The following is a 72089-nucleotide window of genomic DNA, read 5'->3' as shown; positions in this document are numbered from 1 at the left end:
TTGCTGGTCGCAGTATAACACCAGTATGTGTGTAAATACATTTTAGGATACCCTCCTGCTTTCTATCAGCAGGATCCTTAAGGGCGGCCATCTCAGGAGAGGGTAGAGCCCTTGTTCTTACAAGCGTGTGAGCGCTTTATCCACCCTAGGGGGTGTTTCCCAACGCACCCTAACCTCTGCGGGAAAGGATATAATGCCAATAACATTTTAGAAATTATCAGTTGTTATCGGGGGAAACTCACGCATCATCACACACCTCATTTAATTTCTCAGATTCAGGAAAACTACAGGTAGTTTTTCCTCACCGAACATAATACCCCTTTTTGGTGGTACTCGTACCTTTAGAGCCCGTGACGGCCAATGAGACGTCTGGACAGGCACAAGCTGAGTAGCCGGCTGTCTCATGTCAACCACTGTCTTTTATACAGAGCTGACACTGTCACGTAATTTCCAACAGTTCATCCACTCAGGTGTCGACCCCCTAGGGGGTGACATCACTATTACAGGCAATTTGCTCCGTCTCCACATCATTTTCCTCCTCATACATGTCGACACAAACGTACCGACACACAGCACACACACAGGGAATGCTCTGATAGAGGACAGGACCCCACTAGCCCTTTGGGGAGACAGAGGGAGAGTTTGCCAGCACACACCAGAGCGCTATAGCTATATATATATATATATATATATATATATATATATATATATATATATATATACAGGGATAACCTTATATAAGTGTTTTTCCCCTTATAGCTGCTGTATTTTTAATACTGCGCCTAATTAGTGCCCCCCTCTCTTTTTTAACCCTCTCTGTAGTGTAGTGACTGCAGGGGAGAGCCAGGGAGCTTCCCTCCAACGGAGCTGTGAGGGAAAATGGCGCCAGTGTGCTGAGGAGATAGGCTCCGCCCCCTTCTCGGCGGCCTTATCTCCCGTTTTTCTGTGTATTCTGGCAGGGGTTAAAATTCATCCATATAGCCCTGGGGGCTATATGTGATGTATTTTCGCCAGCCAAGGTGTTTTTATTGCTGCTCAGGGCGCCCCCCCCTAGCGCCCTGCACCCTCAGTGACCGAAGTGTGAAGTGTGCTGAGGAGCAATGGCGCACAGCTGCAGTGCTGTGCGCTACCTTGGTGAAGACAGGATGTCTTCTGCCGCCGATTTTCCGGACCTCTTCTTGCTTCTGGCTCTGTAAGGGGGCCGGCGGCGCGGCTCTGGGACCGGACTCCATGGCTGGGCCTGTGTTCGATCCCTCTGGAGCTAATGGTGTCCAGTAGCCTAAGAAGCCCAATCCACTCTGCACGCAGGTGAGTTCGCTTCTTCTCCCCTTAGTCCCTCGATGCAGTGAGCCTGTTGCCAGCAGGTCTCACTGAAAATAAAAAACCTAAAACTAAACTTTTCACTAAGCAGCTCAGGAGAGCCACCTAGTGTGCACCCTTCTCGTTCGGGCACAAAAATCTAACTGAGGCTTGGAGGAGGGTCATAGGGGGAGGAGCCAGTGCACACCAGGTAGTCCTAAAGCTTTACTTTTGTGCCCAGTCTCCTGCGGAGCCGCTATTCCCCATGGTCCTTACGGAGTCCCCAGCATCCACTAGGACGTCAGAGAAATAATAATAATAATAATTATTATTATTATTATTATTATAAGAAACCTGAATTCATTTTTGCATTGCTGTCCCAGCAGGGGCCAAGCTGATCTAATTACTCTGACGGCAAGTAGGTCAAATCTTTTTTTAATAGCTTCAATTTGGCAGAATTATAAGCAGTGGGAGTTGAAGATGAACCAGTGATATGTAGAGTGAGAACTAAAGGTGGGTACACACTACACGACGGGGAATTGCTGGCGGTGAATGACTATAATGTTGGATGATATAGCGCGTACACACTGAGCGTTATTATTCAATGACATCACCACCAACATTCCCGACTATGCAGCTCAGCCAGACATTGACGGGAAGCCCAGGTAACTGATCTAGAGCAGACCGTTACGCGACTGAGGGATATTTACAATCTCGAGCGAAGTTTAGATAGTATGGTGGAGGAGTTGCAGCAGGGGTCACTGGTAGATGAGGAAAATCAGGTAGGCAGTTGGGTCACTGTTAGAAGGGAGAAAAAGAGGGGGAGGCACGACATCTCGGATCTATCAAACCCGAACAAATTTGCCCAAATGGACGAAGATTCGGTGGATGATAGCGATGAAATGACGGAGCCGGAGGAGACTGCTCACTCTAGCAACCGGAGGAGTGGTCCCTCTGGCTCAGATGGGATGAAAGCTAGAGAGGCGCCCAGGGAGATGGTGGTGGTAGGGGACTCTATCATTAGGAAGGCAGATAGGGCAATCTGTTACCGGGACCGTGATCGCCGTACGGTCTGTTGTCTCCCGGGTGCTCGGGTACGGCACATCGCGGACCGGGTCGATTGATTGTTGAGAGGGACTGGGAAAGACCCGGCGGTCTTGGTGCACGTTGGCACCAACGACAAAGTTAGTGGTAGGTGGGATGTCCTTTAGAAAGATTATAAGGACTTAGGCCAGAAACTAAAAAAAGTACATCTAAGGTAATTTTCTCCGAAATATGACCAGTGCCACGCGCTAGCCCAAGGAGACAGAGGGAGATTAAGGAGGTAAATGTGTGGCTCAGAGACTGGTGTAGGAAAGAGGGGTTTGTGTTCTTGGAACACTGGGCGGACTTCTCAGTCAGGCGCCATCTTTTTTCTCGTGACGGATTGCACCTGAATGAGAAAGGGGCTGCGGTGCTGGGGGGTAGGATGGTTAGTAGGTTGGAGGAGCTTTTAAACTAGGAGCCTGGGGGGAGGATTTAGCTAGAAACTATGGGTCATGCAGCGAGTATAGTAAAGATGGTGGTAGTGAGATAAATGGGGGTGGAGAAGGGGGGAGGGAAAGTGCAGCCGGTAAGGGTATTTACATGGGTTCTATTAAGGGTGTTAAGAAAGGTATTGCTAAAGCATTAAATAATAATAACAATTATGTGTCATCATTACAGACTATAGAAAATGTTGTACGGGACTTAAGGGAAAATACTTATGTCAGGGCGGTGATTTTAGATGGGAACATTGGGTTGACCAAAGAGAAAAGTAAGGTGGGCAATACTAAGTACGGTGGGGTTGGAGAGGGAGCGAGAAGGACAGTCTGTATCAGTAACTCTGCGGATGCACTAGTCAACCAGGATGGGAAATCTTTAGGAAAACAAACAAATAAAGGAACCGATAAACTAAAATGTAGGCTTGCAAACGCAAGAAGTCTAGCAGGTAAAATGGGGGAATTGGAATTGTTAGCATCAAAGGCTGAGTATGACATTATAGGTATTACGGAAACATGGTGGGACGACTCTCACGACTGGGTGGCTAACTTGGAGGGGTATTCTCTTTTTAGGAGGACAGGGCTAACAAAAGAGGAGGTGGTGTATGTCTTTATGTTAAACCATCACTTAAACCATACCTAAAGGAGGTTATCTATGAGGAGACTGGCGATAATGTGGAGTCACTATGGGTAGAAATCTCAAGTGGGGGAATTGATGCAAAAAAACTAGTCATAGGCACGTGCTACAAACAGCCGGATATTAGCATACATGAGGAAGAACAACTATTGCAGCAAATCAAAACGGCTGCGGGATTGGAGGACATCCTTGTCAATGGGGATTTTAATTACCCGGATATAAACTGGAGTAACGATTCATGTGCTAATGCGAAGGGCAGCAGGTTCTTAAATATGTTTAGGGATCACTACTTGTCTCAATTAGTCGAGGACCCAACTAGGGGTAAATCTACCCTGGATCTAGTAATTACTAATAATGTGGACATTATATCAAACACTAAAGTTGGGGAGACTTTGGGTAACAGTGATCACTATATGATCACATTCGACATCAGTTTCAGGAAACAGCTACAGGGGTTCCACCAAAACTTTTAACTTTAGGAAGGCTAATTTCAGTATGCTTAGATGTGCACTTAACGACATAGAGTGGGAGGTTCTGTTTAATAACAAGAACACTTCGGAAATGTGGGATGTTTTAAAAGGGTTGCTGGATAGCAATATTCATAACTTTATTCCCATGGGCAGTAAACGCAGGAGTATTAAACTCAAACCGATGTGGCTTAACAAGAAGGTCAAGGCAGAAATTTATAAAAAGCGGGCTTTCAAAGCATTTAAATCTAATGGAAAGGAGGAGTCTTTCAAGTATTACAAGGAGTGTAATAAGAAATGCAAAAAAGCAATAAGAGCAGCTAAAATGGAAAATGAAAAGCAAATCGCTATAGAGCGTAAAAGCAATCCTAAAAGGTTTTTTAAATACATAAACGGTAAAAAGGTTAAAAAAGGAGAATATAGGTCCATTAAAAGATGAATTAGGAGAATTGATAAATGATGACGAAATAAAAGTGGAAATACTGAACAAATTCTTTTCATCAGTATTCACCAGTGAAGAACTGATGGTGGGAGTAGAGCATAACAATTGTGACAGTAATGATTCATGGTTAGATACTTGTTCAAGCAAAGTAGTAGTCCGGGAGAGACTAAGCAAAATTAAGATTAATAAAATCACCTGGTCCTGATGGACTTCACCCGAGGGTTCTTATGGAGCTTAGTTCACAACTAGCACGACCCCTATACTTGATTTTCAATAGATCAATTAGATCAGGCATGGTACCGAAGGATTGGCGTATAGCTGAGGTAGTGCCATTATTTAAAAAGGGATCCAAAAACCTTCCGGGAAACTACAGACCAGTTAGTTTAACATCTATAGTGGTGAAAATATTGGAAGAAATTCTAAGGGACGTCATACAGGAGTATCTAAAGTCCGCTAGGATTATTAGCAAGAACCAGCATGGGTTTGTGAGGGACAGGTCATGTCAGACTAACTTAATTAGCTTCTACGAGGAAGTGAGCAATAATCTTGATCAAGGAAAAGCAGTGGATGTGGTCTTCCTAGATTTTGAAAAAGCCTTCGATACAGTTCCTCACAGGAGACTGATGATCAAATGAAAAGGAGATTGGCCTAGGAAAAACTATTTGCACATGGATAACCAGCTGGTTGGATAGCAGGGTACAGCGAGTAGTGGTCAACTGGAAGTCCTCAACCTGGTCCCCAGTAGAAGCGGAATACCACAAGGGTCCGTACTCGGACCACTACTGTTCAACATATTTATCAATGACCTAGAAATAGGCCTGGATAGCACAGTGTCAAACTTTGCAGATGATACTAAACTGTGTAAGGTAATTAATTCAGAATTGGATGTGGAGTCCTTGCAGAATGATCTATCTAAACTTGAACTCTGGGCGTCTAAATGGAAAATGAGTTTCAATACAGACAAATGCAAGGTTATGCATTTTGGGACTAAAAACAAACTTGCATCCTACATATTAAATGGGGAACGCCTAGGGGAAACAGAGTTGGAAAAAGATTTGGGGGTATTTATTGATAATAGGCTTAATAACCATACACAATGTCAAAACGCAGTAAAGAAGGCAAGTAAGGTGCTAGCATGCATAAAAAGGGGAATTGAGACAAGGGACTCGGATGTAATCCTGCCGCTGTATAAAGCATTGGTACGTCCGCACCTGGAATATTGTGTTCAGTTTTGGGCACCATTGTATAAAAAAAGACATCAGGGGCGTGGCCTAGCTGGCATCAGGGAAGGCCGGGTCTCTGTGCAGCTCCAGCTAGCCCAATTTAATAATTCATATTCCCAACCAGAATCTGAGAGCCCACCTGCAGGAATACCATCCCCTCACCCTGCTATACTACACTGCACCCGGAGGTCGAAGCTGCGGAATCGGGGGGGCCCTGCATTGCCCCCTGCGGATTGCGGCCTACCTCCCTCTCAGAAGCCGGGGCCTCGATTTTACAACGCACCCGCCGGCCCGCCGGATCCGATACGGAGGCTCTACAAACTTTCTCCCCCACCTGAGGGACACCCCCTGACATCAAGCAGCCTGCTCATCGAGCGCTGGCCGGCGTGGGAGACCAAGAAACGGGCGGCCTGCGGGAGGTGGAGGCCAGGCCGCGTGTGGCTGGCGGCCGGCGGCCATCTTGCGGTTGGCGCCGCACTGATCCTGAGCCAGGCCTCACTAATTCCTGGCTCCACCAGGCGCTTACCCTTCAACCCCAGCCTCACATATCCCCCCACATGAAGGACCTACCCCCTCACTGATAAGGACTGACGGCCCGGGGACCTCCGGAGGGACCAGGCCTCATTACCAAGTGGCGGCCATCTTGCGACTGGCAGTGTTCACCGACAAGCGGCGGCCATCTTGCGATTGGCACAATCCTCACTACATGGCTGGTAATAGCCATGACCATGGCTCCCTCTTGTGGCGACTTCTAGATTAGACAACCTGCAGCCACTATACAACTAATCTCATCGCTTCACCTATTCTCATATCTCCTGCTCGGTGGCTAAAGAGGTACCATTATATCACGCCTTACAATAACAGGTGTGATACTTTACCGGCCCGATCGCCACCTGCCGCGCCTGGGAATTACAGACTCATAGCGGTGGATGCCTGGCTCCCACTACCTCACCCCGAGCCTTTTGACATACACATCACGCCGCTGGTGCTCTGCGGTACCACACTCTGACGCCTCTGCAACGTTGCTACCGGCAACCCTGATCCGCAACACCCTGACATGCCTGCTATCTTCATAGCAATGTAACTTTCCAGTACCCTCCCAGCGCTGATGTGACCCTCATTAAATCACCCTCTGCGCCCTACATTGCTTCTACTCTACATACTTAATTCCAGCGACCTCATATGGAAAAGTTCCTGGTGTCCACCCCAATGTCCTCGACTGGTCCTATTTCAGGCGCACGCGAAGACAAGTCCCGCAGGAATTCATCTGACTCCGATTGCTCCACCACTCGATCCCGATCCCAAAGAAAACGTACTGGCGCTTCAACTACCAAACAACCCAAAATGAAACCCACTGACATCGCTGCGGTTCTTGGACCTCTGCTAGACGAAAAACTGGCGGGCATTAAAGAAGCCATCGACTCCACCTTAGCCCAGCTGACTCATCATAGCAACCGTTTAGATGAAGTCGAGCAGAGGGTCTCAACATTGGAAGACGATCTTCAAGCCGCACAGTCTACCATAAAGACCCAAACCACAGAAATCAAAGGCCTCACTGAAAAACTTGATGATTTGGAGAATCGGAGCCGTCGAAACAACCTGCGGGTGGTGGGCATCCCGGAGTCGGTGAGAGGCCACGCACTGCTAGACCTTCTATCCAACTGGCTACCCGACAAATTAGGTATGGATCTTCAGGGCTCACCATTAGCCATTGAAAGGGCACACAGGATTGGCCCTGAACGCAGAGAATCCGCGGGACGCCCTAGACCTGTTATCCTACGGATTTTAAACTACGCGGATAAAGCTAAGCTCTTGGACCACTACCGGCAGTCAGCGAACCTCCTCTATAAGGGAGAAAGGTTGCTCATCTTCCAGGACTTCTCCACCCATGTCGCCAACAAGCGCAGAGAGTTCGCACCGATATGCAAGCGACTGTTTGAAGAAAATGTCAAGTTTTCATTGTTATATCCTGCCCGCCTTCGGGTCTTCGTCAATGGAAGACCGTGCTTCTTCGACAATCCGATGGCGGCAAAGACCCATTTTGCACACCCTGACACTTGACAGTCCACCCTTACTTACAGCTTGCATATTTTCACGATTACTTTCATCTGTAGGTCACTCAGTGCTCGGGATATGATCAAGGCATGCTAATCATGCATGCTGGAGGCTTTGCCTCCCATTGTTGTCTGTTAGTTTGATATTCTTGTATGTTTATGTGTCTGTTTGTTTTGCCTGCTGGGATAATGTGTCTCGATCCTCCATAGGTTGGCCCATCCTTGCTCACTGGGACGGGGGGGGGGCACCGTTTTACCTGTACAATTTTGATATTCTATTCTCCGTCTACGGGGGTAGGATAGCATGGCTAACCACGCTGTTTCCCAGACCTCAACCCCGGTGACAACCCCACTTTTAGACTTTAATATAGTTTCCTGGAATGTGGAGGGTCTAAATAGCCCCATTAAGCGCAAGAAGGTGGTTGCTCATCTCTCTCGCTTGTCCCCTCAAGTAGTGTTCCTGCAAGAAACACACTGGGAGCATAACTCCCCTATCTCAATGAGAGCCCCTTGGATTGGGGAATGCGTGTCTGCTCCTTACACCAATAAAACCAGAGGTGTGGCCATCCTCTTTCATAAGAATCTTCAATTCTCCATTCTCTTAAAGTATATCGACCCTGAGGGCAGATTTATATTTTTAGATGTCTCAATCGACAATGTGATATATACCTTTCTAAACGTGTATGCACCTACTGGATCTAACAATCTCTTTTTTGCAGATATTCTACAAAGAGTTTTATCCTGGGGTAGCCAGAACTTAATCCTAGGGGGTGACTTCAACGCGGTCGTTGATCCATCCATGGACAGATCGGGGGTAAGTACCAAAAAACCCGGGCCCTCCTCTACTCTGCTTTCCTCATTTTGTTCTCAACTAACCTTATTAGACCCCTGGCGTCTACATAACCCCCTTCAACGAGATTATTCTTTCTATTCCCACCCACATTCTACTCACTCTCGCATTGACTATCTATTTTTATCCAAACACCTCTTTTCTAAAGTCACCCACACCTCAATTAAGGACATCATTATTTCGGACCACGCCCCCATTACCCTGTCCCTACATCTGTCCCTACCTCAGAACATATCTAAATGTTGGAGATTCCCAGCTTATCTCACACATTCGGAGGACTTCTTATTACATCTTAAACACACCTGGCAGAATTATACTACTGACAACCTAGATCAAGAATCTAACACTCCACTTTTTTGGGGAGCCTCTAAAGCAGTCCTCCGTGGCCATATCATCTCCTACGTCAATTCTAAGCGCAAGAAAGTTAACATAAAATTACAGGAACTCAGCGCAGCTCTCACACTTGCATACCGCACATACAAACAAAGCGATAGCCCTACTCACAAGGAGGCGTACCTCATGGCTAAACAAATCTATGATACCTTTCTCACCGAACAGGCCCAGATCAGCTACGATTACGGCAGGAACAGGTTTCATAGGTGGGGGAATAAATCCGGTAAGCTCCTGGCCAACCTGGTTAGGGGGCCCCGAAACAAAACATGGGTTGACTCGTTGCACAGGTCTGGAAGTGTTCTTTCTGATCCCACTGACATCTGCTCGGCTTTCATGCGCTTCTATAAGTCCCTATATACTGCCGACGTTGATAATGCAACTGATGGTCAATTATTCCTAGATGAGGCGCAGTTACCGAAGCTGGAATTAGAGGAGAGGGAATCGTTGGATGCTCCCATAACTGAGGAGGAGGTGCGGGCCACCATTAAGTCCCTCCCCAATGGAAAGAGCCCTGGCCCTGACGGCTTCAGCGCTGAATTTTACAAGGTGCTAGATGCCGACATACTCCCCATCTTAACACGATTATATAACCATATACTAACAACAGGGGAGACTCCCCTTCGTTTCAATGAAGCCAAACTCATAGTGCTAGCAAAACCTGGTAAAGATCCTACCCAGGTTGGGTCATACCGCCCCATCTCACTCCTCAATCAGGATTTTAAAATCTTGACTAAAATCATAGCTAACAGGTTGCAAGCATACTTACCCCATCTCATCTCACCTGCACAGATGGGATTTGTCAAAGGTAGACAATCCACACGGGGAGTGAGGGCGGCCCTAACTGCAATATCCTACACCCGCCTTAACCAGGCCAAAAATAACATCATTATAAATTTAGACGCAGAGAAGGCATTTGATAAAATTGCCTGGCCTCACCTATCTCGAGTGCTCGCCCACCAGGGATTTGGCACAGTGTTTTGCAACCTGGTGCAAACCTTATATACCAACCCAGTGGCGCAGGTCTTAGTCAATAATGTGACATCTTCATTTTTCACGTTGGAAAGAGGCACTAGGCAAGGATGCCCCTTATCTCCCCTCCTTTTTGATTTGGCATTGGAACCCCTTATACGCCATATTCTGTCACACAAGAACTATAAGGGCATTGCTGTGGGAACACAGGAATTAAGGGCGGTGGCATTCGCAGACGACCTCCTCCTTTTTATGTCAGATCCTCACCATACAATCCCGCAGTTAATTGCCATGACTGATCGCTTCTCCTCTTTCGCAGGATTTACCATCAATTACAGTAAGTCAGAAGCGTTGGCCATATATGGACAGGCGAAATTGGATTGGGGAACCACCTTTCCCTTTAAATGGGCAAATACACATATTACCTTTCTAGGCGTTGCACTCCCTGCTCAACCATGCCACCTATATAGACTTAATATTACTCCAGTCCTACATAAGATTAGAACCGAACTTGGCCTCTGGCAATCCCTCCCCCTTAATATGCTAGGGAGATGCAATTTATTTAAGATGGCCAGCTTCCGAAAGCTCCTCTATGTTTTACAGATGACCCCCCTATTGTTATCTAAATCAGACCTATCCTCTTTGAACGCTTCTATCTCCAAATACATCTGGGCTGGTAAACGCCCGAGGATAAGCATGAAAAAATTAACCCAGACGGTACCTAGAGGGGGAATCAATCTACCTGCGTCCCTCTTACGCATAGCTATGGATTGGCTTGGAAATAATAATTACTACACAGATTCTAGCCTAGATTCTCAACTATGTGCTCCCTTATCCCTCCGTTATCTTCTACATGCCAAGCCCTCCAAATTGGCCTTACATATTACCACTAATTTACTACTACTCCCCATAATGCAGGCGTGGAAAATGGCAAGGAAATCCCTCAAACTTCAATATTTATACTCACTTTCACTGCCCCTTATCGGCAACTTAGAGTTTCAGAAGGGGGAAGCTCTACAACCTTTCACTACCTGGCATTCTCTTGGCGTCCGCAGTCTGCGCAACCTGCTTAACTCCTCCCGCGCCCCGCTGTCTTTCGTGGAGGCGCGAGAGAAATACGGCTTACTTCCTCACCACGAGTTTGCCTACTTCCAAGCAATACACTATCTTAAAACTGTACTATCTAAACTGACAGGGATCGACTTTCTTAACTCTCTAGACACACTAACCCAGTCGGCCTACTACTCTATATCAACCATTTACTCACGTATCCGTCTTGAACTTATCCCAGACACAGACCTTCCGGAGCTGTCCCAGTGGTCCTCCCACATCCCAACGGTCACCCCTGAATCCCTCCTAAATCATTTTCAGTTGACCTTGAAGCTTATTCCTGCAAGCTCTTACCAAGAAATGGCCTATAAAATGCTCCATAGGGCATACATTTCACCTAAACGCCGATCACTGATGGGCATCTCAGAAGATAGTAAATGCACCAAATGCCTAATGGAGGGGGCCGACCTCTTCCATTGCTTCTGGGAGTGCGCTCTGGTGTCACAGTTTTGGCATGAGGTACATCACTATGGAACTACGTCCTTAGGCATATCCTTTAGCTGCACCACCTCCTGGGCACTGTTCGGATGTTTGACTGATCAGCCGGACATCCCCAGGGCTAACAAAAAGCTGCTTATGATACTATCAGCAGCTGGCAGGAAGGCAATCCTGCAACAGTGGATTCACAACATACCTCCTAATATTTCGATGGTGACCTCTAGACTATTTTTTCTATTCACCATGGACTGGCTGGAGACCTCTATCCATAAGGAGAGGCTCACCCCTGCTTTGTTCCAATGTTGGAACCCTTACATTTTGACACTCCCCCTACATACTAAACAAGCCATAGATAAATGCTTTCAATCCACCTCATGGTACCTCCTCCACACTATAGACCACCCTAACCCCTTAAACATCTGACTTATCCTTTCTCTTCTTCTCCGGACCCTTCTCCACTTCCTTCTATATTCAATCGTATACCGGGCTGCTTGGAAATATAGACCCCCGATATGGGAAGATTGTGCTGTGGATGGATCGACGGCCCGTGTCCCATAGTAGGCATTACATATTGGTTTATTTTCTTATGTTTTAGGTATTTTATACAAGTTTAGGGATTTTTTTTTTTCTTGGATACCCTGTTTTTACTAGTGGAGAATCAATGATTGATACATCTTGTTCCATCTATAATATGCTCCGCTTTGGTAATTAAAACACACCATAAATTCCCTGATATTACTAGTTCTACATATGTTCCCTTTTATTGGAAGGGTATAAAAGTTATTATTATAAGAGGAAAAATTTGAAAATATGTTTGGATCTCTACCTGGGATTATATGGGACTGAATAATCTGTGACTCCTTGTCTCCTGCTAGGAGGTTTCTGTATGATGTCTTTTATGTTATACATTGTTAACTATCTACTATATTTCATGTCTCAAAATACTGCTTACTTATTCTGTACGATGTGAGATTGCAATAAAAATAGTTTGAAAAAAAAGACATCAGTGAACTCGGAAGTTTTCAAAGGCGAGCTACTAAATTGATTAAAGGCCTAGAAGAACTGGACTATAAGGAAAGACTTACTAGGCTGAATATGTATACACTAGAAAAGAGGCGCCTGAGAGGACATATTATTAATATCTTCAAATATGTAAAGGGTCATCGCAAAGAGTTATCAGAGGAATTATTTATTAAAAGAATACAGTTTAGGACACGTGGACACTCGCTGCGACTGGAGGAGAGAAAGTTCCGAACGCAACGGAGGAAAGGGTTCTTCACTGTTAGGGCAATCAGGATGTGGAATTCCCTGCCAGGGAAGGTGGTAATGGCGGACTCTGTAATTGGATTTAAAAAAGGAATGGATACATTTCTGAATGAAAAAGCTATCCAAGGTTATAATACTTAAAATATCAACGTGGTTAATCCAGGGGTAACATGAGTTATAGTAGCTAACTAGTCATAAAACATTATTTAGCAAGTATGTAGAATCATCACAACTTAAAACAGGTTGAACACGATGGGCAATTTGCCTCTATTCAACCTCAAATACTATGTTACTATGTCAGCTCAATATTGGTGATCGCTGAACGGTGTGCATTGTTCATCGGTCACCAATATTGCCCCCATACACACTGGACAATATGGGCCTAAAAAATCATTGTTTATTTTTAAGGCTATAATCTCCTAGTGTGTACTCCCCTTAACAGACCGAAGTGACATCCTGATCCCCTCTGTGTGACTGAGCAGTTACCGTATCCCTTTCAACTGGTTTATGTTCATGGTGCAACATTCACTGTGGTTCGGGAGGGTAACATTTATATATATTTTTGTATCTTTCTATTGTCAAATTTTGAACCTTGCAGACACCGCCATTTTGTCCCGCAAATCCATGTGCAATTCCCTTTAAAGAAGTTGGTGCGAGACATGGCAAAGGAACATTTGTGATTCATAAATTACCCTTCTCAACTACTGAGAGGGGACATCACTGACCATTGGGCTATTCATTCACATCTACAGTATGAACTGCTGCCCATTTCCAGGTAAACCTTTATAGGACAAATCACTTCCTTCTATGATCTGTGGGTGTTAATCTTTGTGTATTAAATTGTCAGGCTGTCACAGAGACCTTGGACCTAAGTGATATTCTATTCTCGACCTGTGACACCGCTGACAAAAAGTTAAAATTTCTGTCCTAGTGTTATAAACACAAGAGACAGGGTGTGCAGATTTTTCATTTCCCCAAATATATTTATAATTGAATGTTCGACTATTTCCCCAATCTTCTCTCTATTTCCTCAATTTGTGGAGAATTATCGATGGATGATACCCTCAGTACATGCATGTAATACAGGGCTGCCTTTATCACATGTGGCACTTTTATGACCAGTTCGGAGTTAGTTTCCATTACGACCTCCCTGTTGTAGCAGACACTAGCCTCAGCAGCCAGTCAAGACAAGGGGCACAGGGCCAATTTTGTTATTTGTTTCTAGCTGTGTCCTGAACATCAGCATGGTTTTATTGCAAGTGACAATTGTGTGTGTCAGAGATACTACTACTTCTATAAAAAGGTGCCACTTAGTATCTGTAACAGATAGTTTTGTCTATTGCTATTATTATATGTTAAGTATTCAAATATATCTAAGATTACAGACTCCATTAATAAACAAGGATACTATGATCATGTAATTTTACATTGTGGCGGAAAGTTAATGAAGGACTACAGATCCAAAACCTTCAAATTAAATTTATAGCTATAAAGTTATCTGAAAAGCCCTAAATTCATGTAAAGCAGTTTAAATATGAACACTTCCCAAAACGATTTCTATGTCCGTGGTATTGTCTGTGAGGAACATCTGCAGTACTTCAGAGACACCACAGATTAAGTACCGGCCAGAAGTGGAAGATGTAGCTATAGTGATTGATACCTTTTCTATACTAAATACCAGACATCCTAGTCAACAGCTCAGTCTCCCACCGCAAATTCTCGATCACCTTATTACCTCCCAGGTCTCAGATACTGGTGTGACTCATGGGATTATTTCTCCAAGAGTTCTGCATTTCTCGCCCTTCCCACCTCTATGGCTGCCCTGTTAGAATGCCAGGAACTGATGAATCAGGTTTGTTCGAGAATCAACAAATTCTTTCTTATGCGTGATCTTTCCCTACAACAAGGATTTATCAGCTTTTGTTTAGCCTACACAAATAATACACCTCAGTAAAATGTGTGCACGAGCCAGTATAAACATGCAACCAGCAGTGTCTAGATTATGACAGTCAATGATATTTTCTTAAAGCAAGTTATTATATAATGTGAATTACGGTGATTGAGAAAGATCTCTCAATGAGAATTTGATGAAGAATTTAATGTAAATAGGAAAGAGAACAATGCAGTTTTCAGGAAAGTAATTTCCTTTACATAAACACCATGGTTATACTACTGCAAGATTCCCGGCAGAGAGGAAACACCTGATGCAGTATATACATGTGTTATGTAATCATGGCCCACTAGCCAACAATATAGATGCTTCCATCTCAATTTTTTCTGTAGATTTCAGTACATTGAAAAGGTTATTTAATAGGATGTACATTTTACCCAGCACAGAACATACGTAGGTCATGCACATGGTCAAAATGTTTATTTCAACAAATGTCAGAAGTTATTCTGAATGGAGACCTTTATTTTTCATCATTTTATTAAGAGTTTAATGAAATAGTTTCCCCAACCACATTACAGTTTCCCTCCTGTACTCATCAGATGCTGTCAACGTTTTAAGGCCCTTGCAGGAAAGGCAAGATCTCTGCTCTCTATCACTCCATTCTGGCCCCGGCTCCCCTGATCAGATACCTCATGAAATAGTAGGGGAAACAAACCTTTCAACCCCTACTGAGGAGAGGACAAGGGATGGTCCTCCATTAGTACAAGAATTGCTAAAGCTTCTATCACTGTGGCTATAAGGGGAAATGTGCAATAATGTATATACCAGATGGTACTTGGTGCTGTCTAAGCATCACACCCTATTTGCATCGTCACCAAACTCCTGTAGGAGACAATGAACAGGGTACATTCCTTCATACTTGGTGATCTTGCACAATTATTGAACCCTACTGGGATCAAGTATGGGACATGTTATCGCAGGTCACAGGCTGCGAGATGTCTCAGTAGTGCTTCTGAGTGCCCCAATTTGGTCCGCTAGCAGGCACCAAGACAAGCTAATAGTCTATACCTGTAATGCTGCTGAATCTTTGATTGCCAATAATTGTATATCTCCAGTAGCACACTCATTAAATTCCTTTCTTATGTTTATTGTGGCCTCAATGCAATAACAGTGACTACCTATCACAAAGTATGGTCCCAATTATATCCGTTTTCAGTTCTCACCTCTCCCTGGTTTCTGCTGATGCTGTTTTTTTTTTTTTTAAATATTTTTTTCAATCCTCTTTTATATATTCCTTTACCTTATACTCCCCGCCCCCTTCTTGTTAAGTTGGTACCTTAATTAGGTTTCCCGTTTCCCCGAGTTTTGATCCCCTTTAGGTCTGTCCCTTATGACCAGTCAGGCTGTGTTTAAATCGCAGGGCCTCCTGGTGTTATGCATATGCTGCATGCATATTATTGTTTTATTCATCGATCTGTACCCTGCTTCCATAGTTTCTGTTTCAAGTGTTTTTTTTATTTATTTTTGTGTTATGGTACAGTGTACCCTATTCTGTGTAACATATTACTTTAAACTTTAAGAAATAATATTGTTTTCAAAATTAAAAACAGTTTTTTTTACATTTATTTTTAAAGAAATTTGCATTACAAAACAAAAACAGCTGGAATCACATTAGATACAATACAGACAACAGTAACATATTTTGCTTTTTATGGGGGGAATTCAGTTGTTTTGCGCTGTCCGTAGCTATTGTTTAAAGTGACGGGAAGCAATTAAATTGTATGTGCAGATAGGTGTGAGGTCTGCTGGCGCCCATTATTTCTACTCCTACCCTCCTGACGTGGTGAGCAGAAATCCACAAAGAGAGTCTGGCTTTCGGGCACCCAAAAGCAGCATGCCCAGTACTTTGAAAGGGTTTAGCGACTTTACGCATCTTAAAATCGGTGCATTCGGGTGCAATACGTGTAATTCGTTCCTGCGGCACAAATCTGACTATTGCGCCATCACTTTAGACGGGAGATTGGGCTTGAGAGGGCATGTAAAAACCATTGAATTTCCCTCATACATATTTAATACTTCAGGATAAAGTTGCTTATTTTTTTGTAGCATGAAAAAAACGGGTGTGAATTAAAAGATTGTCAATGAATTGGTTGACACCAAAATGGTCAACATGCCTTAGGATGACAGGTACAAAAGGTCGACATGGAAATGATCAACACAAAAATATCGGTCTCAAAGTGGTTTTTGTGTTTTGTGTCGCCATGCTTCGGACAAGGTGCCTCGCTCCCCTACCAATGCACTAAACACAGGTTACCAATCATAGTCTATGTGGACATAGTCTATATGTCTTTTAGATTGTAAGCTCGCAAGAGCAGGGACTTCTTTCCTCATGTGCCTTTCCTTTTCTTATTTACACTATCGTATACTCCATACTCCCCTTGATGGCACCTATATCCTGGTTTTCTGCACCTGTCCTATATTGTCTTGTACTGTAAGGGCTGTTTTCTTGATTGCTCATTTGATTATGTACTCTGTGACGGGCGATGCGGATCCCTTGTGGCGCCATATAAATAAAAGGACAATAATAATAATAATGATAATGATGATGAAAAAGTTGGAAACAATGTAAGAAAAAAATAAAAAATTGTCGACCTTTGAACTTCTCGAACTATCAGTCAGAACCCCGAAAAAACATCACATTATTATTTGTTTCTAATCAATTTTGTGGATCCAGGAAAAACCCTACCATTTGCATTGTTCAGTTAAGCAGTCACACTGTTTTTAAGCTACCACAGGGTGTGAATATCCTCCTCTGACCAGATAACAAATATCCTTGCGGCCCTTAGTGGACAGATGACATGGTTCTTTCTGCTAGCTGAAAAGGATGACGACAGAGAAACCTTCTGCATAAAAACAACAACAAAAAAAGTTAATACATTGCATTTTAACTGTAGTTAAAGCATTAAGAAGCATAAGAGCACGTCACCCTCTTACCTGCGTCAGAAGCGTTTCTTGCTACATGTCAGACAACCTTTACATCAGGATCATATATAATTTGCTCATGTATTTCTAGTGCAAAATGAAGGAACTCAGCCCGCGTATTCACAATTGCGAGACCCTATAGGTTTAGGGAATCATTTTCTGATGTCGCACTGAAATAATTTATTCTTCAAATAACATTTTGCTCACCCTAATTGCACTATACATTATACCCCATCTTACAATTAATATATTCTGAAAATGGTGATATTTCTCATCCTGCATCTTGTATGGTGTTCTGAGCAGATGACAACACATCACACATAAGCCTATCAGTCACGATTTTGCAGACAGACTCTGGAAAGTAGGAAATACAATGTCAACCTAATTCTCACTTGCTCCTCTATTTGTGGAGAGAATTGGAAAGTCAGGAACCCCCAGCCAAACATATTCTATGTTGGTCCTATTGAGGTGCACAGGCTAGGGGCAATATGCCAAGATTCTTAGGCATTACAGCCAGGCTCAGAATGAGGGCGGGGATACCCACACAACTAGTTTATAAGAGATGTCACACACTTTTTACCTTTGAGGAGGCATCATAATTATGGACTAAAACTGCACCTACTGTATAACCATTCTAGCCATGCAAGGCAATACAAAGGATACACCAGCAATATACAGCAGACCATAGGGATAACATTATCCTGAATATGAACCAAAGAAGAAGGTAGAGGCAAGCAAATAGCTAGGGGATTTTAATGGGAAAACATTTCCATTTGGGCGATTCTCCGTGATGCACGGGAGAACTACACAAATTCAAACAACATACGTCTCCAAAATACCAAGATTTTAGTGGGTCTTGAGTTATAGGGTAAGGCAGCATCGCAACTAAGCAATTAAGTTTTCATATAAGAACAATTTCTTAACAAATCAGTTTTAAAAGGAAAACAAAATAAAAAGAGTTTGATGCACAGGACTTTATGTTCACTTTCTGGAGAATCACCCATTTCCATGGGCTCATATCCCACATTCCTTCCTATTTAATGCCACATTATGACATGAAATATCTATGAAACTAATATAGTATATAGCTGTATTGTACAATATGCAGCTTAAATAGAGAGCTTTTCTTTGTTCCTTAAAATCTTTTGGACAATATTTCTCGACAGATCCCAGACACCTTCAATCACCCCAAACAGATCAATGCAGGACCGTGCACCTACGCACTTGTCACCTGGTTGTAAATTATTGCTAAAGCTATTTCATATAGCAATAATTAGAGCTACTGACATTTCTATAGTAATCCAGACAAATTATTAGACTATATAAACTCATTTTGTGATAAGATGATATTTCATGCGGCAAGTAATCACAGATGACCATGTTATAAGCAATACAATACAGTAATCTTGTTGACTGCAGAGTGTTGAATATTGCAAGAACAATAAGGATTTTTAGGGGCATTATGACTGGTTTACGTAAACACAGCTGCCCCTCAAAGTCCTTCATTTTTCTTGCTTCCCGCTGGAGTCATGGAGTCCTTCTTGTCACACCTTACATTGAGGCATCGCAGACAAACCTCCTGGTTCTGATACTGTAAATGGAAACATTGACAGTCACAATACACATCATTCCTGGTCACAGACAGGTCAATGCACCAAACTGTAGTGGTTCTGCAACCAGGGGCGGATTTAGGGGTCAGAGTGCAACAGTAACAGCACAGCAGTAAGTGCTGTCCCCTTCTGCCTAACTTTAATATTTACATTGTTTGGTCAAAAGCCCTCATTTCAGGTAAATTTAATAGAATAAAATGAAAAAAGAAACAAAAACATTTTGTCTTATTTATAATTATGCATACAACTTACAGGGGCAGTATGTGGATGTCCTACCCATTTACACTCATAATGGCTTATAGTACAGTAGGGTGGATTGGAAATATTTTGCAGTTACTGGTAAATTTCAGGCTGACAGTACCAAAACATGCATCCGTATGCCGCCCCTAGGCACAAGCCTAATGGGAAATTCACCACTGTCTCCAACAATACCCAGGTTGGAGTTTAAAGGAATAGCATTCTTAAAATGGAATCACCCTTACATACTCCTTCAGAAAACAATGAGTAATATAGTCTGTGTTTCATGTTTTGCTTTTCCTGTGGGAGAGATTTTGAGAACGTGTCACCTCTGCACCCAGTGAAATTATAAAGTAAGGAAAGAAGAGAGCATAGGGTAGTCTTCTGCTAGATGGCCTACACTAGTATAAAACCTGGAAGTGTGGCCAATAGTTTCAGTTACTTCTAAAAAAACAAAACCTAAAATGTTCCTTTATTTATTTATTTATTTATTTAAATGGGATATTTACCAAAAGAAGAAAACAATTATCTGATAACACTTACTTGCCAAACAGAAGGGATTAATCATAGTTTAAAAGGATTAAAAATTAGCCACATGCTTCATTACCTAAGAGATTATACCGTATTCACAACCTCTAAGCATCAAGTGTATTTCCCACATTACACTGTAGAGTCATTTGGACAGGGAATTTTTTCTAATTTTGTTCATATCATTTATTTGCCTCAAGACCCCCTATTAGTCTACAGCGATGCGTAATATGTTGGCTATTTCTAAGTTTAAAAAAAAAAAGGATTATTAGTATAAATAAGATTTTACTTACCGGTAAATCTATTTCTCGTAGTCCGTAGTGGATGCTGGGGACTCTGTAAGGACCATGGGGAATAGACGGGCTCCGCAGGAAACAGGGCACTTTAAGAAAGAATTAGGAATACTGGTGTGCACTGGCTCCTCCCTCTATGTCCCTCCTCCAGACCTCAGTTAAGGAAACTGTGCCCGGAAGAGCTGACAGTACAAGGAAAGGATTTTGGAATCCAGGGTAAGACTCATACCAGCCACACCAATCACACCGTATAACTCGTGATAAACTTACCCAGTTAACAGTATGAACAACAACAGAGCATCAGACCAACCTGATGCAACCATAACATAACCCTTATGTAAGCAATAACTATATACAAGTATTGCAGAAGAAGTCCGCACTTGGGACGGGCGCCCAGCATCCACTACGGACTACGAGAAATAGATTTACCGGTAAGTAAAATCTTATTTTCTCTAATGTCCTAGTGGATGCTGGGGACTCCGTAAGGACCATGGGGATTATACCAAAGCTCCCAAACGGGCGGGAGAGTGCGGATGACTCTGCAGCACCGAATGAGCAAATACAAGGTCCTCCTCAGCCAGGGTATCAAACTTGTAGAATTTTGCAAAAGTGTTTGAACCCGACCAAGTAGCTGCTCGGCAAAGCTGTAATGCCGAGACCCCTCGGGCAGCCGCCCAAGAAGAGCCCACCTTCCTTGTGGAATGGGCTTTTACTGATTTTGGAGGCGGCAATCCAGCCGCAGAATGAGCCTGCTGAATCGTGTTACCGATCCAGCGAGCAATAGTCTGCTTTGAAGCAGGAGCACCCAGCTTGTTGGATGCATACAGGATAAACAGCGAGTCAGTTTTCCTGACTCCAGCCGTTCTGGCTACATAAATCTTCAAAGCCCTGACTACATCTAGTAACTTGGAATCCTCCAAGTCACGAGTAGCCGCAGGCACCACAATAGGTTGGTTCAAATGAAAAGATGACACCACCTTCGGCAGAAATTGCGGACGAGTCCGTAATTCTGCCCTGTCCATATGGAAAACCAGATAGGGGCTTTTACATGACAAAGCCGCCAATTCTGACACCCGCCTAGCCGAAGCTAAGGCCAATAGCATGACCACCTTCCACGTGAGATATTTTAACTCCACGGTCTTAAGTGGCTCAAACCAGTGAGATTTCAGGAAACTCAACAACACCACGTTAAGATCCCAAGATGCCACTGGTGGCACAAAAGGGGGCTTAATATGCAGCACTCCCTTTACAAACGTCTGAACTTCAGGAAGAGAAGCCAGTTCCCTTTGAAAGAAAATGGATAGGGCCGAAATCTGGACCTTAATGGACCCTAATTTTAAGCCCATAGTCACTCCCGACTGTAGGAAGTGAAGGAAACGGCCCAGCTAGAATTCCTCTGTAGGGGCCTTCCTGGCCTCACACCAAGCAACATATTTTCGCCATATACAGTGATAATGTTTTGCTGTCACGTCCTTCCTAGCCTTTATCAGCGTAGGAATAACCTCATCCGGAATGCCTTTCTCCGCTAGGATCCGGCGTTCAACCGCCATGCCGTCAAACGCAGCCGCGGTAAGTCTTGGAACCGACAGGGCCCCTGTTGCAACAGATCCTGTCTGAGAGGCAGAGGCCATGGGTCCTCTGTGAGCATTTCTTGCAGTTCCGGATACCAAGTCCTTCTTGGCCAATTCAGAACAATGAGTATTGTTCTCACTCCTCTTTTTCTTACGATTCTCAGCACCTTGGGAATGAGAGGAAGAGGAGGAAACACATAAACTGACTGGAACACCCACGGTGTCACTAGTGCGTCCACAGCTATCGCCTGAGGGTCTCTTGACCTGGCGCAATACCTTTGTAGCTTTTTGTTGAGACGGGATGCCATCCTGTCCACCTGTGGCAGTTCCCATCGATTTGTAATCTGTGTGAAGACTTCTTGATGAAGTCCCCACTCTCCCGGGTGGAGGTCGTGCCTGCTGAGGAAGTCTGCTTCCCAGTTGTCCACTCCCGGAATGAACACTGCTGACAGTGCTTGCACGTGATTCTCCGCCCAGCAAAGAATTCTGGTGGCTTCTGCCATCGCCACCCTGCTTCTTGTGCCGCCCTGGCGGTTCACATGAGCCACTGCAGTGATGTTGTCTGACTGAATCAGCACCGGTTGGTCGCGAAGCAGAGGCTCCGCTTGACTCAGGCCGTTGTAAACGGCCCTTAGTTCCAGGATATTGATGTGCAGACAAGTCTCCTGACTTGACCACAGCCCCTGGAAATTTCTTCCATGAGTGACTGCCCCCCACCCTCGGAGGCTTGCATCCGTGGTCACCAGGACCCAGTCCTGAATGCCGAACCTGCGGCCCTCGAGAAGGTGAGTACTCTGCAGCCACCACAGAAGAGACACCCTGGCCCTGGGGGACAGGGTGATCAGCCGATGCATCTGTAGATGCGATCCGGACCACTTTTCCAACCGATCCCATTGAAAAGGTCCTCGCATGGAACCTGCCGAAGGGAATGGCCTCGTATGACGCCACCATCTTTCCCAGGACTCTCGTGCAGTGATGCACCGACACCTGTTTTGTCTCTGACAAGTGTCATGAGTTCCTGAGCCTTCTCCGTCGGGAGAAAAACCTTCTTCTGGTCTGTGTCCAGAATCATGCCCAGGAAGGGCAGACGCGTCGTAAGAATCAGCTGCGACCTTGGAATACGCAGAATCCAGCCGTGCTGTTGTAACACTTCCCGAGAGCGTGCTACACTAATCAGCAACTGCTCTCTGGACCTCGCCTTCATGAGGAGATCGTCCAAGTATGGAAAAATTGTGACTCCTTGCTTTCGCAGGAGCACCATCATTACTGCCATTACCTTGGTAAATATTCTCGGTGCCGTGGACAGACCAAACGGCAACGTCTGGAATTGGTAATGACAATCCTGTACCACAAATCTGAGGTACTCCTGATGAGGTGGATAAACGGGGACACGAAGGTAAGCATCCTTTATGTCCAGAGACACCATAAAGTCCCCCTCCCTTGCGATGACCGCTCTGAGCGATTCCATCTTGAACTTTTCAAGTATATGTTCAGGGATTTTAAATTCAATATGGGTCTGACCGAACCATCTGGTTTTGGGACTACAACATGGTCGAATAATAACCCCCTCCTTGTTGAAGGAGGGGAACCTTGACCACCACCTGTTGAAGATACAATTTGTGAATTGCAGTTAACCCTGTTTCCCTCTCGGGGGGGGAATCCGGCAGGGCCGTCAGTGAGGAGGCATCTTCTCAAAGTCCAGCTTGTATCCCTGAGACACAATATCTATTGCCCAGGGATCTAACAGAGAGTGAACCCACTTGTGGCTGAACTTACGAAAGTGTGCCCCCACCGGGCCTAGCTCCGCCTGTGGAGCCCCAGCGACATGCGGTGGATTTTCGTAGAGGCCGGGGAGGACCTCTGTTCCTGGGAACTAGCTGTGTTGTGCAGCTGGTTTCCTCTGCCCCGGCCTCTGGCAAGAAAGGACGCAGCTCGGACTTTCTCGTTTCTTTGTTCGAAAGGCTGCATTTGATAATGACGTGCTTTCCTAGGCTGTGCAGGAATATACGGCAAAATATCAGAATTACCAGCTATAGCTGTGGAGACCAGGTCCGAGAACCCTTCTCCACACAATCCTCAGCCTTCCATATGCCACTTAAGTTGGCATCATCTGTCCATTGCATATTCTACAGGATACGTCAAGCAGAAATCGACATAGCTTTGCCTCTAGGACCCAGTATACTCATGTCTCTTTGGGCATGTTTTATGATATATATCTCTTAAGACAGCATCTTTAATATATATATATATATATATATATATATATATACACACACACACACACACACACACACATCATAGGGTCTCAATTTCTGCTGATAAGGTACCTGTCCACGCCGCCACAGCGCTATAAACCCATGCCGACACAATCGCCGGTCTGAGTAGTGTACCAAAATGTGCACGCTATCTGCAGGATCCCTGAGAATAGCTAGGGCTACCTTTTGGGCAAACGTGACACCCTAGGGGAAGATTCCCATCACATCCTGGCCCTAGTGGGGAAAGGATACTGCCTGAGAATTCTTTGTGGGAAGCTGCAGTCTCTTGTCTGGAGATTCCCGCTCTTTTTCCTCAGGAGAGGAGGGAAATTTACCTCAGCTTTCTTCCCCTTAAAATGTGTCAGGGACAGATGAGTCATCAGTGATATGCAAATCATCTTTATTACAATAATCATATATTGAATACTTTTCTGCCATTTTGGCTGTAACTTTGCATTATCGTAGTCGACACTGGAGTCAAACTCCGTGTCGATATCAGTGTCTATTATTTTGGATAGTGAGCATTGTGAGACTCTGAAGGTCTCTGCGCCATAGGGACAGACATGGGTAGATTTCCTGTCTGTTCTCTAATCTTTTGTGCAATAAATTGACCTTAGCACTTACACATATCCAAACAGGTGTCTGCGTTGTCGACGGAGACACCCTCTCACACACATATTTGCTCCATCTCCTCCTTAGGGGAGCCTTTTACCTCAGACATGTCGACACACACTTACCGACACACCACACACACAGGGGATGCTCTATTTGAAGACAGTTCCCCCACAAGGCCCTTTGGAGAGACAGAGAGAGAGTATGCCAGCACACACCCCAGCGCTATATGACCCAGGAATCACACAGTAACGTAGTGTTAACCCAGTAGCTGCTGTATACATTGTTTTTACGCCAAATTTATGTGCCCCCCCTCTCTTTTTCACCCTCTTCTATCGTGCTTCTGCATGGGAGAGCCTGGGGAGCTTCCTCTCAGCGGAGCTGTGGAGAGAAAATGGCGCTGGTGAGTGCTGAGGAAGAAGCCCCGCCCCCTCAGCGGTGGGCTTCTGTCCCGCGATTTTGTGTAAAATAATGGCGGGGGCTCATGCATATATACAGTGCCCAACTGTATATATGCTCTTTTATGCCAAGAGGTACTTAATTGCTGCCCAGGGTGCCCCCCCCTGCGCCCTGCACCCTACAGTGACCGGAGTGTGCGGGTTTAATGTGGGAGCAATGGCGCACAGCTGCAGTGCTGTGCGCTACCTCATATGAAGACTGGAGTCTTCTGCCGCCGCTTTCGAAGTCTTCTTGCTTCTCACGCCGGCTTCTGGCTCTGCGAGGGGGACGGCGGCGCGGCTCTGGGATCGGACGACCAAGGGTGCGTTCCTGTGTTCGATCCCTCTGGAGCTAATGGTGTCCAGTAGCCTAAGAAGCATGACCTATCCGCAGTTAGTAGGGCTGCTTCTCTCCCCTCAGTCCCACGTAGAGAGTCTGTTGCCAGCAGATCTCTCTGAAAATAAAAAATCCTAACAAAATACTTTCTTATCAGCAAGCTCAGGAGAGCTCACTAAAGTGCACCCAGCTCGTCCGGGCACAGATTCTAACTGGGGTCTGGAGGAGGGACATAGAGGGAGGAGCCAGTGCACACCAGTATTCCTAATTCTTTCTTCAAGTGCCCTGTCTCCTGCGGAGCCAGTCTATTCCCCATGGTCCTTACGGAGTCCCCAGCATCCACTAGGACGTTAGAGAAAATAATAATAATATTATATGCACACACATCAGGCTTATTTTTGTTACATTTTTATAATGTTACATTCAACAAAAGGTTAAACACCTGCCAGTGGTAATTAGATTTCAAGAAGTTAAATACCTAATGTGAATTAAGCTACCAGGGGTTAATCAGAGGGTTAAGCAGTAGCAGATTTACGGATGCAGGAAATACAGTGTTAACCCCGGTTACACCCTAGCATGGATTTAGATATGGTATGTATTTGCTCCTGAATCAGTCATCAAGGATTTAGGCACAGCCATGACAGTATGCATACAAAACCTTAATCCACTGTAGCAAAGAGGTTATATTCCAGAACAGGTTATCAACTGGTTAAAACTATATTAGAATAGATTCAACTGGTTAATCTAAAACATTTATTACAAATTAATGGATGGTATGTATTACCAGGCTAACAAGAGTTAAAATTTTGTGGGCTACCAGGGTTACAGGAGATGTGAGGCCTAATTCAGACCTGATCGCTCCGCTGCGAATTTGCAGAGTTTTGAGATCGGATAGTCGCCGCCCAGACAGAGTGAAATTCCGCCTAGTGCAAACTATCCTGCCCTTTGTCAGGGTCAGGGCTGAGACCCGGCAAATTGCCAGCTCCGATGTCTGAAAGGGGTATACGCCAGGACTTTTTGGTTTATACTCCTTTCACACCAAAATCCCAGCTCTGACTCAGGATTTGGAACACAGTTCCAATCTGGCTCCGACCCAGGATAGACCCTGTTCACGCTGCGGCTCCGACCCAGGTCACAGTCATTTATAATGCACATGGGTGCAGTGTTAACTATTCTGCTGGCGCTTGGAGAGGACATAACCTTTAAGCTCTGTGGATCCGGCCCTCTCCAATAACCCGTGTTGAAGCAGAGGTGTGAAAGGGGTATGACTGAGGTGGGTAACAAGGGGTTAAATGCCAGTATGTGTTGTGCATGTTGTTAAACAGCAAACCATGGGGGAAACAGACAATAGGCCAGTATTGCAGGTGTATATGCAATGTGAACACAATGATAACGTAACATGGGGTTAAGCACAACCCACGTTACCTGCTGTTATAGTGTTAATAAGGGTCATACAACATGCATAATAAACACGCTGTCACTTGTACTGTTATTCCAGACTCAGCAATAATCCTGGTATCCAGTCTGCAGAGTGATCTCTTCCATTCACCCTCCAGGTACAAGATATACGTCAACCCCAGGTAATCGGATATTCTGCCGTTTGTAACAGGTACTGACAACACAACATACTCTTTCATTTCCTGCAATATTATTTACTATAGGGGTACTACAGAAATCTGTTCATGATACTGCCTACCACAGAAATTACACATTGACGTGCTGCCCAAATCTGCAAATATCTCAACTCAAGTGGTTTAGCCAATTCAATTAGCCACAAGGTTCCGTTGTAACCTTGTAGCTATGTTTCTCCAAGTCAGGGCCAAAACTGGATTTTTGTGGGTGTGGTATTGAAGGTCAACCACACTTAGGTCGACAGGGATTCTAGGTCGACAGGTCAAAAGGTCGACATGAGTTTTTTATTATTTTTTGGTGTCATTTTCACCATACAGTGACCGGGAACCCCAATGGCGTTCGCTCGCCATACTTCGGGCAAAGTGCCTCGCTCCGCTACCACTGCGCTCGGCACAGGCTACAGTTCCCAATCGTAGTCCATGTGGATCGTAAAGTATGAAAAAGTTCAAAAAAATATTTTTAAAAAAAACCTCATGTCGACCTTTTGTCCTGTTGACCTAGAACATGTTGACCTAGAGACCCTGTCGACCAATAGCGGTCGACCTTGACACTGTTGAACTAAAGACCGGATACCATTTTTGTCACCCAAGCCAAGGCAGCCATTTGATAAAAAAAAAAAAAATTCTACCTCATCTGGGAAAATCCACTCCTCTAGTATGTCAGGAAAACTATTAAATGCCCTGCGACAAAGACACAACTTGAATGAACACAAATCCTTGCACCTCCCCCTTATTTCTAATCCTGACTTCCAGGAGGGACAAGCGCGATATCTTTAATACATGGAGACTGGGAGGTTAATATTGGCTGCTTTGTTGACACTGAGCTCTGTCAGCATCTCACGTACCAGGAGGCCACTGCGAAATATTCAGTACTGGCTAGACACCCAGTGGCGTTTCTTTTAGCCTGAAGGACTGGCAAAACCTGCTTGATTCACTGCTATAGCAAGAGTCACTACTCAGCAAAGGGGCGATCTCATTGGCTTACAAACGACTCAACTGGACCACTGGAAATCCCAAAAGGGCTTTACGGTTTCACAGATCCCAGGTTTACAAATTAAGGTCTTACTTAAAGCTCATTTGAGGGTGTGCCGGTCATTATCTTATGTAATGTATAAGGAGATGTTTCTTAACATACTCCACAGGGGTTCAGTATGAAATATGGCCTGTTGGGATGCCGGCAGTCACATGACCAACAGCGGCATCCCGACAATGAATCTGTGACTTTCTTTTTTCCCATATAAGAGATGTCATGGAAGGGGGGAAAGAAGAGGGCAAGCAATTTAGTTACTAATTGTTTTTCTTTCTTTTTAATTTTTGGATTCAATTTGACCATGTTGCTCGCCACAGGTTCTGTTCCCATTCAGTTGGTGGCATGGATCCACCAAGTGGGTATACTGGGCCAGTGTCGGGAATTCGGCTGGCGGTTTATTGGCAGGTGTCGAGGTTCCAGGGTCAGTCTCTCTGTACTGTATCCTATATACATTTTCATGTATTGTATATTTGATTACATTCACAGTTACTTAATTTCTTTATAAAGAATATTGACTGCCGGTTACTGGTGATTTAAAATTTGTCCTTTATTGTAACATTCATTCAATTGTTTTGGGTATCTAAAAATCCCGTCTAAACAAGACTTTTTAGATACCCAAACAATTGTCACAATTCAATTGTGTTTAGATACCCATGCTCCTACTTGCCCAAACACAGCGGGATTAGCAGCCTAAAACCGCTAAACCCATCTAAACTCCGTGCTTTGGGCGTCAAAGTGCAGAGTTTCCACATATATTTTTCTTGCACCTCAGGAGGCTGCGAGAGAGAAAAAATGTGAGCCCCGCGGCTACTGGGCGCCTAAACAATTGAATTGCTTCGTTTTGCGCCCTCCACGAGGTAAAACAATTGAATCATCCCCACTGCTTCAATAAAAACATTAAAAGAAATGCACATAAGTCAACGAAAAAAAAGTAAATATGACTCTTGGAAGCACCGCCAGCTCTCTTTGTGATATATAACAGGAATACGGGTCTCATTTTATATTGTTGGTTTCCTGAAATTTATTCAATGTAAACAAAGATTATAAGCAAGAGCTAGGGCGGAACCATTCCCTATATATATATATATATATATATATATATATATAAAAATATATATATATATATCTCAAAAAAATAAGGAGAACACTAAAATAACACTTCCTAGATCTGAATGAATGAAATATTCTTATTAAATACTTTGTTCTTTACATAGTTGAATGTGCTGACAACAAAATCACACAAAAATTATCAATGGAAATCAAATTTATTAACCCATGGAGGTCTGGATTTGGAGTCACACTCAAAATTAAAGTGGAAAAACACACTACAGGCTGATCCAACTTTGATGTAATGTCCTTAAAACAAGTCAAAATGAGGCTCAGTAGTGTGTGTGGCCTCCACCATATGTTGTGTAGCAGATGGAAGTGGAAGCTATAGCAAGGTGTGAAGCACCCTAATGCTTAATGTTAAGAATTGCATCATTGGAGCCACAAAGATGTGATTCAACGGAAATCATGTCATCTAGCCCCGGAATTGCCTACTTCACTGGAAATGTGAGCAGATCTGGAAGGCTGGCCTACTCTCTTGCACAAATTCTCCCCAAAGTTCCTGGGTCTCCTGGGAATTCTCTGAGAGCAGCCGCCAAGTATGTGTTTTAGCTGTCTTTAATGGAGTGGGGGTCAATACTTTTTCTAACAAAGCTACCGTTGAATATGAGGGTGATAATGAAGACTTTATTTTACTGTCACTCTTCATATAATATATATACCGTATGTCCGTTTTTTGGACATGCATTAGAGGAATACACTTCTCAGGTAAATACTAGATTTTTGAAGGTCAGATCACAATACGTACAATATACAGCTTTCAGACCAGGCCTGCCAAAGGCCTTACAAGTGCGGCAATGGAGAACTTCAACAGCATGATAATTTCCATGCGACAATACAAGTTTTACCTACCACAATGACACATGGTGAATGGTTATCTACCCTGACATTCTACTGAAAAATGACCATCTTGGCTGATTAAGTCTGCATAAATATGGACTAGTTTTATGGTTTCCTTTAGATGTTTTATTAATTCAACTAACTGTATAGAATATTACTAAAGAATATAGCATTATGAGCTTACCCACCATATCCAGGTAGCCTCTCAGTGGGTAAGCTCATAGCCCTGGCCAGGATTATGCTAAATGCCTCTGGCTATTACAGGTAAACTCATAGCCCTGGCCACGATTATGCTAAATGCCTCTGGTTATTACAGGTTGAGCTAGTGTGAGATAGTGCACCTGCATCTTTTTCCCCCATGTGACACAACTGCAGGCGATGTTGAATGTAATAGAAAATATCTAAGTTTTGCACCTGCTATAGGGCAGGTACATGTGCTTGCTGATAATGACGACTTATTGGAAATTAGGCATGCACATAGGGAGAGGGCGTATCGCAATTTGCCTAAAACTCTGCATATGGGCAAATATATGCTTTCTTTTTTCATGCACAAAGTACGAGAGCAACATATGCCCATGATACTTCCAACTCTGTACTAGCCCACTGGGTGCAGTAGTGCTGCAATATGTGTGACAAGTACAGACATATTCCCAGAATAAGACTGTAATGCAGGAAGTCAGTAATGTGGCACCAGGGACAGACTGTGGAATTTATCAGCTTGCGCTGTAATTGTCCATGGAACTATGTCGAGAGTACGTATCGCATTTCACAATTAGCACTACTGGGCCTAAGATCTCAACTTCAGTCTAAATACTCTGATATTTAATTATTTGCTGTTACATTGGGATTCTGAGCATGTAATTTAAACATAAAGACCATATATAATATTCTATAAGTAAAACATATCAAAATCTCCAAACTCCATTATAAATCAGCACTCGCTCTACATCTCCCCCCATAGTGGAGAATACAGTGCCCATACGTTCAGGTTAACCCTTTACAACTACTTACAAAATGCACAAATTCAGGCATTTTAAGACATGTCAAACTGATAATATCAAGGGTTTTAGTGCAGTAATAAAAATAAGATTTTACTTACCGGTAAATCTATTTCTCGTAGTCCGTAGTGGATGCTGGGAACTCCGTAAGGACCATGGGGATAGACGGGCTCCGCAGGAGACATGGGCACTTTAAGAAAGAATTTAGGTTCTGGTGTGCTCTGGCTCCTCCCTCTATGCCCCTCCTCCAAACCTCCGTTAGAGAAACTGTGCCCAGAAGAGCTAACAGTACAAGGAAAGGATTTTGGAAATCCAGGGCAAGATTCATACCAGCCACACCAATCACACCGTATAACTTGTGATAACTTTACCCAGTTAACAGTATGAACAACAACAGAGCATCAGGTCAACCCTAATGCAACCATAACATAACCCTTATTGAAGCAATAACTATATACAAGTATTGCAGAAGAATTCCGCACTTGGGACGGGCGCCCAGCATCCACTACGGACTACGAGAAATAGATTTACCGGTAAGTAAAATCTAATTTTCTCTAACGTCCTAGTGGATGCTGGGGACTCCGTAAGGACCATGGGGATTATACCAAAACTCCCAAACGGGCGGGAGAGTGCGGATGACTCTGCAGCACCGATTGAGCAAACACAAGGTCCTCCTCAGCCAGGGTATCAAACTTGTAGAACTTTGCAAAAGTGTTTGAACCCGACCAAGTAGCCGCTCGGCAAAGCTGTAATACCGAGACCCCTCGGGCAGCCGCCCAAGAAGAGCCCACCTTCCTAGTGGAATGGGCCTTAACTGATTTTGGCAGCGGCAATCCAGCCGCAGAATGAGCCTGCTGAATCGTGTTACAGATCCAGCGAGCAATAGTTTGCTTTGAAGCAGGAGCACCAAGCTTGTTGGAAGCATACAGGATAAACAAAGACTCTGTTTTCCTGACCCTAGCCGTTCTGGCTACATAACCTTCAAAGCCCTGACCACATCAAGCAACTCGGAATCCTCCAAGTCAGTAGTAGCCACAGGCACCACAATAGGTTGGTTTATATGAGAGGATGAAACCACTTTCGGCAGAAATTGTGGACGGGTCCGCAATTCTGCTCTATCCGCATGGAAAACCAGATAGGGGCTTTTATGCGACAAAGCCGCCAACTCTGACACACGCCTAGCCGAAGCCAAGGCTAATAGCCAAGGCCTTCCACGTGAGATATTTCAACTCCACCGTTTTGAGTGGTTCAAACCAGTGGGATTTCAGGAAACTCAACACCACGTTAAGATCCCAAGGTGCCACTGGAGGCACCTTGGGAACGTCTGAACTTCAGGTAGAGAAGTCAACTCCTTTTGAAAGAAAATGGATAGGGCCGAAATCTGGACCTTAATGGAACCCAATTTTAGGCCCAAATTCACTCCTGACTGTAGGAAGTGAAGGAAACGGCCCAGCTGGAATTCCTCCGTAGGGGCATTCTTGGCCTCACACCAAGCAACATATTTTCGCCATATACGGTAATAATGTTGAGCTGTCACGTCCTTCCTAGCCTTTATCAGCGTAGGAATGAACTCATCCGGAATGCCTTTCTCTGCTAGGATCCGGCGTTCAACCGCCATGCCGTCAAACGCAGCCGCGGTAAGTCTTGAAACAGACAGGGCCCCTGTTGCAACAAGTCCTGTCTTAGAGGAAGAGGCCACGGGTCCTCAGTGAGCATTTCTTGCAGATCTGGATACCAAGTCCTTCGTGGCCAATCTGGAACAATGAGTATTGTTCTCATTCCTCTTTTATCTTATTATCCTCAGCACCTTGGGTATGAGAGGAAGAGGAGGAAATACATAGACCTACTGGAACACCCACGGTGTCACCAGGGCGTCTACAGCTATCGCCTGAGGGTCTCTTGACCTGGCGCAATACCTCTGTAGTTTTTTGTTGAGGCGGGATGCCATCATGTCCACCTGTGGCAGTTCCCACCGACTTGCAATCTGTGCGAAGACTTCCTGATGAAGTCCCCACTCTCCCGGGTGGAGGTCGTGTCTGCTGAGGAAGTCTGCTTCCCAGTTGTCCACTCCCGGGAGGAACACTGCTGACAGTGCGCTTACGTGATTTTCCGCCCAGCGAAGAATTCTGGTGGCTTCCGCCATCGCCACCCTGCTCCTTGTGCCGCCTTGTCGGTTTACATGAGCCACTGCGGTGATGTTGTCTGACTGAATCGGAACCGGTTGGTCGCGAAGTAGGGTCTCCGCTTGACGTAGGGCGTTGTATATGGCCCTTAGTTCCAGGATGTTGATGTGAAGGCAAGTCTCCTAACTTGACCACAGACCTTGGAAATTTCTTCCCTGTGTGACTGCTCCCCACCCTCGGAGGCTTGCATCCGTGGTCACCAGGACCCAGTCCTGAATGCCGAATCTGCGGCCCTCAAGAAGGTGAGCACTCTGCAGCCATCACAGGAGAGACACCCTGGCCCTGGGGGATAGGGTGATTAACCGATGCATCTGAAGATGTGATCCGGACCACTTGTCCAGTAAGTCCCATTGAAGGGTCCTCGCATGGAACCTGCCGAAGGGAATGGCCTCGTATGATGCCACCATCTTTCACAGGACTCGAGTGCAGTGATGCACGGACACCTGTTTTGGTTTTAATAGGTTCCTGACCAGTGTCATGAGTTCCTGAGCTTTCTCTATTGGGAAATAAACCCTTTTCTGGTCTGTGTCTAGAATCATGCCTAGGAAAGGCAGACGAGTCGTAGGAACCAACTGCGACTTTGGAATATTTAGAATCCATCCGTGTTGCCGTAACACTTCCAGAGAAAGTGCTACGCTGATCAGCAACTGCTGTCTTGATCTCGCTTTTATGAGGAGATCGTCCAAGTATGTGATAATTGTGACCCCTTGCTTCCGGAGGAGCACCATCATTTCCGCCATTACCTTGGTAAATATTCTCGGAGCCGTGGAGAGACCAAACGGCAACGTCTGAAATTGGTAATGGCAATCCTGTACCACAAATCTGAGGTACGCCTGATGAGGTGGATAAATGGGGACATGAAGGTATGCATCCTTTATGTCCAGAGACACCATAAAATCCCCCCCTTCCAGGCTTGCGATGACCGCTCTCAGCGATTCCATCTTGAACTTGAACCTTTTCAGGTATATGTTCAGGGATTTTAAATTCAATATGGGTCTGACCGAACCGTCCGGTTTCGGGACTACAAACATGGTCGAATAATAACCCCTTCCTTGTTGAAGGAGGGGAACCTTGTCCACCACCTGTTGAAGATACAATTTGTGAATTGCAGTTAACACTATCTCCCTCTCGTGGGGGGAAGCTGGCAGGGCCGATTTGAGGTATCGGTGAGGGGGCATCTCTTCAAATTCCAGCCTGTATCCCTGAGACACAATATATATTGCCCAGGGATCCAAATGGGAGTGAACCCACTTGTGGCTGAAATTTCGAAGACGTGCCCCCACCGGGCCTAGCTCCGCCTGTGGAGCCCCAGCGTCATGCGGTGGATTTTGTGGAAGCCGGGGAGGACTTCTGTTCCTGGGAACTAGCTGTGTTGTTCAGCTTCTTTCCTCTGGCAAGAAAGGACGCACCTCGGACTTTCTTGTTTTTCTGTGATCGAAAGGACTGCATTTGATAATACGGTGCTCTCTTAGGCTGTGAGGAAACATATGGCAAAAAATTTGACTTTCCAGCAGTAGCTGTGGAGACCAGGTCCGAGAGACCCTCCCCCAAAAATTCCTCACCCTTGTAAGGTAAAACCTCCATATGCCTTTTTGAGTCGGCATCACCTGTCCATTGCCGAGTCCACAGGACCCTTCTGGCAGAAATCGACATAGCATTTATTCTAGAACCCAGTAGACTAATGTCTCTTTGAGCATCTCTCATATATAGGACAGCGTCTTTAATATGCCCCAAGGTCAACAATACAGTATCCTTGTCTAAGGTATCATATTCCTCAGATAAGGTATCCGTCCATGCTGCTACAGCACTACACACCCAGGCCGACGCGATCGCCGGCCTCAGCAAGGTACCCGAATGCGTATAAATGGACTTCAGGGTAACCTCCTGTTTGCGATCCGCAGCATCTTTTAGGGCAGCCGTATCCTGTGACGGCAGGGCTACCTTCTTGGATAAGCGTGTTAAAGCTTTGTCCACCTTAGGGGAGGATTCCCAGCGTAACCTGTCCGTTGGCGGGAAAGGATACGCCATAAGAATTCTTTTGGAGATCTGCAGTTTTTTATCTGGAGATTCCCAAGTCTTTTCACATAACTCATTTAGTTCGTGTGAGGGGGGAGAGGTTACCTCCGGCTTCTTTTCCCCATACATATGTACCCTCTTGTCAGGGACTGGGGTTTCCTCTGAGATGTGCAACACATCCTTAATTGCTACAATCATATAACGTATGGATTTAGCCAATTTAGGCTGTAACTTTGCATCATCGTAATCGACACTGGGGTCAGAATCCATGTCGGTATCTGTGTCAACAATTTGGGATAGTGGGCGCTTCTGAGACCCTGACGGCCTCTGCGACATAGGATCAGGCACGGGTTGAGACCCTGACTGTCCTGAGGCTTCAGCTTTTTCTAACCTTTTATGCAAGGAATTAACATTATCATTTAAAACCTTCCACATATCCATCCAATCAGGTGTCGGCGCCGTCGGCGGAGACTCCACATTCATTTGCTTCCGCTCTGCTTCCACATAGCCTTCCTCGTCAAACATGTCGACACAAGCGTACCGACACACCACACACACAGGGAATGCCCTTTTTTAAAACAGTTCCCCCACAAGGCCCTTTGGAGAGACAGAGAGAGAGTATGCCAGCACACACCCCAGCGCTATAAACCCAGGAATAACATAGTAACTTAATGTTAACCCAGTAGCTGCTGTTTATATTGATATTTGCGCCTAATTATGTGCCCCCCCTCTCTTTTTACCCTCTTCTACCGTGTATCTTCAGGGGAGAGCCTGGGGAGCTTCCTCTCAGCGGAGCTGTGGAGAAAAAATGGCGTTGGTGAGTGCTGAGGAAGAAGCCCCGCCCCCTCGACGGCGGGCTTCTGTCCCGCTTAAATATACATTTTCTTGGCGGGGGCTCATACATATATACAGTGCCCAACTGTATATATGCTTACTTTTGCCAAAAAGAGGTCCAAATGCTGCCCAGGGCGCCCCCCCCCCCCCCCTGCGCCCTGCACCCTTACAGTGACCGGAGTATGTGAGGTGTGTGGGAGCAATGGCGCACAGCTGCAGTGCTGTGCGTTACCTCAGTAAAGAACAGAGTCTTCTGCCGCCGATTTGAAGTCTTCTTGCTTCTCATACTCACCCGGCTTCTGTCTTCCGGCTCTGCGAGGGGGACGGCGGCACGGCTCTGGGATCGGACGGCGAGGGCGAGATCCTGCGTACGATCCCTCTGGAGCTAATGGTGTCCAGTAGCCTAAGAAGCAGGACCTAGCTTCAGAGAGTAGGGCTGCTTCTCTCCCCTCAGTCCCACGATGCAGGGAGTCTGTTGCCAGCAGAGCTCCCTGAAAATAAAAAACCTAACAAAATACTTTCTCTCAGCAAACTCAGGAGAGCTCACTGAAAAGCACCCAGCTTGTCTGGGCACAGTATCAAACTGAGGTCTGGAGGAGGGGCATAGAGGGAGGAGCCAGAGCACACCAGAACCTAAATTCTTTCTTAAAGTGCCCATGTCTCCTGCAGAGCCCGTCTATTCCCCATGGTCCTTACGGAGTCCCCAGCATCCACTAGGACATTAGAGAAATAAAAATACCCCAAATCACAGAAAAATCAGGACAAGGAGATCTGTTGGTCAAATCCGAGTTTCACTAAAAACCCTTGGGACCAGAGGGGTAATTCCGAGTTGATCGCAGCAGCAAATTTGTTAGCAGATGGGCAAAACCATGTGCACTCCACGAGGGGTTTTGCAGATATAACATGTGCAGAGAGTTAGATTTAGGTGGGGTGTGTTCAATCTGAAATCTAAATTGCAGTGTAAAAATAAAGCAGCCAGTATTTACCCTGCACAGAAACAAAATAACCCACCCAAATCTAACTCTCTCTGCACATGTTATATCTGCTCAACCTGCAGTGCACATGGTTTTGCCCAACTGCTAATAAATTTACTGCTGCGATCAACTCTGAATTACCCCCCAGGTTCAATTATGTTACGCACATAGGGCATCATTCTGACCCGATCACTCGCTGCAGTTTCTTGCAGCGTAGCGATCGGGTCGGAAGTGAGCATGCGCCGGCGCCGCAGTGCGCCAGCGCATGGCAGCAGTCGTTGCCTAGCGATCGCCTTTGAGACAGAGGCAGTCGCTGGGCGGGAGGGGGCTGGACATCGGCAATAAGCCGCAGTTTAGGGGTAGCGGTCCGGCCAACGCAGGCGTGCCGAACCGTTGGGGGGTGGGCGGTCCGCGGCGGCTACGTGATGTCACATGCAGCCGCTGCGGGCCAGGGTGCGACGAGCAGCTCCCGGCCAGCATGCTAAAACTGCGTTGGTCGGTAGCTACTCTGGAAGTGCAAAGGCATCGCCACTGTGCGATGCCTTTGCACTTCTGCGGGGGGGGGGGGGGCGGCACTGACATGTGGGGCGGACTAGCCCTGTGCTAGGCGTCCCCCCGCATGTCAGTGTGAGTGATCGTAGCTAAATTTAGCACAGCTACGATCAACTCGGAATGACCCCCATAACCTCCATAGGCTACAAGCAGAAGCCAGCTCTGAGACAGAAGCCTTACCAGCGTTAGCAGAAGGTTAATTGAATCTGGCCCCATCATTTTTAGCAATCCTAGCACAAATTGTGCATATGAAGTGTACCAAACTGAACATGTTCTGAACTGTGTAAGTCAATCAGATAATTCACCTACTTATACAGGAGTACAGCCACAATGACACCAAAATCACTATGCACCTAAGAAGATACAATATTTTAATTGAGATCAAACCCATAGCAACTGTGCCAAAATGTCACAGGGAAAGTTCTGCAGGATCAGGCTTCAAGCAAACATTAAACAAGATATTTGTAGAGAATAAATTACACAAGAAATTACCATGGCCTGAGCAATGACGCTTAAGCTTCTCAAGTTAACACTAGGCTGAAAATCAAAGGCAACAAATCAGACATAAAATTCATTAGCTAAAATGTGTTACTGCTATTTCCACACTAGGAAACCGTAACACAATCCACCGAATAGGGCCAGGGCAGAGACAGCCCAGAATAGTATAGCAGAAAGTGAGACTGTGTTATTGCAAATGGAAATTAAGAACAGAATAACACTGCTGTGTGGCAGCTATGCGAGACGCCCAAGTTTGTGGCTTATAGTTTCAATTAAAAAAAAAAAAAAAAAATAGATCTACTTATGGAAAAAAAAAAAAAATATTAGGAATTATTTTTTATACTTTTTGGGTTGGCAAGGGGTGTTCGGCAAGCAATATGTGTAAATGCCTGGTAGCTAACTGTGATGGAAGTTTTGCTGCGGTTATTGAAACTAAATAGCTTTGTGGAATGTTGTTAGCAGTAAGGTTTTTTTTCTGTCTCTATATATCAAAGAGTTAACACTGTCACTAATAACAATAGCCAAGGGGTGCTGCAGACTGGTATTATAGGGGCAACACAGCATCAACGGCTGCACTTGGAATATTTTATTATTAAACAAGAGGGGGTATTATTTTTTCGTTTGCCAGAGTGAAAAAAAAAAAATTCTACTTGACGCGAGGTCAGGAAAATATTGATCAATAAGCACCTGTGTGCTAGAATTTTACTTACTACTCTCATCCACAGAGTCAGGACTGAGGACATGCCATGCTGAGGTGTTAGGAAGTCAGGATTGCTGATTAGGAAAGGTCAGAACTGGGACTTTGTAGGCCAGTTGGAAATGGCACGCACCTCGCCCGCAAAGACCCAGCTCCAAACTCTCTGCCTCCACAGAGGGCACCACATGTTCCCTGGAAACGGCAAGCATGGATATTAAATGTCGCTGGAACCACAAGTCTTTGGAGCCAAATTTAAGTCACAGTACGGAATAGAAGAGCATCCTCATTCTCACCAACAAACTGCAGATAAACCAATGTCTCAGATATTCAGCCAGATGTAAAACCAACTGGATAACATGATAGTGGCTAAAGAATCTTTTTCGGATACATTCTTTTCTTACTCATGAGACCTATACACAGTTTATTCCTTGTCTCTATTCTAGAATGTATTGTTAATATCATACTCCTCACATTTAATCATCAGGGTTCCTAAACACAGGCACTAAGGTTCTACCATGTCCTGACACCGAAGACCAAAGCCTGGTTCTTCCTCTGTTCAGAGAGATCTTCCCAACGCCATGACCTGGATAAACATAAGCAATTTTTTATAATTTCTTTTTGTGCTGCTTTAAGGCTAACATCCCCAACCACCAAGGCTCCCGTACCACACCTCCTATTGCAGGTTTCAGCAGCATATTCCAGCTTTTGCTTTTAAAATCTAATTAGAATTATGGGAACTTAATATTAGGAAAAACTTGAAGTGTCAGCGCTTGTGGTAAAACATAGCACCAATACCTGACCTGTGTGTTTAATAGTACTGAGTTAAGGAACTTAAGAGTTAACCTCTTGAGTGCTAGAATCCAGTAAGTACTTACACAGTACATTATCCATTTCCATATTGGATCTCCCCGGCCATGGACTGGGGTACGGATTCAGCTGACTCCCAGAAGGCAGCTTTATCGGGGGCTCCCCTGAGGTCTCTCCATATGTTTGCAGGCAGGTCCTGGGGGTCTCGGCTCGCCGCCGCTGCTGCTGGGCTCTTGCAGGAGGCGGGGCAGATCCTAGAAAGTTTATCTCTCGCCAGTGGCCCCTGTGCTGGTGCAAATGCTGAATGCGGAGGCACTTCCAGCCCCACCACACCCCCTTCCCCATACTGACTCAGCAGCAGCAATAACAGGGCTGCTCAGCCTCCCTCTCAGAGAATCATGTGTTGGGGATTGTGGGATCTCCTGCAGTTCTCTCTCTCCCCACCATATATATTTATCATGCTGCAGACTAGCGTGTCTGTCCGTAGCTCCTTCTGTACTCACTCCGTTCCAATCACAAGTCCCTGCATGCATTCAGCCAGGAACAGGGAAGGGGCACAGCGCACTCTGGCGGCCGCACTAAGAATAACACCAGTAGAGACAGAGCTTCTATCTGTACATACGGACAGCGTTAGTTACCGTGCAGCAGCAGCAGCATACAGTGTAACATGATAGACGGGGAACATTATTACTGTCACTGCATGGGAGCAGTTCCTCCCACAATTACAGTTTGTTATTTGACTCCTGTATAATACAAACTGGTAAAAGTATATGGTAGGGGGCAAGGGCATATATATATACACACATACACAGTACAGTACGTGCGTATATAATATAGTATATATAGCTGAAGCGCCACATATATATCTGTGTAGAATGGATATAATAATGTACGGAATAATTTCTATCCTAAAATATCACACTTACTAATATCATCACTTAATTACTAATATCACACTTACTTACACGAAATACTAATGGAGACGAGGATATAGATTTGTTTTTTGGTTTGTTTGTTTTTTTGTTTGGTCTAAAATGTGGGTAATTGTACAAGGCACAGACGGGGATCAAACCCGTGATCCTTTGGTTTACAAGACTGACGGCTTACCAGTTGGCCACCGCGCCTCCTTTCCTCTAATCACGTGTTGGTTACATCTGCCTGGAAGCTTGCAGCATAACTGTTTATGTAGACATTTGTAATATAGATCATTTTTATTTTACACATATACTGTAGGTGGATGGTATAGATCCACTTATGCTGTACATACAGTGTATTATAGATCCACCTATACAATATATACAGTGTATAAAGAAATGTACTGGATATAGATTGTTGTGTATATGGTATAGTAATGAACACATCACATATTAAATTGTGTAAGTATGTAATGCTCTTATACTATCTATCTATCTATCTATCTATCTATCTATCTATCTATATATATATATATATATATATATATATATATAATCTATATCACTCGTCGGACCTCTTATGATGAAACTCATGGACACAGACTCATTGTACACTGCCTGACGAAGGGCAATAAAGCCCGAAAGCTTGCACATTGAAGTCGGTGTCCAAGAGTTTCATTATAAGAAGTCTGACGAGTGCAAGAAGTCCGACGAGTGTTATCTTCTGGATTTGGTAGCTATCTTTTTATATGCACCGCGGCTGATGTTTTATGTGAAGGAGGGTGCCATTTGGTCAGATTATATATATATATATATATATATATATATATATATATATATATATACAGGTTGAGTCTCCCTTATCCAAAATGCTTGGGACCAGAGGTATTTTGGATATGGGATTTTTCCGTATTTTGGAATAATTGCATACCATAATGAGATATCATGGTGATGGGACCTAAGTCTAAGCACAGAATGCATTTATGTTACATATACACCTTATACACACAGCCTGAAGGTCATTTAATACAATATATTTAATAACTTTGTGTATTAAACAAAGTTTGTGTACATTGAGCCATCAAAAAACAAAGGTTTCACTATCTCATTCTCACTCAAAAAAGTCCGTATTTCGGAATATTCCGTATTTCGGAATATTTGGATATGGGATACTAAACCTGTATATATAAATATATCTTAGAGCAATGTTTTACTAGGTGAACCAGTAAGTAGACACGATTTAACGATTTATAAAGTAATTTTGAAGGATGTACTGCAGAGTATAAATGCAGTTTTTGAATAAAATATCAGGCACAGATGGGGATTGAACCCATGATCTTCGGTTTACGAGACCGACGCCTTACCACTTGGCCACTGCGCCTCTGCATGCAAAAGTGTGGAGCTTATCTGCAGGTATATGTGTATATACAAATTTCGCAAGTGTCAAACTGAGGTTGATTCTGCTGTGATCACTTCAACCATGCAGTAAAAAGTTGGGTTAAGGATGCCGCACAGGACTGAGTGATGTTAAATGGATAGGTAATTTGTATGTGTTTCCAAGAAGATCGACTAACCAGAAAAACTTCCGGAATTTATCACCGTCTACCATTGAACAGTGAGTTCTTTGATAGGTAGAAGAAAAGGGTGATTGTCGATGGTGCTCCCATGGGTCTATTACATAGGTAATAAGGAAAGGAGAGAAAAAGAAAAAGTGACCCTTATTGGGAGCACTCACTCTTGGAAACAATTGAGATTAAGAATTTGCGTAATGAGGTATATATTAAAGCGTAACCTTTAATTATTTTTGGGATAAAATAAGAGTACGCAAGAAATTATTGTGTTTAAAAGTATGGTTAAACAACCTGAATCATGGGTTTGGAATTACGACTGTGAATATATAGATGAAAACATATGTATAAGGCAGAAATACGGCACAAAGTGCGGCAAAACCAAAGCACGCCTGCCAGGTATTGATTTCTAATGTTGTTGCAATAGCCAAAGTATTGCCGTCAGAAAAACCTACAACACCTGGTATTCCTTAGTGGTCAACCACCTAAGTACTGACCAGGCCCAACACCGTATTGCTTCCAAGATCGGACGAGATTGGGCATGTGCGGTGTGGTATGGTAGTAGGTTTAAGATTGATGAGGCAAAAACCTGCAGCTGGTATGCAGCTATTCAATCCACCATGAACCAGGTTATTGTGATGGGCAGATGATCTCTTGAAGGAGAAACATATGTTTGACCGTCATTGCACCAAATTGTACCCCAATTATATAGGTATACGGAGGTTTAAATCATATGGTCAATCGGTTTTGCCAACTGGAGCCGCCTGTATGTTGCTTTTTTGTGCTGTACAACAAAATTCCAAATGGATTTTTCTCGTATGGTAGGGCAAGAAAAGACCCTTGTTATACTGATAACATGCCAACAAGATTAATAAACATCAAAACATAAATATGTTTCCAGTAGTGTTATATGATTAAAGCTGAGACTGCAATAATCTGGAAAAATCCACCATCCTCCCCCTCCACCTTCAAAAAAAGTATAGGGCAGGGAATGGAAATGCATCAGAAGACATATTTATCAGCTGAAAAGACAGATTTAGCAGAGGTGGATGGGTAGATAAGAAATATATCTTCAGAGACACAATCTCTATTATCCACACTGTGGCTGACTAAATCGTTAGAGCCTGAAATACCAAAATGCTGTCTTTGTAACAATCTTGTTGAGCTGTTATACTTTCAATAAAGAAACAAATATGCATGAATACACAATGGGGTATATTTACTAAGATTCATATTTTTCAGAATCATGTTCAAGTTCAATCACGACTGACATCGACAGTGTAAATCTGCAACTTTTTGAATTGATTACGACTCATTTACTAAGCAGTCGTATTCGTATTTTCCATATCTTCCGATGTCGATGTCATTCGTGCTTTTTTGCTGCTGAATGCGGCCGCGTTTGCTATTTTGCGGCCGCGTTGTTGCGTTTTTTTTACGACTGCGTCACAAGTCTGTTACGGCAGTGATTTGGAATTTGCGGCCGCGTTTTTACTCCTAAGTTTCGTTTACGTCACGCGGCCGTGATTGGTTGTATTCGTGAAGGAGGAGTGTCTGTGCATGTTACTATAAAAACGCCCCAAACACTCCGCACCTCGTGGGTTTAGCTAGTGGAGAGGAGAGAGGAAGGTGTATTTGGAGTTGGTGAGTTTGGTGGAGTTTTTGGTGGATTTGGAGAGGAGTTTGGTGATTGTTGAGTGCTGTACTGTGTGTGTTAGTAGTCTTGTGATCTTTGTAGTATTGTTTTTTCCCAGTTTGTAAACTTTTTTGTCCTTGTTTTTTTTTTTCAGTCTTTTGTCATTGTTTGTGAGTGAGTGAGCGTGTGTGTTGGCTGTGTGGTGTGTAGTAGGAGTAGTGGAGGAGTGTGTTTTGTGTTTTCATTTTTGTGTGTTTTATGTTGTTTGTCATGTCCGACTCAGAGGTCAGTGTGGTGGCGGAGGTTAGTGAGGTGGAGGCTGGTAGTGAGGTGGAGGCTGGTAGTGAGGTGGAGGCTGGTAGTGAGGTGGAGGGGGGTAGTGAGAGGGAGGAGGTTAGTGAGGAGGAGGAGGAGGGGGTGCCTGTTGCTGGATTTTCCAGTGATAGTGATGGTGTTGTGGCACCGCAGCCACGCACCACTACCAAGACTGGCAGGAATATAAAGTTCAGCTATGCTGAAAACATGGCGTTGGTGCGTGAGCTGATGAAGCACCATCGCCAATTGTTTGGTCAGGATGCTGCCAGGGTGTCCTCCCGCAGGAAGTCTGCCCTGTGGGGGCAAGTCATACTTGCTGTGAATAGTGAGGGTGTGGTGAGGCGGACAGAGGACACGTGCCGCAAGCGTTTCTATGATATTAAGCGGCGTGTCAAGGCCAAGATGGCCAAAGAGTCCAAATCTGCACGGAGAACCGGAGGTGGGCCACCTTTACGTGTAAGCTATCGGGACTGGGAGGAGCCTGTGCGGGCATTGATTCCTGGCGAAGTGGTGTCTGCTACTCATGTCCGGGATTCGGACCGACCCACGCAGGATGGTAAGTTTGTTTTGTAATATTGTTCTTAAAATGTCTGTAAAATTTAGTTAATTTCATTTTTAAAGTTTAAAGGATGATTTTTTTCTCACAAAACAGATTGCATGCCTATGCTCCCTTAAGGTGTGTTTGTGTTTTGAATGTTTTTTTTTTCTTTTTTTGTTGCAATTTTTGGCGATAATGCTTGAACATGTGTGTTTGTTTAAAATCCACAAAAGGTTTTTGTTTTTTTAAAAAACAGAAAAGCGGGGAAATTTTTAAAACATTACATTTTAAAAATATTTGCAAGTACTCAATCTCTGCAATATCTGAGACCAAAAACTTATTTTAAATAAATTTATTGTGTGCCACATCAAGTACATTTTGATATTCAACTCAAAATCATGAATGTAGAAGCTCTTAAGCTTAAAAATTAGTTTTAAACAAAACCATATAGATGCTTACAGTACATTAATGGTTTTCAGTGGGTCATTTTTCCAAAAACATGGTAATAATGTTGGGGTCACTTTTTCCACAGTCACACAGACCAGCCGCCCAGACAGGCCTCACACAAGTCAGGATGATGCCGGTATTGCAGGTAAGTCTTCACTGTAGTCACATATTCTGAAAACACATAGAAGTACAAAATATTAAGTTTAAATTTTGCACCTAGGTTCTGCTTCTGGAAGCCGACCTCCTGTAAGGCGCCCATCACAGGGCTTGGGCCACTTACCCAGGAGGCCAACTAAGACACGGCGTCTTGGCTCTGATTCCGCACCTCCATCATCCCCACCCAGGCGAAGACTTTCGGCAGTGTCACCCCAGCCACCACTGGCACTATTGTCGAGTTCGCAGAGTGATGAGGCCAGATCACCTCAGTTATCTGGTGAGTAAAAACATAAATTAAACACATAAGCAATAATATACACAGTACACTTAAGATGTTGTTAGTTGGTTTGGAGTTTACATGTTTTCCTCAACAATCAATGTGATGTAACGTCTTCAATTGCTCAAGGTGCTTTAATAAAATTAGATAAGGTCTTAGTGGATGGTCTAGACAACCTATTTGTATGAAAAGAACAGATTTGAGGATACATTAAGCACACACACGTTCACATTTTTAAAAAAATATGAATAAAATTAAATGTTGGACCGAAAAAAAAAAACCATTAGAGTGTTCACACATCGCCCCTGTCCAGTATGTAGATGGCTTACTTGCTCCGCTCCTCTGGACTATACAGGTAAGTAGTCTATATCGTGGTGAGGTGAGGGAATCTAACAGTGTAATGGTGTGGAGGGAAGTTAGTTAAGTGAGGAATATGCAAATTTGGCAATGTTTGCGCCTGTGTTGGTTTTTTAAAATATAAAAATTATAAATTGTTAACGTTGAGAAAAACAAGTGCTAATAATGCAAAAATGTAGTATTAGGAATGTATTAATGTGTTGCATTAGCCAGGCCAAATTAAAAAAAATTACAACATTGCATGTTGCCTACCCCATACAGAGCACAACTTGATGTCCGCCGAGGACCAGCAGGGACCAGAACAAGAGCCATCCTTCACACTGCAACTTACAGCTGTTGATCCAAGCATGCCAATACAGTTGCAGGATATACCCCAACCATCCATCAGTCCCCAACTGGCACAAGCTCCGCCCCCAAGCCAAATTCCTGGCGATTTTTGGGCCAGTTGGACAAGCCAACAGGCCCAAAGCAATGCCACCCTGACCCAACATACACAACACCTTGCCAGTCTGCCCCATCATCTACCGCGTATTAGTCGCAACTCGGGCAGACTGATAGTACAAGTAGGGAGAATGGCTACCTCAATGGAGCAAATTAGGGCTGAAAACAGCCAAATGAATGCACATTTATCCCGCATTATAGATGAGCAACAGCGACATCAGCAGGCACTCGTTCAGATCATTCAACACAATCAAGTGTTGAATGAGGCCTTATCCAGGATTGTAGCCAGCCACACTGCTACAAACACTCAGCTGATTGCCAGTTTAAATAATTTGAGCAGCAATATTGCTATGATGGGAGCTCAGCAAGTTACCTCCAGCTCGGGGACCACGACCCCTGTTCAAACGCCAGTAACCTCCCCTGTCCGGCGTTCCTCAAGAGCACGTGCCAGTGAGCCAGCACCCAGCACACACAAGCGAAAAAAATAACACCAATCTTTTTGTGCAAATAAATACAAAAATTTGTTAAAAAAACACATTCCTGTGTCCGTCTCCAAAATTTTTTAAGCTGGTCTGTATGTATGTAGTTATGTTTTTCAAGGGTAATGACTGTAAATGTTTTGTTAGCATCAACTAAGCACAATGGACACACCACTATAAACAACAAACAGTAAGTAACAGAACACACAATAGAAAGTAGAGCAAAGTGTTTAGTGAAGGATAATTACAGCATAATAAAACTTACCTGTAAAATATCGCAGGATCACTTCTTGACGTACCTGCCTCCCTACAATTGTACTCACACTGTCACCAGATGTATCTAACTCCTCTGCTTGCTGACTGCTTTCTCCCTCACCATGTGCCAGATGTTGACTTAAACACAGATTATGGAGAAAACAGCAGCAGAACACAATCCGAGTCACCTTTGAGGGACTATACAACAAAAGGCCACCAGATTTATCCAGACACCGAAAACGTGACTTCAGCACCCCAAAACATCTTTCTATCACATTCCGCGTAGCCTTATGTGCATGATTATAACTGTGTTCAGCAGGAGAATCAGGTTGGGACAATGGAGTAAGGAGCCAAGAGTAGCAACCGTAACCCCCATCACCTGAAAAACATATATAGTCAACATTAGGACATATGTTAGATTATTCTATCACCTCCTCCAAAATCTAGGCTGTGGTTAAAAGACATACACACATAACATTTTCAACATACCCAACAGCCAGCCATCAGGCATTTGTCCCTCCTCAAATTTATCGAAGAGCGATGACTGACTGAGGATGAAGGAGTCATGGCAGGCACCAGGGTAACCTGCAACAACACTCATAATTTTTAAATTTGCATCACAGACCACCTGGACATTAGTTGATTGATCCATATGCCTATTAGTATATATATACTGGCGGCCCTTAGGTGATCTCAGCTGAACGTGTGTGCAATCTATGGCCCCCAGCACATTGGGCATGCCTGCAAGCTCATAGAAAGCTACCCTGACAGCACTCCACTCCGACTCCTCAGTAGGGAAGCAGATTGAGGCTTTAATGTGTGGCTCCAACACATCCAAAACCTGAGTGGACATTAAATAAGCTAAGGTGAGTGTCATGTTAGGTATTCTCTACAATACTGTGGTGTTTCAACTTACACAAGCAACACTTAGCCATAACCGCATATGTATTTTTAGACTCACCTGCATCAAAAATCTTGAAAAGGTGGGCTGTGAGATCCCAATGACGTCGCCTGCCACAGCCTGGAAGCTCCCAGTAGCCATAAAGTGTAACACAGCCAGGAGTTTGTGTAGGCCTGAGACAGAGCGAGAGCGTGCTGTCTCAGGGTCTATGCCCAGTTTGACAAGGTCATACAGGTGGAAAATGTTGTTTCTATTTAGGCGGAACATCTGTATGACCCTATCATCGGACAATGCATTTAAGTTTAAACGCCCTCTAAAAAAACGAGGCTGGCGCAGCCTCCGCGGTACCTGGACAACCTGTTGGCCATGTTCACTTACCTGGTCCTGATTCCTGGAAGCCTCATGGAGCAGTCTAACGTATCCCACAGCCAACAAAAAACCATTGCCACACACTACAGCCGCCATTTCAGAGTGAGAGTAGTTCAGAATGTGCCTGAAACACTTTTATAGGCCCAAAAAAACAGGTGTGAGTAATGGATAATTAAGTTCACATGTAAACGCGGTTTTCAAAGGCTGGCGCGTTTTTTTTTAGGAAAAAAATGCGAATCGTAATTTTTCGCGGCCGCGAAATCATTTTCGCGGCAGCAAATGCAATTACGAATGGTTAGTAAATGACCGAGATTCATATCTAAACAGGCGTAATTTGACCGATGGTGTATTCATTCGTAATTTTGAACTTGGACTAGCAAAAAAATACGAATGACCTCATCACTGCCGTGATTAGTGTTTAGTAAATGACCGAGATGACACTTTGAAGAAAAAACCGCCATCTCGGTCAAAATCGGGAGCTTAGTAAATATACCCCAATGTGTCCACAATGTATCAATCAGAATTGTGACATGAATCCATGCCAGATATCATTTGTACTGCAGTAGCAAGGGTATATGCTCTAATTTTATACCTGTATTTGAAACCTGTGTAAAGAGACAGTGCTGTTTACACAGGGACATGAAAGTGACGGCACCTGTACTGTAATTGCTACAGCTATAAAGGATAACAAAAATGTTCCTGATTGTAGTGTGTCAGCCACATAAGGACACAAAAAGTGTCAAAAAATCTCCATATGTGTTGATAGCACCTGGAAGGCAATAGTTTTCATATACAGTGAATAATGCCTTAAATAAATGGCATAAATTTGCCAGAGAGAGACCTATGCACATAGTGTTAAATTACATCTGTGCGTGGCTGGAGAACGGGAGACGAAAAAATGTGCAGGATGTAAAAAATTATACTTATAACCGCCTGGTGTGTGCGTCCTGCTCGCCGAGTGCCGCTGACCGCTCGGCTTCACGAGCTGTATATCTCTGCGGCTCGCCTGGTCTCCTCTCCTGCCGGTCTGCTGGTCACGTGAGCGCGCTCTCCGTGACCACGTCCACCTCCCCAACGTACATTTCACAGTTGCTTGTTCACTTCAACCATGTAATATAATTGTTACAATGGGAGGGCCTGGATTTATATTTGACAATAAAAAGGAAAGTAAGATCATACTAGTATATTGGATATTAGGTTGCGACCATGCAAAATACCTGAAAAAAATGAATGTGTGTGCACCTGATGGTGGCCACATGCAATGCACATCATTGTAGAGAAGCCCACGTGGCGTGGACGTATGCAGTATATATATTTTCCATTGCATATGATTTAATGGGTGATCGAAGTGATCACATTTGGATCAGTTGTTTTGTAGAATATAAGGTGGCCATGTGGTTTCAGAAAGCATTTCTGAAGAATGTCTCCTGGATGCCGTAGAAGGGGTCTGCCCAAAATCTCGGCGGGTTCCTTCTTATCTAGATGCCTCATCAGCAGGGCCGGCTCTACCACTAGGCAGTTTCAGGCAGCTGCCTAGGGTGCCGGGATCTGGGGGGACACCACAGAGTCTACCTGTAAATCCCGGCATTTTTGGGCCCAAATCCCGGGATCCCGCCGATCCCGATCCCGGGATTGGCCTCCCTAAGTGCAATGCATGCGGCAGTGACAACTGCAGCTGTTGAAATCGATAGCTGCAGTTGTCGGAAACGGTCAGTGCCAGTGACCGCTCATACATTCGCTTGCACATCGCGCACTATCTTGAAGATAGGAACGCCAATTATTTACATTGAGATACATGTTTGTGTTTATGTGATGGATAACCTTTGATAATTATTAAACCAGGAATCACCTCTGTTATCCCAGGAGCAGTAGAAAAGGTATGACCAACACTTATGAGGTTAGCAATATCCCTCTGGCATATACTTCTTTACATTGGCCTCTGGATGAATTAGAGCAAGGAAGCAGGAGTAGTCCCCAAAGTATTTGGTGAATTCTTCAGAACTGCAGGGGCAAGGCCACCCCCATGCTCCTCCCCTGAAATCATCCTTAACTTACCACATATACCTGGCCATAGTGAGCATACGTTTGCAGAAAATCAAATAAGACAGGCTATGATCATACCGCATATACAAATTATCCCACTGTATCATGTCATTGTGAATGAATGTATTCATCAGCAAAACAATTCAGACTGATCACTTCTTATTTACTGAAAAAATGTAATAATACAATTAGTCCCACTAGCCATGGTACAGAAAAAAAGGGTCTGTCATTGCCCCAGTGGTACCTGGATTTGACTTGCAAGGGACGGAAATGGACCCTACAGCCTGGAGAGCCACCCAGCATGTCTTTAGAAAGCAATCAGCTCATGGGATCCTGGACCTTGCCCCCTTTTCGTGATATCCTCTTGTTACATTACTGGGGGGGCTTAGAGATTGGCCCATGACCATTATTGCCTTGCTATATGGGCTAAGAGCAAATAAAAAAAGGAACATTATGTTTCTGGAACAAGTCATGTTGCAATGCTAGGGGTGCAGATTTGTTTAGTTATTTATTTTTAGAATGCCCATAAAATACCTGAGGAGCCAAATCACATTGGCATTGGTGCAGAAATAAGCACTCTCCCAGAGACTCTCACTGCATGCTGGGATGTGTAGTTCAACAACAGCTGGAGGGCCAAAGGTTCCCTATCCCTGTGCTAGTGGCTCCTCCGTGTGTCTCTCCACTGATGCCAGGAGCGTTTTTAGGTGGCCTGAGGGCATGGCCACAGTTACCTCACAGGCGCCCGCCAGCAACCTGCACACCAGCTGCTGCAGGAGCCGTGGGCTGCTTGGGCACCTGCTGCAGCCTACACCATTGAGGGAGACAGTCACACTTGATTTCCTTTTTTTTTTTTTATATATGTTTATTCAAGAAAAGCAAATAGGCATTCAATATTACAGGCAGTATTATTAGTACAGACATGGTATGGCATTTAGTGGGAAGATAGACGTATCAAGGTACGAAACAAAGAAGATAATAGTCAGTAAATGGAGGCGGGCATCTCTAAACCACAGTATTAACAACATATAAATGTAATAGGATATCAATGTAATTAAAAGGGGGGCATTCCTCTGTCCAGGAGTTCTAAATTGTACCAAGTGGATAGTCTAACAGCTCTCCGTATCGACTCCTTAGTTGAGTCTGGTAAAGTGCGTATGTAACCATATGTCAAAAAAATGTATGTGATTTCGATTCAATGTCCAAAAAACACTTCGACCAATCCACCTGGTACAAGTAAAGAAGACGAGGAGTCACAAGAGAGAAAGATACAGGTTCAGACACAATCCACTGTGAAAGAATAGGGTTTTTTTTACGCTGCAGCAACTTTGGCTTAAAGGAGGCGATTACCTTTAGAAATAGAAAGGGGAATAGAAGAAGGAGAATGGTTCCATAGGACCCAGGCCATATGAATCGTAAAGGAAATATGTAATACATTATTAATAGGATCCCACATCATTCCATAAGGATTGTATGAAGGTACACGACCACATACAGTGTATCAAGTCTGCCTCAGGTGTAGAGCACTTGAAGCAATTGGAGGTGTCTGAAGCACCAGTCAAAAAGCGAAGTCTGGGAGTATAATATGCCCGGTGAAGCAATTTAAAGTTCATCTCTGAATATGATGCATAGACCAGTTGTTTATTCAGTGCTGTGCAGGATGCTATAATAGTCTCTCAGGGAATATCTGGAAACGTGATTGGCCATGCCAGTAGTGAGGGTGGAGATATTTAGAGTCCTCCTAGTGTGTGAGTAAATAAAGGAGGTAGTGGCCGGGGAACCCTGATTGTACCGTGTTATTACATATAAAACACTGGACTTATCAATGATAGTCAAGTGGTATAATAGTTTGGTAATATAGCTACGAATTTGGAAATATACAAATAGAGGGAAGCGTAAAGCTGGGAAGCGTTCCTGTAGTAAGGATAGAGAAAGAATAGAGGAGCAATCCTTGTCTAAGAATTGGTATAGCATACATATACCACGGAGGTGCCGCAGTCCAATAATCTTATCAGATTCACCATGCTGAAAATTAGAGTTATGTAGCAACAAGAGAAATATAGTTCGGGAGGAGGAAAGAGCATGTCTTTTCCGCAACACCCGCCAAGCAAAACAGGGAGTGTTAAGTAAGGGGTTGGTCTTTATAAAGTGGGAAACAGATGTGGGTGATCTATGCTATAAGGACACTAAATTACAGTCAGGGCTAAATGCTTGATCCAGTGTTGTGTCAGTATAAGCGTTATTTCCTCCTATCCAGTCCAGTGCAACTCTGTAATTGGTCGCTAAGGCATAATCCTGGATGCAGGGCAAGTCAATTCCACCCAAAGATAATGGATGCTGCAGTTTAAACAAGGAAATTCTGTGACGTTTTCGAAAAGATGAAAGGAAGCATCTGGACTGGATAGAGCAAATGAGGGAAAGAGACCATCTTATATAAATTACACCATCCCAGATAGGAAAGAAGGAGATGTTTCCACTTTTCAAAATCAGCTAACATTTGATCAATAAAGAAGGCCATGTTTACCGAATACCAATCCGCTGGCGCAGAGGGTATGCGCAAAACTAAATAAACAGTAAAATCACGAGCCCAATGGAAGGGAAACAGAGACCCCCAGTCCAATTTCGCAGCATCATGTAGGGCTAGAGCTTCAGTTTTGGCAAAATTAATTAGGAACCCAGAGACATCATTAAATAGCTTCAATGTAGACAACAGTGTTGGAAAGGCAGTCTGCGGGTCACTAAAATAAAGAAGTAGGTTATCGGCAAAAGCCGATACCTTAACCTCATGCATTGCACACCAACAAAAATGCCTCTCCATGTGGTGTCTCTAAGAAATGTATGGATTAGGGGATCCAGGGCAAGATTAAAAAGCAATGGGGAGAGAGGGCTGTCGTGTACCTTTCTGTAAAGTAAAGGAGGGGGAATTAACACCATTAATAGTTAAGTGAGCAGTCGGCTGGGCATAAAGTATACAGAAAATACCAGTGAACCGTAGCCCAAACTGTTGGACATGTAACACACGTAATATATGCGACCAGGAAACACGATCGGACGCTTTATCTGCGTCACAACTGACCACAATAGCTTTTGTATTGTGAGAGTATCTATTACTCACCAGAGCCACGAGTAGCGTACGGACATTATGCACAGATGTGCGACCTCATACAAATCCCGTCTGAGCAGGATGTAGTATTCTAGGCAACACCAATTGAAGACGTGAAGCAATTCATTTAGTAAACAATTTCAAATCTTGATTGAAAAGAGAGATTGGTCTATATGATTGTACTAAAGTGGATCTTTTCCTGGTTTCGGGAAAACTACTTGTCACAACTGAGGGTTTTGGCTGACAGGAGAAAGCCTCAGTTGTAGGGGCTGAGAGGAACTTAAACCGGGGAGGTTTAATCAGACCCCTGGACATGTAAGTGTTAAAAGGAAACCCGAAGGTGTGACCATGACAACCAGGTAAAAGTCAAAATAAAAGTTTATTAACAGACTCCGTGTAAACAAACAGCATTCAAGGTAAATAATGGCAATGATAAATAATATGATTCCTGGAGCACTCTGACCATGAAATGGTTACACAGGACACTGGTAGGTAAGAACAGCTGTTACAGTCCTTAGATGGAATAACCTTACCAGGCCTGGCTGTAGTAGTGAAGATATCCAAGGAACATGCCAGTAGATGGAACAGGTGAAGTTGGTAACTTGAATCAGCTGTTGTAATTGCTGGATGGAACCAGCCAGGTGGTAAGACACGGAGTGGATGCGGAATGGAATCAGCCAGATGATAAAGTCACTGAATGAATGCTGGGTGGAACCAGCCAGGTGATGAAACACGGAGTGAATGTAGTAAGATGCTAGGGAGCGTGGAAACAGAGGAATTGAAGGATGATTACCGGTGGTAGTGGATACTGCTGGAAGCAGATGAAATAGCTGGAAGCTGGAAACTGGATCAGCCACGGAGGACTGCAGAGTCAGGCTGCACCGCAGGATGGTAGGCAGGTGCGGGTCTCTTTGGTGGATGCTGGAGACAGGAGCTGGAACCTGGAAACACAACCACAGGAGAGAGACTGGAACAAGGTATGACAAACAAAGCACTGACCATTTCCTGGCCCAGGCACAGGATACTTATACCTGCAGCAATGCAGGTATTGGCTGGGCAATTATGCAGATTTCCAGGCAGTGGATTGGAGGAACTGAAGCATGTGATTAGATCCAACATGGCTGCGCCCATGTTAGAACTTGGAGGGAAAACTGGCTTGGGAAACCATGTGGAAACATAACTGTAATGGCGGCGCCGGCCACAGAGGACAGGAGACGCCAGACTGACAAGTGTATGCTGAGACTCGTGGATGACAACGGAGGCCGCGGCAGGCATGGAACACCACACTGACAACCTGCACCTATAACACAGGAGCGGCGGCGGAGGCCGCGGAGAACGGGAGACGCCATGCAGGATTCAAACATGGCGCCGCTGTGACAGCATCTCAGCGTGACAGGAGGAATGTGCAGTATGTGGACACAGATGAGATCCGGCCTTGGAAGCTGAGCGAGCCTCAGGAGACATCTGAAAGGTAGGTAATGGCGTCCAGATACCCGGATCGTGACAGCACCCCCCCTTTAGGAGTGGCCCCAGGATGCTTCTTAGGCTTTAGAGGAAACTTCGAGTGGAAATTCCGGACCAAGGCAGGAGCATGGACATCAGACGCATTGGTCCAAGAGCGTTCTTCAGGACCATAGCCCTTCCAGTCAATAAGATACTGCAACTGACCGTAACGGAAACGTGAGTCCAGAATCTTGGCCACCTCATACTCGATTCCCCGTTGAGTCTGAACTTTAGGAGTTGGAGGAAGTGCAGAATGAAACCGATTCAGGATCAGCGGTTTCAACAGGGAAACATGGAATGTCCTGGGTATTTTCAAGAAGGGAGGTAACTGGAGTCTGTAAGCAACAGGATTGATGACTTGTTCAATTTTAAAAGGACCGATGTAACGAGGAGCAAATTTCATGCTGGGAACTCTCAACCTCAAATTCTTCGTGGACAACCATACTCGATCACCCACCTTGAGAGCAGGAACCGCTCTACGCTTCCTATCGGTAAACTTCTTGTACCTAAATGAGGCTTTAAGCAGGGCTGCGCGGACATTCTTCCAGTTGTTTGAAAACTGACGCAAGGTGACATCCACTGCTGGAACAGAAGTTGCTGGAAGCGGTTGGAATTCAGGAACCTTAGGGTGAAATCCATAGTTGATGAAGAATGGTGTTGAGGAGGATGAGGAATGGTATTGATTGTTGTGGCTAAACTCGGCCCAAGGAAGGAGTTGAACCCAGTCATCTTGGGAGGAAGACACATAAATGCGGAGGAAGGCCTCCAAGTCCTGATTCACCCTCTCGGTTTGACCATTGGTCTGAGGATGGTAAACTGTAGAAAACTTTAACTTGACTTTTAGGGCTTGACACAAACTTCGCCAAAATTTGGCTACAAATTGTACTCCACGATCGGAGATGATCTCTTCAGGAAGACCGTGAAGTCGGAAGATCTCTTGGATAAACACTTGGGCCAACTTGGAAGCTGACGGGAGACCGGTGAGGGGTATGAAATGTGCCATCTTGGTGAACTGGTCAACTACCACCCAGATGGTATTAAACTTATTGCATATAGGCAGATCTGTAACAAAGTCCATCGACAAATGGGTCCACGGTCGACTGGGAACAGATAATGGAACCAGTTGCCCCGCAGGAGACTGGCGGGGAACTTTGTGTTGGGCACACTTTGGGCAAGAGGCAATAAACTCCTTGACGTCCTTCTTCAGAGTTGGCCACCAGTAGGACCTAGAGATAAACTCGAGGGTTTTCTGAATGCCTGTATGTCCGGCAAAACGGGAAGCATGGGCCCAATGCATGAGCTTTTTCCTTAACACCGGCTTCACAAAACTTTTCCCTGGTGGGGGCGTGGAGTCCATCCCTACCGTGGAGAATGCCAACTGATTAATAATAGGATGCTTGCCTGAAGACTCTGACTCGTTTTCTTGTTCCCAAGAGCGGGAAAGGGCATCGGCCTTGCGATTCTGAGAGCCCGGACAGAACTGGAGTTTAAAGTCGAACCTGGAAAAGAAAAGTGCCCATCTGTCCTGACGGGGGTTAAGACATTGTGCGCCTTTCAGGTATAAAAGATTCTTGTGGTCGGTTAATATCGTGATTGAATGAGAAGCTCCCTCCAACAGATATCTCCACTCCTCAAGAGCGAGCTTTATGGCTAGCAACTCCTTGTCGCCAATGGCATAGTTGCGCTCAGCTGGGGAGAACTTCCGGGAGAAGAAACTGCAGGGATGTAGATGGCCATCTTTAGCCCTCTGGGATAACACCGCTCCTACTCCAACGGAGGAGGCATCCACCTCTAAGATGAAAGGAGAGTCGGTGTCGGACTGTTTCAGAACTGGTGCAGAGATGAAACGTTGTTTTAGAAGATGAAAAGCTTGCGTAGCTTCTTCAGACCACTTGGATGGGTTAGCACCCTTCTTGGTTAATGCAGTGATAGGCGCCACAATGGTGGAAAAGTCTCGTATGAACTTTCTGTAATAATTGGCGAACCCTAAGAACCTCTGGACGCCTTTGAGGGTTAAGGGTATCGGCCAATTCTGGATTGCTTGTAGTTTCTCAGGATTCATCTCTAGTCCGGAACCGGACACAATGTAACCTAGGAACGGAATGGATTTAACTTCAAAGACACATTTCTCCAATTTGCAATAGAGATGATTGACACGGAGACGGGACAGAACCTCCTTTACCCAGAAACGATGTTCCTCTAGATTATTGGCAAAGATGAGGATATCATCTAGATAAACCACGACATGGCGGTATAAGATGTCTTTGAAGATCTCATTCACGAAATGCTGGAAGACAGCTGGAGCGTTGCTCAATCCGAAGGGCATGACGAGGTATTCATAATGTCCATCACGGGTGTTAAAAGCGGTCTTCCACTCGTCACCCTCACGGATCCGGATGAGATTGTAGGCACCCCTCAAATCCAACTTTGTAAAGATGGTTGCTCTGCTGACTCTATCGAAGAGCTCTGTAATCAAAGGTAAAGGATACCGGTTCTTGACGGTAATGTCGTTCAGACCTCTGTAATCGATGCACGGTCGCAGACCACCGTCCTTCTTCTTAACGAAGAAGAAGCCTGCGCCAGTTGGAGAAGAAGGTCGGATAAAACCTTTCGCCAGGTTCTCTTTGATGTACTCCTCCATGGAGTGCGTCTCAGGCAGAGACAACGGGTAAGTTCGGCCTCGAGGTGGAACCTTCCCTGGAATGAGATCAATTGGGCAGTCCCATTCTCTATGAGGAGGAAGGATATCAGCAGAAGCCTTACTGAACACGTCCGTGTAGTCTTGATATGGAGGAGGTGGAACATCAGACGACCTGGGGAAAGAAGAACAAACAGGAAGCACTTTGGACAAACAAGTCTTAGCACAGGAGGGACCCCATGCTAGTATTTGCGTAGTCGTCCAGTCAATCGACGGATTGTGGAGACGGAGCCATGGAAGGCCCAAAACCACTGGATGTGTGGCTCTTGGAATCACTAGGAAGGAAATAAATTCTGCATGAAGAACTCCCACTCTCAGACGAACTGGTAGAGTCCTTAGAGAAATAACTGCGTCAAAAATCTTGCTGCCATCTACTGCAGTTAAGGAGATGGACGAAGGAAGTCTCTCGGTGGGTAGGGACCACCGTTTAACATAAGCTTCGGTTATGAAATTCCCAGCTGCTCCGGAATCAAGGAGGGCAATGACGTTCCTGTAACGTTGAGCAATTTGGAGCGAGACTGGGAGATTACAATCATGAGGAGATGGAGAGGAGATCATTACTCCTAGCCGGCCCTCTCCTTGGCGAGCTAGGATTTGGAGTTTCCCGGACGTTTGGGACAGGCATTGATAATGTGAGACGGAGCTGCACAATAGAGACAGAGAGACTCAGAAAGACGTCTTCGGCGCTCAGCGGGAGATAGACGGGAACGGACAATTTGCATGGGCTCATCCTTGGATGGAGATGGTTGACGAAGAGGAGGAGCAGAAGATTTTGGAGCAGACGATCTTCCTCGCTCGGTTGCTCTCTCTCTGAAACGTAGATCAACCTTCGTGCAAAGAGTAATTAGCTCATCCAACTTAGAGGGCAAGTCTCTGGTAGCTAACTCATCCTTGATGCGTTCTGATAAGCCATGCCAGAATGCAGCATACAGGGCCTCGTCGTTCCATGCCAGTTCGGATGCCAGGATTTTGAACTGTATGAGATACTGTCCCACAGTACGTGTTCCGTGGCGTAAACGGAGAATCTCAGATGAAGCAGAGGTTACCCGGCCTGGCTCGTCGAAGATGCGCCTGAATGTTGCCACAAAGTCCGTATAGGAGGACAGCAGGGGATCAGACTTCTCCCATAAAGGTGATGCCCAGTCAAGGGCTGAGCCGCTGAGAAGGGAAATGATATAGGCAATTTTAGTACGGTCGCTGGGGAAATTGCCAGGCTGAAGCTCAAAGTGGATTTCGCATTGGTTAAGAAATCCCCTGCAGAACCTTGGAGATCCGTCAAACTTTGCTGGCGTTGGGAGATGAAGACGTGGAATGGAAATGGGTAAGGTGGGTGGGGTTACAGCTGGTATCACTGTAGTGGACGCACCGGACGTGCCAGGTCCACGGAGGGTCGTTTGAATCCCATCCAGCCGCGTAGAGAGATCCTGGAGACAGCAGATGATGTGGCCTTGTGCAGCCTCCTGATATTCGAGTCTGGCTGCCAGTTCTTGAATCGGCCTAGCCGCTTGATCCTGGTCTCCGGCTGGATTCATATGTTCAGTGCTTACTGTCACAACTGAGGGTTTTGGCTGACAGGAGAAAGCCTTAGTTGTAGGGGCTGAGAGGAACTTAAACCGGGGAGGTTTAATCAGACCCCTGGACATGTAAGTGTTAAAAGGAAACCCGAAGGTGTGACCATGACAACCAGGTAAAAGTCAAAATAAAAGTTTATTAACAGACTCCGTGTAAACAAACAGCATTCAAGGTAAATAATGGCAATGATAAATAATATGATTCCTGGAGCACTCTGACCATGAAATGGTTACACAGGACACTGGTAGGTAAGAACAGCTGTTACAGTCCTTAGATGGAATAACCTTACCAGGCCTGGCTGTAGTAGTGAAGATATCCAAGGAACATGCCAGTAGATGGAACAGGTGAAGTTGGTAACTTGAATCAGCTGTTGTAATTGCTGGATGGAATCAGCCAGATGATAAAGTCACTGAATGAATGCTGGGTGGAACCAGCCAGGTGATGAAACACGGAGTGAATGTAGTAAGATGCTAGGGAGCGTGGAAACAGAGGAATTGAAGGATGATTACCGGTGGTAGTGGATACTGCTGGAAGCAGATGAAATAGCTGGAAGCTGGAAACTGGATCAGCCACGGAGGACTGCAGAGTCAGGCTGCACCGCAGGATGGTAGGCAGGTGCGGGTCTCTTTGGTGGATGCTGAGACAGGAGCTGGAACCTGGAAACACAACCACAGGAGAGAGACTGGAACAAGGTATGACAAACAAAGCACTGACCATTTCCTGGCCCAGGCACAGGATACTTATACCTGCAGCAATGCAGGTATTGGCTGGGCAATTATGCAGATTTCCAGGCAGTGGATTGGAGGAACTGAAGCATGTGATTAGATCCAACATGGCTGCGCCCATGTTAGAACTTGGAGGGAAAACTGGCTTGGGAAACCATGTGGAAACATAACTGTAATGGCGGCGCCGGCCACAGAGGACAGGAGACGCCAGACTGACAAATGTATGCTGAGACTCGTGGATGACAACGGAGGCCGCGGCAGGCATGGAACACCACACTGACAACCTGCACCTATAACACAGGAGCGGCGGCGGAGACCGCGGAGAACGGGAGACGCCATGCAGGATTCAAACATGGCGCCGCTGTGACAGCATCTCAGCGTGACAGGAGGAATGTGCAGTATGTGGACACAGATGAGATCCGGCCTTGGAAGCTGAGCGAGCCTCAGGAGACATCTGAAAGGTAGGTAATGGCATCCAGATACCCGGATCGTGACACTACTATCCTAGCATCATTGAAACCACGTGGGGGAGAGTGACCAGTCAATAAGGAGTTAAATGAGGTAAGGAGGTGGGGCATTAAATGGGACGAAAGGAGCTGATAATATTCAGCTCCAAAACCATCAGGGCCTGGAGACTTGCCTTTAGGGAGCGATTTAATTAAGGATTGGAGTTCAGGTTCCATAATGGGAACACTCAAAGTCCCGTTCCACTTCAGTTAACGTAGGACGTTGTGGGTCAGTAAGGAATTGCATACCTAGAGCGGGAGAGTCCGGAGGAGCCGTGTAAAGCTCCTGATAATAACGTAGGAAATGTTCAGAGATAAGTGAGGCTTCTGTGATGGGAGCATGGGAATCTGTGTTGAGCTGTAAAATATAAGAAGGTGAATTATACGTGTTCACCAAATTGGCTAGTAATCTACCAGGTTTATTAAAACCCCTGAAATATCTATTACGCTGGGCATTGTGTGAGTATTTAGCATGTTCCGTGCACAGGGCATCATACGCATGTTTCGCGGCAAGATAAGTTTGTCGATTATCTAAAGATTCATGAAGCAGCAATGCATCATAAGCTTTTGCCAGGGAACAACTCAACTCATCTAATTTGGCAGTCAGTAATTTGCGCTTCCTGGACACATACTCAATAATCTGGCCACGGATCACTGATTTAGATGCCGCCCAAAACAAATTACTATCATCTAAATGTGTGGTATTGTCAGTCATGTAATTCAGAAAAGCTTGTTCAAGATGGTTACGAAAATCAGTCGATTTATGGAGATAACTAGAACATCTCCAATTATATGATGTCAAAAGGGGGGTTTCTAAGAATAAGGTGAACCAAACAGGGGTGTGTTCAGAAATATCTATGTGCTATACCTGAATCCGCTATACGCTGATATAGAGAGATGGATATCAACCAAAAATCTATCTGTGAGGATGTATGATGGGGGTGGGAATAGAACGAGTATTCATATTCACGAGCAGTAGGATGTTGGCACCTCCAGGGATCAGAGTTATAAAGAATCAAGTAACAGCTGTTAGGAATGTGCAGAAGTGCGTCTATCGCCTCCAGTATTGGAGGATCTATCTAAACCTAGGGAAAGTACATTATTGAAGTCCCCTCCCAATATAAGTGGCCCCTCTACCCAATCCTGTAATTTCACAAAGAGTTCAGTAAAGAAAGGATCATTTGGGGCCACACAATAATATCTTCAGAAATAAAAAGCGGCCTTCAGGATCAGTCCACGTATCACGAATAGTAAAATGTAAATGTTTTCTAAACAATACGTTTAGCCGTGAATGAGGCAGACTTATATTCACCCAGCCATTTGTCCCTGAGGACATTAGGATCCTTTATATCCCAGTGGGTTTCCTGGAGAAATGCTACATGAGGTTTGAGGCATTTGAGATGGGTTAAAACTTTATGACTTTTGATTGGGGAGTTCAACCCCTCCACATTCCATGACACAAATTTAAGACATTTTTGTACCCTGGTAGAATTATTGAAGGAAGCAGACATATCAACCTATACCCATCCTAGGCCAGGAAAGGGACATGAGTTGGAATTGTGAGCGTCCCTTACCTGTCCCAGCGAGCAGGCAGTGGGTACACAATGATAGCCTAGAATACCATATTTTCACTAGTAAATGAGAGTAAGACATGCCTGTAACATACCAAATAAATGTGAGAAACAGTGGTTTTACCTTTTGTAGAACCGGAAAAGGTGAGTCAAGAGGATGCCTATATAACCCATAAATATCAAATAGCCAAGAAAACCCTCTCTAATTGACCCGGATCAAGTTGGCTTTGTCACTGGTAAGCAGGCTTCTGATAATACAAGATGAGTGATTAATATCATCGAACACTGCCAACATTCAGACTAGTCTTTGTTGCTTCTATCCCTCGATGCTGAGAAAGCATTCGATAGGTTACATTGGAGTTATATGCAGCAGATGTTGCAGAAGTTTGGTATTGTTGTACCTTTCTTAGTTCTATCCTAGCTTTATAGTCTTGTCCATCTGCTAAGGTGTTCACTAATGGGTGCTACTCTACAATATTTGATATAACCAACGGGACCCGACAAGGTTGCCCCTTATCCCCGCTGATATTTGCCCTAGCGATAGAGCCGTTAGCAGAATATATTAGACAAGATACTATGATTACAGGTCCTCTCATAGGCGGGATACAACATAAGATATGCCTGTTCGCTGACAACATTTTATTGTGTCTTCCGCAACCAGAACGTTCCCTCCCCCATTTACATGACATGCTTGACCTTTATTCCAAATTGTCATATTACAAACTTAACACCACTAAAATCGAAGCTCTCCCCCTAAACATAAGTAACAGTGAGGTTCGTTCCTTGAAATCATTATATAAATATGCTTGGCAATCACAGTCCCTTAGATACTTAGGGGTTAACCTCTCCAGAGAAGTGGATCTCTTGTCATGTCATTTTGTCCCACTTCTAAAAGCGTTTGGAACACTCAAAAAAGACTGGTTGTTGCAGGATGACTCATGGATTGGGCGCATAGCGGCATCTAAAATGGTGCTTTTACCTAAATTAATGTTTCTCTTTAGGACTATTCCTCGCCCCCATCCTAAGAAGATTTGTAATGACTTTAATAGGATCTTAGCAAGCTACATTTGGGGGGGGGGGGGGGGGGTAGGAAACCAGATCTACTGGAGGAGGAGTAGCTTACCCGGATTTAGAAAAATGGCATGTATTCAGACTGGGTCGACTTAGATTCAGTAAAGCCTTGGGTGACTATAGAACAGACCGCTATATCCCCTTACCGGCTGGCTGATCTATTGTGGCTCCCAATGTCAGCTATTCCAGCTTCAGTCAACAACTGTAAGGCGATTCTTTCCACGTTGTCTATCTGAACAATATCGGCAAAAGCCATAACTTAAATAACCTGAATGTAAAACAGATATAGGATACAATGTCCGGTGGTCACAAAGCAGTTAGTCGCAATCAGATGCACGTGTCGGAGAGGCGGACGAGAGTGAGTCCACAAAGTTCTTTGCAGCCTGTGGAGATTCAAAAAAGAAAATTTTCCCATCGTGGGAAACCCTCAATTTTGCAGGATATAATAATGCGAAGCGGAGATTCATGGCGAGCATATTCTCGTCTTTTCATGGCGACCATGTAAGAAAAGTCTTGGAACAACAACAATTTGGCATCATGATAGCGTAATTCCGAGTGTTTCCTGTAAGCTTCAAAGAGTTGGACCTTATCCGCATTATTCAGTAGCTTCATTATTACTGGGCGGGGTCTATCACGAGAGGCCTGTCTGTCAGGGCCAATTCTGTGGACACGCTCCACAATCAATGAACCAGAACTAAAAGTGGCGCCCAGCTCTTGTGGAAGCCAATCCTAAACTAGTTTCATTAGTTCAGCAGGTTTGACCAATTCAGGTAGGCCGATGATGCGGACATTGGTGGTCATTCCAAGTTGATCGCTAGCTAAAAATGTTCACTGCACAGCGATGATGCAAAAAAAGGCACTTCTGCGCATGCATCTGCGGCCGATGTATTTTTACACAAGGTCTAGCGAAGCATTTCTGTCGCACTGCTGGCCGCAGAGTGATTGACAGAAAGAGGGCGTTTCTGGGTGTAAACTGACCCTTTTCAGGGAGTGTTCGAAAAAATGCAGGCGTGGCAGGACAAACGCAGGCATGCCTGGGAGAACGCAGGCGTGGCTCGCCGACCGCAGGGCGTGTTTGTGACGTCAAAACAGGAACTGAACAGTCTGAAGTGATCGCAAGCGCTGAGTAGGTCTGAAGCTACTCTGAAACTGCACATATTTTTTGTGTAGCTGCTCTGCGATCCTTTCGTTCGCACTTCTGCTAAGCTAAAATACACTCCCAGGGGGTGGCGGCTTAGCATTTGCACGGCTGTTAAAACTGCTAGCGAGTGAACAACTCGGAATGACCACCATTGTTCCTTTTATTTCTGTTCTCCAAATCTTCCAGCTTATCTTGCATGGAAGCTACCACTTTTTCATGGTTAGATATTGTAGTGTGCGCAGTGGTCAACTCATGTTCCAAGCCCGAAATCCTTTGTTCCGCCTCAGATAGTCGTTGCTCATGTTGCGTGAGTTGAGTGAGGGCAGAGTGCAATAAATTTTGGAGAGGGGCCAATTTTTTATCAAGCAGTGTAGCAAGAAGGTGTGTAAGTTCCTGTGTAGGTAACGAGCTGGCCCCTCTGAAGTGGGAACAATCAATTCCATTTGTTTGGAACTGTTGCAGGGACCAGCGGCGGGTGAGACAGGGAGCCAGGAGCATAGAGTTCCTTACCACGTCCCTTCCCGGTTTGGTTACCCCGAAGTCCCCGTACTGGCTTCGCCACAAACTTATCCATGAGAGCAGCAGTAGGGAATTGAAATCAGAGTCAGGCAATCTGAGGCGTTGAAATGGTGATGAATCCAAACAATGCCTATATAAGAATGTGAGTAGGAGAATGAGAGATTCAGCAAAGCTCCAATAGTTTGTACAGCAAATGTGGTGAGGGAGAGCTGTAATGTAGTGTGACTCCAGCAATAGCTCCAACAGCATGTATCAGCCTGTGACCTGTGGGAAGGCAGCCCCTGCTGTATTTTGTACAGATGTGACAATGCTGGCCTGCCAGCGGTATAGTGGTAGCAGGGGGGGTGTCCGAATGGTCACCTCCACACCCTAAAGACACATTTAGCCAAGGGGGGGTAGAGGGAGAGAAGCGGCAGCGCGGCTGAAGCTGAGAGAGAGGAGAGAGCCGCTGCAACAGCAGCGCCAGGCCAATCCAAGATGCGGGCGTGGCAGCACCCTACAGATGCAGGGCTTGAAATCCAGTGTTCTGGAGGAGTGGGGAGATGGTGAGTCCCTGCAGCCGATGCCAGGATCCTTACAGGTGCCGGGTATGTCGATGGCCAGGGTTTCCCGCACTCTACCGCTCGAAGGTGACAGCCGAGCCGGGGGTCAGTGGGGAGCTCTGTAAGCCAGCGGCCGTGTAGCGCGGTCCACCCACCGGAAGTCCACACTTGATTTCTAGCATCTGTCACCCTGCCATAGGTGTGCACAGGGGTGGGGGGGGGGGTGCCTGGTGCGCACAGGCACCCCCTAATATCTGACACCCCGATCTTACATGCCTGATGCAGCGATCGCCGAGCAGGCTGATTACTGTCCCCTCTGCGTTGCACCCTGTCAGGACTGCATTACTGAATGGACACCTGGGTTAATCAAGGGTGGCACTGCCACCGGCTTTCAAACTCTCGGCTTCTCCTCCATGTACAAAAACTGCGTGATGTGGCGTGATTACATCATGCTGCTCATACACCCACCTGTCACACGCCCACCTCTCTCCTTCTATTCTATGCCAACGCCAGCCACTGATGAGGAGCAGCATGCAGCCAGCGTTCCTCTTAGGAAGACAAATTCAATACTGGCAGGCGGTCAGCAGCAACATTGACACGTCACTCATTTTTCCAGCAGCAGCAGTACTAGTCTGCGACTGTCAGTGTCAGTGAGTGGCTGACTTGTAAGTAAGCTGCTGCAGCTTGCAGGGGAAAGACAAGGGGAGCCAGACCAGGCTGAGCAGTGTAATTGCAGTGAGTGCCATCAGGGGTGTTTGTTTGGTGCACACCACAACATCTGACAATGTATCTGCTTTATTAGGATTGGTACAAGGGTGGATATTTTATATTGCGTTGACCGTCAATAGATGGTGCTAGACACGCCCAAAAGGTGGTGCTAGACACACCCCTCCGACGGTGCACCCCCTAATAAAAGGTGCTGCGCACGCCTATGCACCCTGCTCTCCTCCAGATGCTAGAGGTCAAGTGGGGCCTCTAGCATCTGACTGTCTCCCTCAATGGTGTTGGCTGCAGCAGGTGCCCACGCAGCCAGTGGCGCCTGCTGCAGCTGGAGTGTGGGCGGGAGGCAGATTGAAGATACATGATCCCAGTGGCAACAGCAGGAAAACCCTGGCAATGAGCATGAGACCCCTGGCAATGAGCATGAAACCCCTAGCAACAAGCATGCCCTCTCTCCCTTGCGGTTCCATGAGGAAACTCACCTTCTTACCTTACCCCTTGTCTCTACAATGTATTGACTATATATAGTGACTAATATGACCACATTACATCGACATCTTCTACATACATTACATTAAAACCCTCATCACATGCATTACATTAACTGCATACCTACTGTACACACCCTAATACCCTGCATATTTCAGTAATATAATAGACCCATATTATTAATGGCCAACTCCAGCCAACTGTACTTACCAGCTCTGCAGAGCTACACTACCTGCTGTGGGAGCAGAGGTGTAGCTAGGCACCATGGTGCCCGGAGCAAGGGTATGTTTTAGGGGTATGGGACTTTAGGTCGACCACAATTAGGTCGACAGTCATTAGGTTGACACAAGAAATAGGATGACGAGTTTTTTTAAAACTTTTTTTAGTGTCGTTTTCTTTGTGAAGTGACGGGGATCCCCAATCAGTGCACCATGTCCCCTCGCATGGCTCGCGAGCTTCGGGCAAGGTGCCTCACTCCGCTACCACTGCACAGGTTACTATTCCCAATCGTAGTCCATGTGGATCGTAAAGTATGAAAAAGGTCAAAAAATGAAGAAAAAAAATGTGAAAAACGCACCTTTTTCCAGGTTGACCTAGTACATATCGACCTAGTGACCATGTCGACCACCGGAGCCACCCTCGCTACACCCCTGTGTGCTGCAGGTGGGCTGGACCACACGGGGGGCACAGAGGCAGAGGGATAGGAGGGAACCAGTCAGACATCCGACAGAGGAGACTATCAGGTCTCTGTCCTGACTTGCTGGGCACCCTGGCTTTTAAACCTGTCACCCTTCCTATACTAAAGCTGGGTACACACTAGGCCAACGGATCGGCCATCCGTCCGCATCACAAACTTATCCGACGATCGGTAAGTGCATACACACTTACCGATCTCTGGCCCGTTGTGCTGTAGCTGACAACATGTACCTGCCCAGTTTAGATGTCAGTCACCGGCGGCCTCTGCAGTAAGTCGCCAGACCGCTCGTACACACAGCACGATGCGCCAATATATCTACAGCTATATCGGCCATCAGCTATGCTGCAGGGCCGACGCGATATGTCTGTAAATGACATCATAAACAGACATATCGGGGTACACACAGCCTGATGCGCCCACGATATAGTGGCTGTTTAATTGAACAGCCGATATATTGGTTAGTGTGTAACCAGTATACTAAACCAGAAGAAGAAAGTATTCCCTATTATGGGCACACACACACTATTATGTTCATATATTTACATAAAGTCAACTATCCTTATGATAGATGACCAATAATTCTAAAGTATAACTTTTATTATTATCATAAAACATATGCGAAATATAGTGCAAGTGAAAATAATAGTGTGAAAAATAATAAAGTGAAATAAAATGCTTAGCACTGTAGTTTATTGTTTCCTTACTGTCTCTAGTGTTCTTGCACAATGTTTCATTATTTGTTGCAGTATTGGTTGCTAAATGCCTTCTACAGATACATTTGTATCCTTAAAGTTAGTAATTCCGTATGTAGTTTTCATACACTACCAATGTTCTTGTTTAATGTTGTGCTTACAGTGTGCGCATCACTGTATCATGAAGCACCCTTTATTTATTATATAAACAGTATGGTAGACCTTGTTACCTCATTCTCTAAGGTGCCGTGTAGTGTTTAACATAAATTAGCTTATAAATAAAGATTGTAAATAACTTATTTTCCACTGATTTAGGGAATATTATCACTGTGCTGCTCTCCTTATTGATGCTGCCTCGCGAGAATCCTTCACAGTGTCACTGTGTGATGTGATATATGTATATCAGACCAATAGGAGACAACCAGTTTGATATACATACAGTATATCACATCACACAGTGACACTGTGAAGGATTCTCGTGAGGCTGCATCAATAAGGAGAGCAGCATAGTGATAATATTCCCTAAATCAGTGGAAAATAAGTTATTTACAATCTTATTGTTATGAGCTGTCCCTTATTCAGGTCTATCAGACATGTAGTATATAGAAAAATCCACAGGGCTTTAATATACCCACTATCTCTACATACCTCATGTGGATATGGATTTGTTATGTAGGTATTATTTAGGAATCCCCGTTTCCCAGGGTCACAGTGCTCTGTTCTGTGTAGCACTTTCCTATCATCTCAATCTCATTATAGGAATACCAACATTAAATCACACATGTCAGATATGGAGTTTGTGGTGTAGCTATCATGTCTTAAATAATGTTTGTCTCAGTAGGGTAGTAATAATTTATTCACATTTAATCACATTAATTGATTGGTTCTTAGACACAAAACATTCACACTAACACTCTGCGTATTTGAGTCGCGCTGGCACAGTATATTTGCCCTAGCTACAGTGCTGCCCGCATGCTGCGGCTCCCATATCTCGGGACCTTTTGCCTATCTTGTGTAACCAGTATAACAAGAGTTTTGGTCAGCAGCAGAACATTATGGGGGTCATTACGAGTTGATCGCACGTAGCAACTTTTTGCTGCCCGAGCGATCAACTAGACGCCACCTATGGGGGAGTGTATTTCGGCATAGCAGGGCTGCGATCGCTTGTGTAGCCCTGCTATGCAAAAAAAGATTATGTAAAACAAGACCAGGGTAACAGTTACTTACCCTGTGCGATCGATCCAGCGATGCAGGTCCCGGGATTTACATCAGACATCCGCCCTCCAAACGCCTGGACACGCCTGCGTTAGACTCACCACTCCCCGAAAACGGTGAGTATTTTCCCCCGGAATGCCTCCCCGCTGTCAATCTTCTTGCAATCACGCTAGCGATGACTTTCTTCTTTCTTCTGGTCGTTGCCCGGTGACGGCAGTAATTGATCCCTGGGAAGGAACAAGCTACCAGCAAAATCACCAATACCAGCACTAGTCCCTACAGTACATCGACCAGCTCCTTCCTCCAAGCCAGCACAGATGTGTGTCCATATATCTTGGATCTGGCACAGGGCTCCCATTACCCATGGGCCCATGTGCACTGTTGTGAGAATGGGTTGGGTATGTGTGACTGGCGGTCAGGAGGCCGCCGGTCACCATACCGACACCGATATCCCGGCTTCGGGATGGCTGGCAGGGGGAGCAACGAAGCACCTTGTGGGCTTGCTGCGCTCGCCACAGGTTCTATTCCCACTTTATGGGTATCATGGAGCATGCCGACTATCAGGAATGTTAGGGGGTGGGATCCCGGCGGCGGTGGTATTGTGACTGACCGCCGATCATACATCTACATCCCGTGAGACTGTATGTTTTGTATAGATTTGTTCTGCTGCTCTGAAACATAAAGTGAACTAACCAAACTACATATAATTGTAACTGTTGAAAAAGTCTAAATGATTATGTGAAACATGATGAATTGCAGCATGCACTGTGGACTGATTTATGGGGTGTGGTTCATAGGGTCGACCACACTTAGGTCGACAGTGTCTAGGTTGAACACTATTGGTCAACAGAGGCTAAGTCAACACCTAAAATAGGTCGACACAAGCATTATTTCGACATGAACAATGTCGACATGACAAAAGGTCGACATGAGTTTTAAAAAAATTGTGTCACGATGTTAGACGCTTTCAGTCAATTCTACACGACTTTCAGTTAATGGATACTTGGCGTCTGCTCCATCCCAAAGATAGGGACTACACGTTTTACGCTTACCCACACAATTGCTATACCCGTATCGACTATTTATTTGTAGACCACAACTCCCTTGATTTCCTTGTAGATTCCACAATAGGTCAAATAGTTGGCTCTGACCATGCACCCACTACTCTTGTCCTATCTTTACACCACCCTCCCCCGCGCCAATGGCGCTGGCGTTTTAACAAGAGATTTCTCAGAGACCCAGACTGTCGGGCCCAATTGGACAGCGCTATTGAGGATTATATTGCTCTTAATATGACCGACGAGGTCTCCCCAGTGACAGTGTGGGAAGCCCATAAATGCGTGATTAGAGGCAAGTGCATCCAACTGGGTTCCCTCCTTAAAAAACAAAAAAATGATTGTCGGGATGCCCTACTTGCTAAAATTAAAAGACTGGAACTCATACATAAATCCACACTGACTTCCGATGTATTAGCAGAACTGCAAGAAGCTCGGTCCTCCCTTAACAATTTACTGAATGAAGGCACCCGCAGAGCGTTCCGCTGCTGCCGGCACAAGTTCCATAGGTGGGGTAATAAACCCGGGAAGCTCCTTGCCCGTGCTCTTCGTGCCCAAAGGTCCCTGACTTATCTTAAAGAGATTAGGGACTCCTCTGGTGTGCCCCATGCTTCTGACGGTAAGATGGCTGAGATCTTTCATGCGTACTATACGAAACTCTATAACTTGACATCACAGCGCTCCCATTGTGAGCAGTCATTGCATGGGAAGGCAGTAGAGGACTTCCTAGAGGAGATTGATTTCCCATCCCTCTCCCCAGATATGATTAAAGCCCTCGAAGACCCTTTCACAGACGACGAACTTGTGTCCGCCCTGAAGTCTTCCCCATCTGGCAAAAGTCCGGGCCCCGACGGCTTCCCCATATCTTACTACAAATCGTTTCAAGATAAACTTCTCCCTCTCTTGCTCCGCGCTTGCAATTCTGTCTCTCCACAGGCCCCCTTTTCCAATCAGTCCTTGGGGGCACACATCACGATCATCCCTAAGGACGGAAAAGACTTATCGTTGCCAGCTAGCTACAGGCCAATCTCCCTCCTTAACGTAGATATTAAATTGTATGCTAAGCTCTTAGCGAACCGCCTGTGTCTGTTGCTGCCGGCAGTGTTACACCCAGATCAGGTTGGCTTCGTTCGGGGAAGAGAAGCGAGGGACAACATCATAAGAGTGATTGACCTGATAGCCCATGCAAACTCCGCTCAGGCTCCCATGATGCTTCTCTCCGTAGACAACGGAGAAAGCCTTTGACCGCATCGATTGGGTCTTTATGGAAAAGACGCTGCGACGACTGGACCTGGGGGGAGTGTTCTTGCATAAAATCTTGGCGCTATATCAAGCTCCCTCGGCGCAGGTGCGGGTGAACGGAATACTTTACTGACCCAATAGCTATCTCCAATGGGACTAGACAGGGATGCCCGTTGTCACCACTGATATTTGTTGTCTGCATGGAGGCTCTGGCTAGGGCCATTCGGCAGAACACCGATGTCACTGGCTTGAAGGTGGGGGGAAATGAACATAAACTTGCATTATTCGCAGACGACCTTCTGGCGGTCGTCACGAACCCTGCCGTATCCCTGTCTGGTCTTAGGAAAGAATTTAACCGCTTTGGAGCTTTATCCAATTTTAAGATTAACTATGCCAAATCGACGGCCCTTAATATCTCCCTCCCCTCTGGCTTAGTCTCGACTCTGAAATCTGTGTTTCCCTTCACCTGGCACCCCTCACACATTAAATATTTAGGCATTCTGATCCCCTCCTCCCTCTCGACTACAGTCGCTCTAAATCACCTCCCTTTGCTGCGTAAGCTTCGTAAGGAAATGTCGCAGTGGCTTCAACAAAAGTTCTCCTGGCTCGGCCGTATGAATATAGTGAAAATGAATATCCTGCCGAGGCTACTATATCTTTTTCAGACTATCCCCTTAAAGCTCCCCCATCAGTTTTTGGTACACAAAGCTATTAGCCGATTTGTCTGGGGTGGCAGGAAGCCCAGGTTCA

At 45.0% G+C, this 72089-nt stretch overlaps 1 long non-coding RNA gene, 1 other non-coding gene and 1 pseudogene across 2 annotated transcripts; all 3 read right to left on the bottom strand.

The window, feature by feature from the left end:
* Nucleotides 1-16159: 16159 nt before the first annotated feature.
* On the bottom strand, nucleotides 16160-40217 carry LOC135056103 (uncharacterized). The gene is made up of 2 exons (XR_010243891.1): nucleotides 39657-40217; nucleotides 16160-17462 (listed from the first exon to the last, which is right to left on the bottom strand). It is a non-coding gene; the product is annotated as an uncharacterized LOC135056103 (long non-coding RNA).
* Nucleotides 40218-41811: 1594 nt separating this feature from the next.
* TRNAT-CGU (transfer RNA threonine (anticodon CGU)) lies at nucleotides 41812-41883 on the bottom strand. The gene has a single exon. It is a non-coding gene; the product is annotated as a tRNA-Thr (tRNA).
* Nucleotides 41884-42518: 635 nt separating this feature from the next.
* LOC134895071 (5S ribosomal RNA) lies at nucleotides 42519-42637 on the bottom strand (annotated as a pseudogene).
* Nucleotides 42638-72089: the final 29452 nt, after the last annotated feature.

This window comes from Pseudophryne corroboree, chromosome 3 (genome assembly GCF_028390025.1).
Source record: "Pseudophryne corroboree isolate aPseCor3 chromosome 3, aPseCor3.hap2, whole genome shotgun sequence".
NCBI lineage: Eukaryota > Metazoa > Chordata > Amphibia > Anura > Myobatrachidae > Pseudophryne > Pseudophryne corroboree.
This window is presented reverse-complemented; position numbering and strand designations above follow the sequence as displayed.